Source organism: Cnephaeus nilssonii (genome assembly GCF_951640355.1).
Source record: "Cnephaeus nilssonii genome assembly, chromosome: 7".
Lineage (NCBI taxonomy): Eukaryota > Metazoa > Chordata > Mammalia > Chiroptera > Vespertilionidae > Cnephaeus > Cnephaeus nilssonii.
In genome coordinates, this window is record NC_137078.1 from 90070908 (window position 1) to 90134164 (window position 63257).

The window sequence follows — 63257 nt, forward strand, 5'->3', positions numbered from 1 at the left end:
TCATTGCTGCAGCGACCCATTCCCCAGAGGAGGAAGGCGAGGCCAAAGAAAGAGGCCCCAAGCCATAAAGAGGACATGGAGAGGCCTGGGGGGCTGCGGACATGGTCCGGGGAGAAGGCCAGGCCCTCCTCAGACCTTAGGACCAAGGACAGACTGGAGGAGCTTTATGTGGGGGCCCAGGTGGACACCTGCTTTTTGGTATCACCCCCAAGCCTCCTCTCCGGAGCCCAGGCCAAGCAAAGGGATGAGGGACTGGGGTCCAGAGGGAGGTACTTACCTGGCTCCCCTTGCTCCCCCTTGAGGCCTGGCCGCCCGGGTCGGCCAGGTTTTCCTGGAGCCCCGTCCCTCCCATCCGGCGCTCGGCACACGTTCTGGGTCACCGTTGAGGCCAGGGACATGGCCAGCACACCAACCAAGAGCCAGCCCCATGGGGCTTCCATGATGCCACTGTAGAGACACGGCAGGGCCTGGGCAGGCTGGACATCACACATGCACATACACCCGACTCGCACACTGAATCCCCCCCCCACACACACACAGGGATACATCCACATCCCACCACCTTCCATGCACACCTCCCTGCCCGAGGGACTTCTATGTCCACCCTCCATCCAGCTCCAGGGAACCCAAACCTTTATATAGAACCACAAACACACAGATACACACATGCAACTGAGCATGCCCATGTAGTCACACACTCAGACACACAAACAGCCTCTCACTCACACACGGCTGGACGCACAAACTGACACCCATCCCTTGCTCACCTGGACACACACATTCACATACTCCCACAGATGACCAGTTCCATTGAACAAATATTGATTGAGAGCCTGCTTCTCATTTAACACTCCCTCACCCAGATGGCAGAGCTGTGCACGCACACAGGAATTCACAAACACCTGACACAACACGTCTGCTCACTCCCCTCCATACTCGTCCCCCTTCAGGCGGACGGTCACCCACGGTCCCCCTCTGTGGGACCCCTCTGCTGGGCTCTGAACCTCCCAGACTTTACCTAGCTTCTTGTAATTTGGGGGGATCAGGACCCAGAAACTCTGGTTAGAGCTGATGGGTCTGTGTCCCCATCTCCCACTATCTCCCCAAGTCCAAGGAATTAAGGTCCCCCTACTCGCTGATTCTGGGTCCTGAGTCGGGGCCCCACCCAACCCCGTCCTGGCACCGACCAGCTCTACCTCCCTGACAGCCTCCGTGGGCAGCTCCCAGGCCTGCTCCCCTGGCTCTGACTTCACAGCCCCCGCCCTCTCCGGCGCTGGCCTCACCTGCCGCGGGTGGTCGACTCAACTGGATGCTCCTGCTGTCCACCCAGGGACCTCTGTGGGACGCCCAGCGGGACGGTGCCGGCCAGTGGCCAAGTTTCACATCCCTTCCCACTTCCCCTTCTCCTTCTCTGGACCTGCCCCCGGCATTGCCCTGGGGGCCAGGGGCCGGCCAGGGACATTTTGAGCAGACCTCAGCAAGACGGGGCCATTGCACATCCTGCCCCAAGCCACAGTGGGTACGGGGGCAGGGACAGCAGGCTGCAAGGATGGAGGGCTGTGGAGGGGTTACTGGGCGGGGTGGGTAGAGTCAGAGACGCACAAAACATCAGGGTGGAAGGAACTTGTAAGACTTTTTTTAGGATTTGAAAGCAACAGTATGCATTCATTGTCAAAAGCTTGTAAATACAGCCGAAACCGGTTTGGCTCAGTGGATAGAGCGTCAGCCTGCGGACTGAAGGGTCCCGGGTTCGATTCCGGTCAGGGGCATGTGCCTTGGTTGCGGGCACATCCCCAGTAGGGGGTGTGCAGGAGGCAGCTGGTCGATGTTTCTCTCTCATCGATGTTTCTAACTCTCTATCCCTCTCTATCCCTCTCTCTTCCTCACTGTAATAAATCAATAAAAAAATATATTTAAAAAAAAAAAAGCTTGTAAATACAGAAAGGCCCAAAGGAAGAACAGGGCGGTGTAACGAGCAGCTTAGCCATCAGCCTTCTAGACCTGCCGCTTCCTAGCTGCACACCCTTGGAAAGACACCTCACCTCCGGGGGCCTTGGTTTTCTTATTGATAAAATCGGGAACAACAGATTCTCAGCCTCATCGGGTTACTGTAACGTTTTAATGATATAATACACATACAAAACATTGGGCACATGGTGAATGCTTAATAATTAGCTTTTACCAACATTTAAAAAGCAGTGAGAAAGCCCATGCATTCTACCATCGAGAGAATTGCTGCGAATGCTTGGAGGACTCATCTAGCCTAGCTCTCGCTCACTGATGGGGTGCTTACCACCTGCCAGCACAGCTCACGTCATCACTGCCAGCTTGGACCCTGAAAATGCTTTTCTTTAGATTCGGCGATCTGTCTCTCCCAGACTGGAGACCGGTGTGTTCAGGCCTGGGCTGACCATGTCTTTTTACTTCTTCCCATGACCATGTTTTTTTTGTTGTTTTTTTTCCTGAGACATTCACCAGAGGGAGGCGGAGGAGAAAAAGGAAGGCTGCTATACACAGGCAGAAGAAGTTGGTCTAGGGCCGGGGTTTTCAAGCTTTTGGGACTCCTTTTTTATTTGCAATCTTGTATAGCACCCCATATATATATCCATCAGCTGCAGGTAGGGATGCATTTGTTTAAAGGGAGGGCCACGTGTTCCTCCCGCAAGTCCCTTTCCTGCTCCCCAGGATTCAGGAGGTTAACAGAATCTCTGTGTGACCGTGTGCAAGCCACATCCTTTCTCTGGACCTCAGTTTCGTTATCTGTAAAATGGGGATAATACAGCCTCCTCCCTGGGCTGCTGAGATTATGTAAACTTATGAGGGAGTTTATACTGTCAAGCACCACATTAAAATAAGTCATCATTATGAATGACATCTGTATGACCTTGAGCAAGTTACCTAACCTCTCTAAGCCCCACTTTCTCCATTTATCAAGATGAGGGGGTGGGTTGGAAGCAGGAAGGATTGCCCCAAATGTTCTGCAACATCCCTTCCAACATTCATCTTCTTTGGTTGCAGTGTTTCAGTTTTGCTTCCCTGCGAGAGGAATTAGAAAAATCACGTGTCAGAGTCAGAACCGACAGCCCATTGTTCCCATTTTATAGATGAAGAAACGAAAGGCCAAAGACAGGAAGACCCACAGAGAAAGCGGCAGAGTTGGCAGGAGGAAAAGCCAAATACCGTGAAAGGCCCCTTAAAGTTTAGTGTTCAAGATATTAAATACACAGTTCTTATAGAAACAGATAGTGAGTACATGTCATTTTTTTTTGTTTGTAGCTTATTAATGAAGGAACCAGCAGGGTGACAAAGCTAGTTCAATGAAGAATCTGAGAAAAAATACATACCTATCTATGGAGAGAGCGAGCCAGTACAAACAAAAACCACAATAAAAAATAACACAAGAATTCTAGAATATTCATAAGGTTGCTAAGTGAGATACAAAACTGGCCAATGTCCTCTAGGGCAATGAAGTCATAATGTTGGCGTTATCTTCTGTATGGAAAAGCAATCATTTGCATCTCTACCAGACAAAAATAATTTGCAACTTATCAGTTTTCTACCAGCTACTAGCTATCTTTACAGAGCCTCGGCCCCGATCAATAGTAAACAATAAGTCGAGCCAAGTGACATTCCCCTGGCGTGTCGGACGACCCTTAGGAGGGCTTGTCAGACACGGCTCTCATCTGACTTTGAAAGGACACTAGTTATCTATTTGCTTTATTTCCAAGAGTGGGATGAGTTTACTTATCAGGCTGTTGCAAGAGCCTAAACACTTCCCAAGAAATAAAAGGCATCAATAGTAATGAACATGTCATTAGTGTGAGAAGTAAATGGGTCCGTGACAATGGCACGCGGGCATCTTCCGTCAGAGGGGACGGCAAACAGTTCCCATTTCTCCAGAGCTCAGCCAGGTGCCGGGAGGCAGAAGGAGGGAGGAGAGGGAACCTTGTCATACTCCTGGAGCCCTCATCCAGGGGCCCAGGCTCAGGGTGCAGTCAGGGGCCTAACGAATAACCAGAAAAATCATCTCTAGCTCCAGCCGGTTTGGCTCAATGGATAGAGTGTGGGCCTGTGGACTGAAAGATCCCAGGTTCCTGGGTTCAATTCCGGTCAAGGACACATGCCTGGGTTGCAGGTTCAATCCCCAGTAGGGGGGCATGCAGGAGGCAGCCAATCAATGGTTCTCTCTCATCATTGATGTTTCTATCTCTCTCTCTTACTCTCTGAAATCAATAAAAATATTTTTAAAAAATCACCTCTAAATGACTCCAGTTCTTTCTGGTGGAGTCACATCTCACTCAAGAGTTGGGTTCCAAAATCAGCATATTGGACAAAAATTGTAAATGGTAAGTATTAGTGTTGGGGAAAAAATACTTAGGAAAGTGCCATGTTGGAGACCATATTACCATTTCGCAGGAGTCCTATGCTGTCACCTTTGCCTTTGACATTAGAATAGATTTCTATTTCTTTATCAGTTGGCTAAGGTGCATGCCCTTTTTTGTAGAAAGACATTGAATCCTTAAAGATTGGAGTCATACTCAGTGGGAGGTGTGTAGACCATGAGGAGCTCATAGGAGCTGAAGCAGACTTGGGGACAGACTGGGGGGACAGACTTGGGGACAGACTTGGGGACAGACTTGGGGACTGCAGGGGCAGCCAGATCTCCCCGTCCACGCTCTGTGGGTCTGGAGTGACAGCAGCATCCCCTTCCTCATTTAAATTGGTTTCCTTATCTCATTCTCTCTCTGAATCTTATTAGGCAAAATGCAGAGAATCAAACGTGTATGGAACATAACTCTGAAGTTCTTGCATTTCTTTTTTTAATTAAAAAATGGAGGTTGAATTCACATACAGTAAAATGCAGTCTTCAGCGCACTGCTCACACACCGTTCGCCACCACCCAGATCAAAATATAGACCATCCCCATCACCCCAGCAAGTTGCCTTGTGCCTCCTGTGTTACCCCCAAGCCCCACAGTGACCAGTGAGTTCTGACCTCCGTCACCATTGGGTACCTCTGCCTGTTCTGGAACCTCATGGACAGAGAAGCACGGAGAATGTGTCTTCTGTGTCCGGCTTCTTTTGCTTCCCATGCTTGGGAGATTCATCTGGCTTAGTACTGCTGAGAAGTGGTCCGTTGTGTGCATGCATCGCCCTTTGCGGGTAGCCCTTCCCCCGTTCGTGGGCATTTTGGGTGGTGATGAATAAAGCTGCTGAGAACATTCTTGTACGAGTCCGCCTCCGGTGCCGCCCTGTGAACGTATGTGCTCCGCCCGCTGCCGTAGTGTTTGAACACCAGGGAGTGGCATTGAGTTTACACCGACGCCCCTTCCTCTCCCATCCACTGCCCCACACCTCTCTCCTCAACAGCCTCTTTCTAAAACAAACAAATCAAAACAAAACAAAAAAATTCCTCCTGCACCCTCGGCCTGAACCACGTTTTCTCCCTCTCACTCACTCTTCCCCGTCTCCCTGCTCTGTATGATGAAGATGGTCTTCAATTTGTCTTTCTGGCTAAGTCCCTTCCTTCTGGGCACCTTCTGGGTCTCTCCTTCTATTCTCTGTCCCTTCACCTGATGAGATCAAGGTTTTGTTGGGGGGAGGGATGCTTGGGGGAAGGGGAGGGAGCTGTCAGAGCCTGCCACGCATCTTCAGTGCACATTCTTTGTTCTTTGCATCTCTCTTGGCAGATAAAAGCTCTTTTGGGGACTGTTTTATGAAAAACGGAGGGGATTGTAAACAACGAATAATATGTGCCTCCCATTTGCCCTGTCTGGGGATGACAAAAATCCTTCAAATTATGGCCGGAGTGGCTCAGTGGTTGAGTGTCGACCTATGAACGAGGAGGTTATAGTTCGATTCCCAGTCAGGGCACATGCCCAGGTTGCAGGCTCGATCCCTGCAGGCCCGGTGGGGACGAGGGGGGGGGGGGAGGGTGGGACGTGCAGGAGGCAGCTGATCAATGATTCTCTCTCATCATTGATGTTTCTCTCTCTCTCCCTCTCCCTTCTTATTTGAAATCAATGAAAACATTTAAAAAAAATAAAACAAAACAAAAGAATTATGGCCAGGCTTCAGATCAGTGTGGTTTGTTCCTGAACCGGGGTAGGCACTGAGCAAAAGTCCCATCTCCTCCTTCTTCCTGCTCCTGCCACTCGGGGGGCCAGGGCATGGCACAGCTGAGAAGGCCTCCACCCCTCCACCCAGGCCCCAGCTGGAGCCCAGAGTCCTGGCTGCCCAGAGCGAAGCAGCAAGCCTGCCAGGGCCCAGGTGGAACTCTGGGAGCAGCTGCAGCACCAGATCTCCCGGGAAAGGTGCTAATGGAAGCCGCCAGGGGTGCAGGCAGGTGAGATGTAAAAAGATTAAGAGGATTTGGAGAGAGTTTGGAAAACAAACAGCAGGCTGTGGGAGCAGCGAGGAGGCCTTGCCTCTGCCTTGTGGGGGCTGGGTCCTGGGGGCCTTCAGGGACCATGGCACCCCAGAGGCCAGGAGAAGACTGGCTCACACAGACTCCAGGGTCAGTCACAGGCGAGTGACTGGGGGAAAGCTCCCAGGGAGAAATGGTCTCCGTCATCGGCCCCTCACCTGCCCGACATCCCACCTGTACCCCTGGCTTCCATGGGTCAGCACTGCCTTCTTTAGGAAGTTTCACGAAGGTGTGTCCTGGTGCATTTGCAAGAGGTGACTGGGCCCTACTTAGTGAGCCCTACTGCTAGGCTCAGTACTAGTGCTGAATACACTGTCTCATCTAATCATCCCAACTCCCAGGAGGGAGTACTTGATTGATGAGCCCCTTTTACAGATGAGGCAACCGAGGCTCAGACAGGGCAAGCGAATTACACAGGGCACACAGCCAGTAAATGGTAGACAATAAGGTACCACACAGGTACCTTTCTGACGTGGTTCCACTGTCGTCCCACATATCTGAGGCCTGAAACAGGAACTCTGAAAGAAAGAGGAGAACGGAGGGGGTAAAAGCATGGGGTGTGGGACGCTGAAGAAGGCAAGACTTGCCAGCTTCGCATATTCACCTCCCCTGTGCCAGGCATTTTACACACATCATCTCACTTAATTTACACAGTATCCTCACAGGGAGTATTCTGGTTTGTTTTCAAAGAAGAAGGAGCTGAGGCTCAGAGAAATGAAGTGACTTGCTCATGGGTCCGGCGTTGCTAGATTTAACCAATAAAAATATAGAATGCCCAGTTCAACTTGCACTTCAGGCCAACAACAGTATGCAGGGATATGTCTATGTTTAAAAAAAAAAATGGTCCATTCTACATTTTATAGGGCCCCCTCCAGAGATCATACAGCCTGCAGGTAAGTGACTATTCCCCACCGCCCTGGCTCATTGGAAGGAAGAGGTGGGCTGAAGGGGCGCTCCTCTCTGCCTCCCAGGGAATAGGGTCAAGGCCACTGCTTTTGTGGGGGAGCCACAAACCCCAGCAAGGTTCCCCCACCATGACCCCCCACATCATTGCCGCGGCGGGCTGCCCTCTCGGTATCTCTCCCTGCCCCAGATTCCATCAGGAGAGGCCACCGTGGGCGGGAGGCACGGGGCTTGGGTTCCATTCCCAGCTCAGAGTGTCCTGGGACATCGCTCCTCTGGGTCTCAGCCCCCCCCCCCCCACATCTGTAAAAAAGAGGGGGGGAGTTGAAACAGCAGTGGTCAGAGTCCCCTGGGGGAGCTGGTTGAGAAGAGCATAGCCTGAGCTGCACCCCCACTTACAGCATCAGAATCTCTGGGGCGGAGCGTCTGCGGTTTCACAGGTGCCCGGTGCGCGGAGGCAGGCAGCCTGGTATCTTTTACAGCAACTGAGCGGCTTCCCGACCTGGACATGTTGGGGTCACAAGGAGGGCAGGGCAGGGCAGGGCAGGGCCAGGGTTTGCGCCCCAGCTCGCACTCACTTTCTCCTGCGGAGCCATCCGGATTTGGGCGAAGGACAGCTGCTCGTGCCCTGTTTCCGCCCCCTCCTTCCGGCGCGCTGCTGATTACAAATAAACACCCGGCCGACGCGGGAGAGTAATTAACTCTCCGAAGTGGGGAGAACTAATCAGCCTGGAGTTTGCTGCAGGTGGGAAAAGCAAAGGCTTTCCTAAGTAGTATGCAAATGCACCGTAGTATGCAAATCAACCCCCGGAGGCTCCTGGGAAAGGCCGGCGGAGCTGCCAGCACCCCGCCGAGGAGGGAGGGACAGGCTCTGGGGAGGGAGGCCCTGACGGCAGGGCCCGTCCCTCAAGTTCAGGAGGCTGGAGAGGTCAGAGGAGGAGTGGGGGGCTCACCTTCTGGGTTCCCCAGAACACCTGCCGCTTGTGTCTGGAGCCTTGGGGGAGGCAGAGAAATAGGCTGGGGGCTCAGGGAGGACTGGCTTTGAACCTGAACTCCACGGGTCCTTACGTCTGTGACCTTGGCGAGTGATGTGCCGGGTCTCAGTTTTCTCATTGAACCATGGAGACAATGCATACTTTCCAGGCTGCGCTGAGCGCTGGACGGCACATAAAGCACCTCGCAGGGTCTGGCACGGAGTAGGTGTTCAGTAACGGAACCCTTTTCAGAAAGCACCCAGCTAAGCCCATGGCGCCCCCTGTGGGCCACATGCTGGTAAGTCAAAGCCCATCCCGGGGGCTCGCCTCGGCAGGTCTGCCTTTCAGGCTATGGAAAGGCCCCTGGAGTGTCCCCCTGCTCCCAGGCACATTCTCCTTCTGCCTTGCCTGAAGTTCTGGACCAGGACCAGGAAGGAGAGCGAGGCTGCCAGGGAGCAGTACTTAAGGAGCACACACTCTCAGGACTCCCCGGGAGCGAGCACCTTCTTAACGTTTTGCACACCCTGGGCACCTCACTCACTTCATCCTTGTCCAGGCCTGGCGCACAAAATACCAGAGATGATTCACTCAAGAAATCTATAGGCTTACTCAGGGAATCTTGGCCAACTCACTGGGCAGGATGAGCCTTAAGAGGGAGTGTGAGTTCAGAGCCAGTGGGCATCTCTGGGGGCTTGGAGTGAAGGCACAGGAAAAACAGGGCAAATGGCCCTTGGCTCAGCGATCTCTTCCCCTGGGAAAGGGACTTCTGAGCAGCCCTTTCCGGGGTCCCCCCACTCCATTTCTCCAGCCTCTTGGCTCCAGGCAGATAGGCAGACAGGCTGGAAGACCCGAATGGAAGTTGGCACGTACCAGGGTAGGGGCTGGTGGGATAAGCACCCCTCCTTTCGTTCTCACCATCGCCTGCAGGAGCGAGGCTGGGGGAGGCCTTTCTGGAGGCTGGCTTGACCTGGTGGGGAGCAGAGGAAGCCTCTGGGTCCAGCCTGCGGGGGTGGTTTCAAAGCTGTTGCCAGAGCCAGGCCAGGGCACTAGTTCTGGCCGATGCGTGGGAAGAGCCCTGGCGTGGGAGCCTGGAGACCGGGCGATCGGCCTGGCTCTGGGCTGCCTGTCTCCTCCCGTGCTTCTCAGGTGTCAGTAACTACCTCTCTAACAGGCACTCTCCCTCCTGCCTCCTGGGGCGACCTGCTCAGGGTCCCCCACAGACATCCAGTGAGAGACAGACCAGGTCCTGAACTTGGAGATGTTTGTGGAGTAGAAAGAGGGCTGACTCTGCTCCCCGTGCAGCCCAACTGCGGCCTCCAGTCAGTGACCCCATGTGAGAGCCTCAGTGTCCCTGTCGCCGATGGCAATGGCAGTTATCGTGCTGCAGGGCAGGCAGGGGTTTTTATTCTATGTTTTAAAATATATTTTTATTGATTTCAGAGAGGGAGAGAGAGATAGGTGAGAGAGAATCACTGATCGGCTCCTCCTGCACGCCCCCTACTGGGTATTGAGCGCGCAACCCAGGCATGTGACCTTGACCGGAATTGAACCTGGGACCCTTCAGTCCATAGGCCGATGCTCTACCCACTGAGCCAAACGAGCCAGGGCCAGGCAGGGGTTTTAATTATTACATCCAAATGTGTACCACTTCCTTTCAGGGTAGATATATCACACGTAGTGTACAGATAATAAAGAGGGCTCTGAGAGGCAATGTCCCTCACCCACGGCCACGCACTAAGAGAGCTTCAGCCTGGGCTCTAGCATACAGCTGTGTGGCCTTGGGCGAGCACCTTTGCCTCTCTGAGCTTCAGTTTTCACATCTGTAAAATGGGAATGGTGGTCTCTCCCCTGCAAGTGCTAAACACTGGTAGGAAGTAACACTCGTAGGAGAGCTGGCTGAAGTTTGACCCAGGGGCCGCATGACCCCCTGGCCCTGCTGGACACCTGGCTGCCTCTGTCACCCCAGGCGTGGGACTGGCTGATCTCCAAGAGCAGCTCGGCTTGGACACTTCCCGGCCTTCACCTAAGCCTCCAGACTCCTTGAAGGCCTCTGCCTGATTTCATTGGGTCTGCTGCCTGCTGTACTCAGAACGCAGGCCTCAGGTCCCGGGGCTGGTTTTGAGGATGTGGGTCCCCGCTCTCAGCTCTATTTCACAGAGCCCAAGTGTGTGAGGGTCTTCCATGGCCAGGAGGTGGTCATGATATCCTAGGGCAGTGGTCGGCAAACTGCGGCTCGCGAGCCACATGCAGCTCGCGAGCCGCGGTTTGCCACTCTGCTGACTAATGAGTTTGCCGACCACTGTCATATACTACCCTTTACCTCTTTGCACACAATATGCCACAATTGCCTAATCCTCACAGCTTCCAACTACACGGTAACATTTAGTCTAGGACCTAGGGCTTTCGGCATCTGGGAAGGGCTAACTGGGGGTGCCACTCCAGAGCACCCCCCCTTTGCTTCTCAGCAGGAGGGGGTGGCCAGGTTATTTTTATGATAAAAGTTTAATAAATTGAAAGGCATGGTTTTCATTCCGTGGGTAATTAGCTGCGGCCGCTGGGCTCCCTCCTAATTGTCTCTCTCACACCAGACGGGCACAGATCAATAGGAAGCGGCCGCTGTGCGGTGAAAGTCACAATTAATTAATTGTCAGGCGAGTGTGTGTCTCCATCTCTGTCACATCAAAGGCCTGAGGGTGGCAGCTGCCCGTGTTTCTGGCACTGCCGGTCGGCCCAGCCCAGAGCCCCAGGTGCGTGTGACCATAAGCCATTGCGTGTGCTTCCTGCCTCTCCCTCGGGCAGTGGGGGGCTATGCAGACGGGGTCCCCCGAGACCCCAGGCTCAGGGGCCTTCTCTGACAGCCAGCATTGTCTTGCCTCCTCACTGCAAATGCAACCTCCTCCATCTCTCTGCTGGGTACCTGCACCCTGGTCCCCTGGTCTCGCCTGTGCCTGTCCAATCCACCCTCCTCCCTGTAGTCCAACCCCGCAGCTTTTCTAGGCTGAAGCTTTGCCTGTATCTGGAATAGTGGAGGCGGGTGGTATTGGCAGAGAGAGAGAGAACCTTCTGGGATGCTGGGAAGGCTCCACGTTTTTATTTGGGTGGTGGTTTCATGGATGCATACTATGCACTAAACCATTTTGTGGTACCACTGAAGAGTAGTGCAAACAGCTAAACACACACAGACCAAGACCCCTCCCCCATCCAGCAATAACTTACGTTTATGTGTCGTTGAGACACGAGGATGACGAGGAACACGGCCCTGCTTAAACGTGTCTTTCCTAATCCTCCCCACCGGTCTTGGAGATAGGTAGCATTTCCCCCTTTTTTACAGATGGGGAAACAGAGGCACAGAAAGGGGTTGGGAAGGAACTAAGGAGAGGAGAGGGGAGAAGAGGATGGAGGGTGGAGGGGAAGGAGGGTTGAGGAGGGACCTGTGGCCATGGGGGGCTTGTGGGTGCCAGGCACGAGCTCAGCGCTCCACATACCACCACCTCTCCATGAAAGTAAAGTCACACGTCCCATATTCCAGCTGAGGCTCCGAGAGGGGGGAGGCCCCTTGTCTGAGGTCACATGGCCTGGGAGGGACGAGCTGGGTCTGGATCCTGGGCTGTCTCATTCCAATGTCTTTCTGAGGGGGAGACACGGAAGAAGGGGAGGGAGGACAGAGAGAGGTGAAGGTGAGGGGGCTTGAGGTGGGATGAGTGAATCAGGGAGGTGTGCGCATGAAAGAGGGGGTGCTAAAACACACGTGTGGGTGCACACACACACACAGGCATGCACCCACCTGCACCCCCTACTTTTGCTTTACTCTTTCTCCAGGGGCTTCCTGCTGCCTCTCGGGGGCTAGCTTTCCCTCGCCTGTAAAGAGGGAGAGGAACCGTGTGGCCCCGAGGTTTGCTGTGGCCCGCACACTGCCCAGCACACACAGGGTCAGCGCGGGGCTGGCCTCTCCCCTCCTCCTCCGCTGGAGCTGGCCGGGGCCTTGCGGGCTCCCTGCCACCCGGCCCTCCGCCTGAGGCCGAAGCTCTGCAGCTGAGCGTGGCCTTGGGAAGGGTCAGGCCGGCTGTCCCGCCCGTGGCCAGTGCTCTGCTCTGCCCACCCCGCAAGCATGCTCCTCCGCGTGCCCCTGGAGCTCAGGGGTGGACAAATATTGTAAGAGCTTCCTGGCTGTGGGGAGAGGCGGTACCTGTCCTTCTGTCGCTGTTTCTCCGTGCGAACACAGCAGCGCGTCCAGCCTCCCGCTCTCGGCCGGTCGTCAGGGGAGGCCACCTCCACGCTCCCACCGCCGTCACCGCCTGTCATCGCACCTTTGAAGTGGCGCCTGATTTTCCAGTCTGTCTGAAGTCGCTGGCTGTTTATGCAGCAGCTGGTCCAGCAAGTCCCCCGCCGGGCCTCTCCATGACGGTGCCAGCCGCCAGGGACTCGGGGAGACAGCCACCGGGTCTCCGGGGGGTGGGAGGCGGGGTAGCGAGAGGAAGCTGAGATGCCATTTCTATCTTCAGGGTCTTCTAGACTGAGCTTGCTTATTTTTTGTTTAAAAGGAAGAGAAAAAGAGTTTCCAAAACCCCCAATGTGCTATTTTCTTCAAAGAAAAAGAAATAAAGATTTAAAAACAAAAAACAAAAAAACAAGGGCCAAAGGTAAAGCTTTAAAATTCTTTGAACATTTTCAGTGCTGCGGCAGTGCGCGGGGGAAGGCGCTAGGCTGGGAATCCTTTCATGGATGCTAATGTGCCGTGTGACCTTGGGCAAGTCACTTCCCTCTGGGCGTCAGATCCCTGATGAGGGTCTGACCGGGTCCGCTCCACTCCACCCTTGGGGACCTTCTTATGCTGTTTGTTTCTCCCGAAACTCACTGCCACCGGCTGCCTCCTCCTTCTGAATAGGAAAGTCTTCCTCGGCCCAGGAAACCAGAGAGAGGCGGAGGGGCCTGCCTGCAGCAGGAGAGCAGGGTGATCCCTCTCAGGCACGGATGCTTGAAGCCTCCCTGTTGAGGATGTCACAGCTGGGGACCAGCGGGGTTGAGCGACTTGCCCAAGGTCACACAGCGAGGGAGTCTGTGGTAGAAACAGGGTTAAATCTGTGTCTTTCGCTCCCCAGCCGGGGCTGTTTCTCCTGCCTCACTAAGCCGCAGGAGGACGTTCCCAGCGAGCGAGCGGGGAACCACATTTATGTGACATACGTGTTTCACCTGAGGCTCCTGAGAGTGGAGTTTAAGGGTGAGGGCCCTGGGGTCACACAGAACGCGTCCCCGCATCTGCTGCACTGCTCGTGTGTCCTCAGGCAATCCATTTCAGGGCTCTGCGCCTCAGTTTCCCTAACTGTAAAATGGGGCCGTTCCTTGGGCCTCCTCTCTGCGTAGCTGTGAGGGCAACGGAGAGGGTGCTCGTGAAGCACTCCGCGCGGATCCTGGCACGTGGGAGCCGTTCCGACATGCCGGCTGCTACTCTTGGGAGCCTTCGGCGCGGGGCTGGAGCCTCAGTCTTCTTCATCAAGCTCGCGGGGAAGGAGGGCACAGCGGGCCGGCCTCTCAGGCCTGGCTGTCACATCTGCCTTTCATGCCACACGCCCTCCCTCCAGAGCCCCTGCCTGGGAGAGACAGGCAGCCATGGCAGGCTGTGCTGGAAATGTCAGCCTCGTCTTGCTGAGGGGCCTCTCCTGACACTGACGAGACCCCTGGCTGGTGGAGTTGCCAGGGCGCAGCCCAGGGCCCGGCCTCCCTCCCTCCCTCTGGGCCTGGCCTTTCTTGGCCTCCCTGTCACCGCTCTGGCTCCAGCCCCAGGAGGCGAACCAGAAGGTCTCCTGGGGCTGGGGAGCCGTCAGCCGAGGGGCCGGCCTTAAATGGAGCTGGTGGGTGGGCCGCTGGGTGGGCTCAGCTTTAAACAAAGGGTCCAGGAGGTATGTATGGGCTCAGGGCTTGGGTGCAGAATGAACTGGGCGGGACTCTGACCCTGACTTCACCCTCCTTAGCTGTGCCACCAGGGGCAAGGCAAGTCGCCTCTGTAAACTCAGGTTCTCCAACGGAAAACTTGGTAAAACTAAGCAAGGCTTTGTTGCACAGTCACTAGCATCAGCCAGCCCAGTTCCAGGCACTGGGGAGGTATGGAGAACAGACTCCTGCCCTGGGGGAGTTGACATTCTAGTGGGAGAGGGTGTGGGAGTCCAGAGGCTCCAAGAGAACAAAGGATGGGGCTGGGCAGCAGCAGGTAGTGAAGAGAACTAAAGACCTGAGTTCAAATCCTGCCTCAGCCCCTAACTCGCGGTGTGAACTTGGACAAAGCGCTTCCCCTCTCTGGGCTTCAGTTCCCACATTTGCAGAATGGAACCAGCCACCCAGCCTCGCATCCTGAGAGATGCGTCTCCAGTGAGGGCAGTCTTGGGAGGGCACTAGGAGACCGGGGTTCCTTTCCCCGTGCAGCTTCTCCACCCTGAGACCAGGGTGGGCAACTAGCAGAAGTGCCACCTACAGCACTTCTGCTCAACCTGGGCGCCCCAGCCCAGCATTTCCGAGCTACAAACCTGGAAATGGCTGCTCCACCTTTTGAAGTCTGGCCCTAAGGTGGGGCTGGGAGCTCTGTATGTCTCCTTCCTCCCTAGAACCTCCAGACTAAGACCCCCTCCTTGAAATCCTGTGTCTTCTAGTCATCCTAGGGGTAGGATTCTGGGGATCTAGGCAGCCTTGCTGCTGGAGAAGACTAGCTGTATTCATTCATTCACTCATTCACTCATTCATTCGTTATCAATCATTTGGTCAGTCATCAAACACTCATCCACCAGTTACCATGTGGCACCCATGTTAGGCACAGGAGATCGGGATGTGTCTTTTTTTTTTGCAAATATTAAGCATATCCTCTGTTCCAGGCTCTGTGCTTGACACAGGGGACAAAGTGATTAATTGGTTTGTTCAATGTTTAGAAGTAACTGCCATGTGCCCTGTGCCGAGTGCAGACAAATACTGAAGCCCTACTCTGTGCCAAATACGATGACAGCCACCGGGAGCAAAGCCCCACCGCTTCCTGAGCCGGGCACCACACGCCTGGAGAACAGCGGCCGGCGTTTTGTATGCAGACATGAAACCCAGCGTCTCCCTGTGGCTAATGAATCATCGGGCTTCACATGAGAAGCGCGAACAGACCTCCTTGTCCATGAATTTGCTAATTGAGCTCCTCGAACTCAGACATTAACCTGAATTACCATAAATACTGCAGAGAACAGCCACTCTTGATGCATGCTCAGTGGTAATGGAGAAAATCAGTTGAGGAATAAGACTGAAATGCAATCCTAAAACTTCATTTTCACCATTAATTTGAACTTAGTTTCCCCTAACTACCATTCACTAAATGTTTCTATGACACTCCAGGGCTAGAGAGAGGAGGTGGGAGGGGGGCGGTGGGAGGAAGGGAGAGGCTGTACCGTGGAGGCTCGGGTGTATACACGGGGGCTGGAGGGCTGGGGGCTCCTGGGCAGGCCTGCCTGCTCTGCTCCATTCAGGGCACCGGCTTGGTGGCGGCGGGAGAGGCGGTCTTGGGTGATGAGTGAGCCCAGCTGGTGGTGGTGGAGAGAAATGGGGGCGGGGGGGAATGACATGGTGGATGGACAGGCAGACAGACAGGAAGGCAGGACTGACTGAGGAAAACACCTGGACACACTGAAAACAGGCGGCCAGCCTGAGCAATGACGGGACAGACAGACAGACTGACAGAAGGTTGTAAAGACAGACTGCCAGTGGCCTGGGTGATAGGCAGCCAGTCTGACCATTGGAAGGACAGACAGATAGACTTAATAGGAAAACACAGAGGAAGACCAGCAGACAGACTGACAGACATACGGACTCACAAGAAGCCTGACATCCAACACCGAGCAGTCAGACGGGCACAGTGACCGTTCAGGAAGCGGATCAAGGGAGAGGCAGGCAGCCAGTCTGCCCATTGAGAGGACAGATGGACGGGCGGACGGACGGACTGGGCAGCAGGCAGTGGAGGCTGGAGTTGGGACAGAGGCCGGGCTTGCTGACCCTCCCTAGATGTGAGGGCGGGAGCGGGGAAGAGGGAGGGAGGGAGCAGAAGAGGCCTGGTGGATGCCTTTACATCGCGTGTCAAGCCCCTGGCGTGAGGGAGACCAGCCTGCGTGCGGGGTGCTCCCCTGGGCCGAGGCGTCACAGCCTCTTCCCCTCCTCCTCACAGCTGTGTGCATCCTCTGGCACGCAAGGCAAGAAGGCTCAGAGCCATCCCTGAGGTCTGCTCCGTGGTGGGGAGTGGGGGCAGTGCCTGCTCCTCTCTATGGGGTACCTGGACCCAGTGTCTGTGGGGTGCTCACACCCAGTGAAAGATCCTGGCCCTGAGGACATGGGGGGTTGGGAAACCCTCGAGGGGGCTTGTTGGTCTGGTGCCCCCTCCCCCCCCACCTCATTTGTACCCTCTGACCCTGGCCCCAATTCTGTGTGGTGGGTTCTGTTCTCACCCCCATTTACAGGACTTACAGGGTAGCAAGCTGGGGCTTGGAACAGGGAAGCTCTCGGGCCAAGGGCTCTCAGCACAAAGGCAGTGGGTCTGTTCTTCTGGGAGCCAGACTGCCCACAGGAGGCCCCTGTGTGCTCTGCTCCCTGCAGTTGATGGGCTGCCAGGTCCAGTGTCCTTGTGGCTGGGCAGTGAGTCTGTGGGACCCCGGGGCTCACCATGGGAAACCTACAAGCCCCCAGACATAGGCCTCTGCTCTCTATCTGTCTCTCAGTTAGTTGCAAAGTCAGGTGGGCAAACCCCAAGAACAGGGGCCCCGGTCAGTCTGATTCTCTACTGCTTGTCCCCCCACCTTGTGAACATGGCTGTTTTCCTAAGAAGGGCCCCGCTCCTTTATGAATGGAGCCGTAACTCCCACCACCTTGATGTTTATCACTTTCTCTTTTTGGTCACCAAGCACTAGGGACAAAAAATACTTCCACCCATTAATCCTATATAATAAAAGGCTAATGTGCAAATCGATAGAACGAAGGAACGGCTGGTCGCTATGATGCGCACTGACCACCAGGGGTCAGACCCTCAATGCAGGAGCTCCCCCCTGGTGATCAGTGCGCTCCCACAGGGGGAGCACCGCTCAGCCAGAAGCTGGGCTCACAGCTGGCGAGCACAGCGGTGGTGATGGGAGCCTCTCTCACCTCCACAGCAGCACTAAGAACTCCTTGGGGGATGTCTGACTGCCAGGGACTCCCCTCCCCCGCCCCGCCCAGTGCACGAATGTCATGCACCGGGCCTCTAAGTATAATGATAATAACTGCAGTAGCACTATTACTGCTAGAGTAGCAATAGTGGTAGCAGTAGCATTAGTAGCAGCAACAGTATCAGTATTAGCAGCAGCGGCAGCAGTAGTATTAATAGTACTAGCAGTAGTAGCAGTAATGGCCATTAATTGAGTGATAACCAAGAGAAGATAAACTATATCCCAAGCCCTAGACACATGGACTCACACCTCAGAGTGACTCTGTGAGGCGGGCGTCTTCTCTATGTGAGTGGAGGGGAAGCCAAATCTCACGTGGCTTCTCCAAAATCTCATAGTAAGAGGCAGAGCCAGGATCTAGACTCTGGTCTGAGTCAAAGCCTGGGCTCATTCTGCCGCCCGAGGCCGAGTGGGAGGTGCGGTTGGAGCCTGGTGGGACTTCTGAGAGCCATGGCTGGGCCATGGGGAGCAGGGGCGGAGGGCAAGATGGTGGCAGATGGTGGGGCAGGGCGGGTCAGAGAACCCGCAGAGCGGGAGGCAGGTGGCCTCGGTGACCTACAGGCAGCTTCCTCCACCGCCCTGGGGTGCTGCAGGTGAGAAACGCTGTCCCATTCCTCATGAAAGAAACATCAGTGTTAATCGGATCAGGCCTCACACCCTGGGCTGGGAGCCTCATTCATTTTAAATTTATTTCTTCCTTAAGACTCAACCCATGGGGTGGGAAAGGGGAGGGAGCTGAGAAGGCTGTGAGGGGACTTTGGGGAGAGGGTAGGAATTCTACACCTTCTGGTTGCTTTGGGAGCCTTTGTAGCACAGAGGCGAACAGTGCAGGTTTGGAATCCCGTGCCTGGGTGTGATTTCAGCTCAGTTTTTCACAAGCCATGCGACCTTGGACAAGTCACCGGCCCTCTCTGAGCCTCAGTCTCCTCCTCTGTTACACAGGGCTAATGATATATACACCTGTGAGTTGTGGCAGGCCCATCATAGGTGTTCAATTAATGGCATCCATTGTGCCAAGGACTGGTCTGCTCTCCTGGGGACCCTAGAGAAAATGGTATGCTTTGTCTTTCTCACTGTCGGGAAGCTCAGCTCTTCCTGAAGCACACTGACCCCTTGCTGGGGGAACTCTGACTGTAAGAGGGGTTTCTTAAGCGGAGTTGAGATCTGTCTTCCTGAAGCCCCCACAGTCTGACTCTGGGAAGAAACAGCCTGAGTCCCTCTCCCAGGACAGCCCTCCAGGATCTGCAGACATGATTGGTGATGCCCCATGTCTTCACCAGGGTCTTGCCACAATCTCCCCTTGCCCTGTTTCTCCCCCCCAGCATGGAGCGTGGCAGCAAAACCATCCCCCCTGATTGCGACTCTGCTTCTACCAATCGAGCATCCGCTCCTCCCAGAGCCCGGAGATGCCCCCGCCAGGCCCTGGAGGCAAGCCCTCCGGAGGCGGCTTCAGTACCACGGACAGCTCCCAGCATCACGGGCGACAAGCATGGATTTGAGGCTCAGGGAGTCTGGCCAAGGGAATGGGTTCTACATATAAAGACACATTTATTAACCTCAGCCATCCTCACCTTCGTGGCATATACTCACCCATCACAGTCATACTCACATAGGCACACACACAGTTATACACACACTTGCCTCACATGCCCTTTTGCACAGTCACATGCCACCACATGCACAAACGTTTCCACACAACTCTTCATAGTCCCCCACTTGCAACAAAGCACACACCCATAGTAATGGGCCCGTCCCCTCTGGCCCATCACTCAGCCTCTTGGCCAGTGGGCCGGGGATGCTTTCCCCCAGGAGAAAGATTCAGGTGTGATCTACTGGCTGGGCATGATTCCGGAGCTTAGGGACAGGGCTCACCCCCCACAGCACACCCCACCATCGCCTCTCCCCAGAGCGCCCGGCTGACCTGGATTTAAGTACTGGCTCGCCAGTCACCAGCTGTGTAACTTGGAGCCAGTTACATAACCTCCCGGTGCCTCAGTTTCCTGACTAGTGTGCAGGAGACAGTAATAGTAACACTCACACGGCTTCTGTGGGAACTGGGACGCATAATGCATAGAAGAGACTTGTCACTGTGTCTGGCACATGATAAAAGTGCAGCAAATAGTGACTCATTATTAGCAATAACAACAATCCACCCACATGGGTTCCCCTTAGATGTCATACCGACAACCTTCTATCTCTTTGCAGCCCCTTTCACATGAGTGTGTGTGTGTGTGTGTGTGTGCGCGCGCGCGCGCGCATAAGGGGGGAATAATTACTTTCAGCACCAAAGAGGATGTCAGCATTGGGAGGAGGGGCACCTGGACTCCCCTTCCCTTCCTGCCCTGGCCCCAGCCCTGGGTCACCTTGGCCGTGCCTCCTGAACTTCTCTCCCAATGGGTCCCTGCTCCCTTCACCTGAGTCTGCATCAGCTCTACCCCGGCTCCCTCTCCAGCCAAGGCCCCCAGACCCTTTTCTCCCCTAGGGCTTTTGCCACCTCAAGGCAGGAAGAAGGCTTTCTGGTTTATTTTGGTTTATTTTACAGTTGACGCTGGACCCCTCGTTTTTGGTATTCAGAGAGAAGCTCTTGCACTATTCTCCCCATTCTAAATGCTCATCACATTTCTCTTAAAGCCACAGGATCCCCCCCCCCCGCCCCCCGCATCCCCATCTTTTATTCATCACCTACCACCGGCCCCAACACAGGAGACATGGAAATGCAAACCCTCCAAGGACTGCGAATTTCATGCCAGCAGATGACCCTTCCCCAGTGCCTGCGGCGAGGGAATGGAGGTGTCCTAATGAGGTGCCTGGGCATCGGGATGGAGTGTGAGAGGTGGCGGCCCACATTATGTGATCTGTTCTCCTCTCCTCATACGCCCCCTGTAGGGGTGGAAGGCTTTGACCAGCCTTGGCCACACTGGGGACTCCGAGAGTCATTCTTCCAGGGGCTTCTGTTTTATCCCAGGGAGTCCAAAGGGAGCAAGGCTCATGCCAGAGAGGCGAGGTCCCGTTGGTGGGAATTCAGGTAGGTGTCTGATTAAAGGGTAAGGCGCCCCTCTGCCCAAGGATTTCCTTTGGTCCTCGAGGGAATTTGCTTCCCTTCTGCAGGTGGTACCTACAATGGCACCCAAGAGCCAGGAGGTAGAGGAGAGGCCAAGACTGCTTTGGGGGGCCTTCCTTTGAATACTACCTATGAGAAGTGAGGTGACCTGGGTTCAGACCCAGACTATGCCTCTGTCGCTGTGTAAACCTGGGTAAGTCCTGTTCCCTCTCTGGGCAAGGCTGGCTTTCTTTATTTCAGAAACAAAGAAGGTGTAGAGAGTGAAAAACCTGTTTCCCGCAAAGTCCTCTAATACTCTGAGAAGAGCAAAGGGACTAATTCCAACACTCTATGATCCTGCGACTTGGTTTCTCTGCTGTCTCTAGCCTGTGAGTATCTTAAGGGCAAGAATTGTCTTATTTGTTCCAGAGTTCACAGAGCCAAGAGCAGGGCCTGTCGCAGAAGAGGTGCTCAGTAAATATGCATTCATTCGTTCAACAAATATATGTCACACAGAAATGAGGGCCATCGATGTGCTGTGTGCTAGGGCTAAAGCACTGAGCAAGTTAGGTGAGGTGCCTGAGTTTTTAGAGCATACTGGATGATGGGGGCATAAAATACATAAAGAAACAATAAATGGGATCACGTCAACTGGTGCTAACTGTTACAATCACACTGGGCGGCATGGCAGAAAGCGACGCAGGTGGGAGATGGTCACACTCCAGCTGAGCCCTTTGCAGACATGGAAGAGCATCAGGCAGAGGGAGGAGCTATTGCCCAGGCCTGGCATGTTGGAGAGTGAAAGGAAGGGTGTGAGTGAGGGGGAGGATGGCCAGAGGAGGATCAGAGAGGCCTGCAGGAATGGGTCAGGTAGGGCGTTTTAGGCCAGGTGAGGATTTCAGGTGTCATTATACTGGTAAACTTGACCAGAAGCTTTTGGAGGGTTAAAACTGGAAAAGCAGCAAGATCTGGGTTATCCTAATATATAAAAAGCCAGGAGCCGTCACGACAGAAACAACTGGATGGACGACAGAACAGCAGGCTGCGTGAGGTGACCAGGCCAGCAGGGGGGGCAGTTGGGGGTGACCAGGCTGGTGGGGGGGCAATTAGGGGTGACCAGGCCAGCAAGGGGGCAGTGAGAGGCGACCAGGCCAGCAGGCAGAGGCAGTTAGGGGTGATCAGGCTGGCAGAAGGGGGAAGTTGGGGCGGCCAGGTCGGGGGGGGGCAGTAAGGGGCGACCAGGCCAGTGGGGGGACAGTTAGGGGTGATCAGGCAGGCAGGCAGGTGAGCAGTTAGGAGCCAGCGGTTCTGGATTGTGAGATGGATGTCCGACTGCCGGTTTAGGCCTGATCCCTGGGATCGGGCTTAAACTGGCAGTCGGACATCCCCCGAGGGGTCCCGGATTGGAGAGGGTGCAGGCTGGGCTGAAGGGACCTCCCCCCCCCATGCATGAATTCCGTGCACTGGGCCTCTCGTGTTTTTAAAAGATCCCTCAGGCCACTTATGGAGAATGGATTAGCGGGGAGGAGCAAGAGCAGAAGAAGGGAAACCAGTGAGGAGACTCCTGCAGAGGTCCAGGGGAGAGGTGGTGTCGGCAGCTCAGATGCAGGGCGAGTGGAGATAAATGGTTAGATTAGGATTTTGGAGAGAGCTGCTAGTTCCTTGCAGCACACCCAGCCCTCCCCATTGGGGTCCAGCACCCTGGACAGCGCACCGCCCATGTTTCCGGAGGGCCAGTCCCCTTTCCCAGGGGACTCTGAGATTCTGAGGGCAGCCCTAAGAACCCCTCTCTTGTGTTTTTTAAAATATTTTTTTGAGTTTAAAACATTTCAACATACAGAAAATGATGTAACAGACATATGTATCTATCAAGATGAAATGGGTGTTAACATTTTGCCACATTAGCTTCAGAGCCCTCTCTTTTTTTAAAAAAAGGAAGCCAGGGAAACATTGTAGATACAGCTCAACACCCCTTTTTTCCTTCCCCTCCGTCCCCAGGGGTAACCGAGCAAAAACTGGTGTTTATCTGTCTCAGGCATGTACTGTCCTTATCTAGTTCTGCATTCAAAACCTGTGATTCTATTGTTAAACAGATTTTAAAGGTTTAAATACATGGTATAATGCTGTACATATTCCTCTGTCCTTTATTTTTTTCACTCCATATTGTGTCCTGGAGACTTATCCCTTTCGGTCCATGTGGATGGAGTTCGTTCGCTTTAACCGTGATAGACGATTTCATTGTACTTATACAGCAGCTTAATTTCCTGTGTGCCTGCGGAGAGGCAGGCTGCTCCTCATTTTCCTATTACGGACTAAGGTGCGATGAATATCCTCGGACGTGCATGCTTTGCATATGAGTGTGAAAGAGGATGCGCACAGAGCACTGTAGGCGCCCTCCCCCGGTTCCTTGACCTGCAGGTGTGCTCCCTCCCCAGCTGCGATTGGCTCCTCGCGGCCTCCTTCTTGGGAACCTCCTCGCCCAGGACCTCCCCCTCACCATGGGGCAGCACCTAGGCAATGACTGATGAACATGGGGTACCAAAGACTGGCCCCCTTGCCTCAAGGCGGATCAACGCTGCGGTGTTATTAATGCTCCAGACCTCTCTGTGGCATCAGATGGAGGCTAATCTCCAACAGAGAACACATAATTGCTTGGCTTTTCCTCCCCGCTATCTGCCTTTCCCCCGCCTCTTTCACCTGGGAGCTCCCCCTCAATAAATCACCTGCACAGAATCCCAGGCACTGCTTAGGAACCTAACCTACGACAGGCACACACCACGGTGGAGCTGCTGGGCCTTCGATTTGCTCACCTTAAAATGTATGAAGTATTCCCAAATTGCTCTCCCACGTAGTTGTACCAGTTTGCATTCCCATCAGCTCTCCCCCCCCCCTCTCATCAATACTAGTGTTATAGACTAATTTTGCCAATCAGATTGGTGCAATACCGATTTCATTGCTGTTTTAATTTGCATTTCCATGTTTACCAGTAATGCTGAGGATCTTTTTATGTCTTTATCGGCCATTCACATTTCTTTCTCTTTTACCTGTCTGCTCATATCGTTTGTGTATTTCCCTATGGCTTTGGAAATTGATGCTCTGAAGTTTTAAAGTCTTTTTATTTTGGAAACTAATCCTCTCTTGGTTGGTTATACAGGTTGCAAGTATCTTCTCTCAGTCGTGGCTTTAACAATTTTTTAAAAAAAATTTTTTGTCATGTAGTTTTTTATTTTAATGAAATAAGGTTTATTGTTATTTTTTCTTATCATTTGTGTTTATTTTCTGATAAAGTTATTTTCCTGTAGTTTTTTTAAATACAATTTTATTGTCTGCCTTTTACATTTAGGACTTTTATTACTGGGAACTTATTTTTGTGAGTGGTGTGAGTAGGGATCTAATTTTACCTTTTTCCAGGGCGGGGGGGGGGGGGGCGAATATTTAATTGTCCTAACATCACCCATTACCCCTTGTCATGTTTCAAACTCTCATATATATTTGGGTCCATTCCCAGGCCTAGTCTCCATTCTTTCATCCGTTTCTCTATTCCTGGGACCAAATCAAACTGTTTCAATGATTAGAGTTTTATAGTAATTATGATATCTGGCAGGGTGAGGTTCCCTGCCCCTCCCTCCCCTTTCTTCTTCAAAAGCATCTTGGCTATGCTAGTTTCTTTACCATCCCATATACATGTTGGGATGACCTTGTCAAATTGCAGGGAAAACCCCATTGCAAATTCTCCTGGAAATAAAATCTACAGAGTAGATTGGAGGGGGCTGGCCAACTCTCTGACAGGGGACTGCCCACCTGCCACCAGGGTTCGGCTTTTCTCCGGCTGTATCCTTCCTCTCCTCTGCATCCCGTCCTCCGACAGGGGGCTGCCTCGGGAGTGAGCCTCCAATCCCTTCTCATCCTTCAGTGCCCAGCTGAATGCCTCCTCCTCCAGGAAGTCCTTGGAGATAGCCCTGACCTTGCAGGCTCTCTCTCTCTCCTCTAACCCGTCTCAGTGCCCCATTTCCTGGACACTGAGCACACTGGGTCTGACTGAGGGAGCCACTTCTGTACCCTGTGTCCCCATCGCAGCCTCTGAAGGGAAGGGGCTGCATCACCTTCATCTTTGTACTCCCAGTGGCACCCATGGCACAGTGGATGCCCAGTGGGCTCTGGATGATTGGTCCTTAGGTAAGAGAAGTGGTAAGAGAAGTGTGTAAAACAGGTTCTTCCTCCATGGGGAGGGGCCTGGGATAGAGTTGGGGGCTTCAGGGGAGACACACCTGACTGAAGTCAGACAGATCTGGCTCTGCGTGGTGGTGCGCCTCGTGGGACAGTGGCCGCTCTGAGCATGTGCCCATCTGTAAGGCGGGGACAGCATTACCCATCTCATAGGGCTGTTGCGAACATCGCTGAGATTGTGGGAACACACCACAGGTGTTTCCTCCTTGCTCCGCTTCCCCAGTGTGAGGCAAGCACAGAGTCAAGACCCTGCCCTCAGCCAGGAAGGCTGCTGGGGAGCATTTCCTTGTTCACCAGTCAGACCCAGGGGCACCTTCCCCCAATGTCCGAGCCATTGACTCCACTCTGCCCGTCTCCTGCCCAGCCTCTGATGCTACCCCCCAGCCCCCTGCTGCCGTGCCCTTTCCTGGAGCAGAGGTGGGTCCTATGGAATATGCTTGCACCCCATCTTCCCTTCCCTGCCTCACAGCACCCATCTCTCTCAGTGGACCCCTGGGCCCCGAGTTGTTCCCATGAAATGCTTCTTCCTCTTGCTGCTCCTCCAGGGGCATCTTCCTTCCCCGGGGGGACCGGAGGCCAGGGCAACGTCCGGCTGCAAGGGACCGCGCTCCAGTGCTAAGCGCCGTCTACACATCTTGGAAGAGAGAATATGGGGCTGATGGGAGGGGGGTCGCTCCCTGGTGGAGCATGGGCTCAAGTTGGACAGATCTGGGCTCTGATTCAGAACTTGATTCAGGTAAGTTGGCCTAAGACTCAGCCTCTCCATATACACAATGGGTACATGGATCTGACCTCCTGGGGGAGATGAGACCAGAAAGGAAGACATGCATGGGATGTATAAGGTAGCAGTCCAGCATAAGGTTGCCCCTTACTTACAAGACGGTAGGAATGGGGGAAAAAAAAATGAAGGACACAAGCAAAGATGAGGCAGAATTTATTCTCATTGTGGGCAAGTTCAAGACTCATGATGGAGACCACGGAGAGGCGGATCTCTGGGGCCCTGGAGGGCACCTCACGCCGGGGACAGGGGCACACTTTTGCAAGTGCCGGACCCACAGTGTCCCCCCTGACTATGAGGATCCAGAGTCCAGGCGCTGGGTCAGAGTGGGGTGGGGGTGGGAGGAAGACAGGTATTCCCCAGATCCTGTCCTGACCATGTTTCCGACTTCCATAGGAAGGAAGAACAGCTCGGCTATATGGGAACATATAGAGGTGTAGAGAGCTGGCCGCGGCACCTGGGCGGGGCTGACTCCCCGAATTATTGCAGGAGGGAGAGGGGGCTCAGTGCTGGTGTTTCCGCGGAATAGCTGTGCTGGCTACAGGGCGGGCTGAGCAGGGGTCGGGGCTAGGCCTGGCCCTCCCTTGGGGCCAGCAGGGGGTACCCAGCATCCTGCCCCGTGGGGTTCCTTGGGCCCTACCAGCTCCCCACTGGGGTGCAGCCTTCTCACCCTGGGTGCTTCTTATGTGCTTTGAAGACCATTTTTGCATTGTCAGGAGTGAGGAAAAAATATTCTGACATGGTAGAAAAAGATATTTACATACCCTGGTGGGCCGTAAGGGAGGGGGTCAGTCTCAGAATGGGGGCGCTTCCCAAATCCCCTCCCACCCACAGCTGTCCACGTGGGATGGTGAAGGAGAAGAGGCCTGGGAAGAGGCTCAGCTCCAAACTTGGCCGCTGTGTGCCTTGGACGAGACACGCTGCCTTGGTCTGCCCAGACGGTGCAGGAGCAGTGGGCTTGATGGTCCCCGATTCCAGGCCGGGGGCTGGGGGGCAGGGAGGTTGGCAGAGAGACTTCCAAGTGCAGAGCCCTGGGCTGTGGAGGGGCACCAGAGACTAGAGGGAACTTGGTGGCCCCTGGCCAGGCAGCCAAGTCCAGCTGAGGGCATCTCACCAACCCTGTGGTGCTGCCTGTACAGAGGTGGCCAGAGGGCTGGCCGGGAACCCTGTTTTCCTGCTGAAGCAGCGGAGGGAGCCAGGTGGAGGCTGCAGGTGGCCCCCCACCAGCTAGAGGGAGGGCTCAGACCTGAGATAGAGCCGGGAGTGGGGTCCCCTGGGGGGAGACAAGGGTGGGCCTGGTGCTGGTGTGGTTCAGTAGTGGCCCCTGGCTCCGGCCTCCAGGCCTGGGGGGAGGTGGGTGTGAGCCCCTCTCCAGTCCCTGTGGGTGCTGGGACCTGGACCCACATTCAGTGGGCAGTCACACCGAGGTCCCTGCTCACAGGCTGGTGACACTCATCCGCATCCATGACATGCCACCCACAGTCACATGGACACGTGCTCCCAGTCTTAATGAGTAAGCCTGTCCCTGTCTTAATGGCACACATCCATCCTGGGACCTGGCAGGTGGACACATATGCACGCAGTCCATGACCTTGTGAGAACACACCCCATACAGCACAGGAGCACATGTGTGCATACACACACACACACACACACACACACACACACACACATACACACACACACACAGGCAGGTGATCGACGTCTCTGTTGGGCTCAGTGGCGTTGAGGCTCCAGCGTCCGGGGCAGACAAGGCCCTCTGCCCTGGGGCCAAGTGTCCCAGCCGTGCGGGCACCAACGGTCCCTCTCAGGTGGCCTGACCCCGGATGACTCCAGGTCCCGTGGGGGAGTCCTCAGCCTCACTGGTGCCTGGCAGGAAGGCAGCCAAGAGAGGGGCACACGCCTGGGCCCACCCTGACCGCTGGCCAACCCTGCGAGTCCTCTGACAGCCAGCATGACCCGGGGCCGGGGTGGTTTGGTCAGAGGTGCCGGCGGGGCCCCTGGGTGCTGGTCAGCTGGGCCCTCATGGTCTGGATGCTGCCCAGGATCTTCTTCTGGTGGCCCATGAGGGTGATGCCCAGGGCACGCACGTCCCTGTGAAGGAAGGGGTGGTGCTGGCCAGGTTGGCCTGGGAGGCTGGGAGCCATGGAGACAGGGACAGACCCATTCCCTGGAGCTGCCTCTGGCCCCCTGCCCTCTCCCCTGGCCCCTGCCCCAGGGGACCACCACTTACTGGGCGTTCATTCGCAGCACCATGCCCAGAGAGGAGTAACCACCGGCGGCAAAATGGTCCCGGTAGCGGCCCATTCGGATGGAGTCCAGCCAGTCCCCCACAGTGAGGCCGCCGCTGCCACCCCCGCCCCCGCGGAGGTCAAAGCAGCTCCGGGCAAAGGCGGGGGCCGGGCACCTGAGGCACAGGGGCCCTGGGTCAGTGGCCTGCCAGGGCCTCTGCCTTCCTCGAGGACCCTGACATGAACCACCCTCAGCCTCCGTCCAGGCCCAGCAGTGGGCAAGGGGTGTAAAGGGTGAGACCCCAGGCTTGGGAGGAGAGGGCTGAGGAAAGTCCAGGCCGAACAGGGGCCAGTGCCCAGGTGGGACCTGGTCCAAGGGTCAGGACAGAGTTTCCCAGGGTCGGGACTAAGTCAGGGCCATGTTGAGAGGGCAGCTGGGCGGGGGCAGAGCTGGGGCGGGCGCCAGGCACCTGCCGACCGTGGCTGTGGTCCTGAGACTCTCAGGATTGCGGATCAGCGCATCGAGGATGCTGACGATCTGGGAAAAGCGAGGCCGCTGAGCCCGGTCCTTGTGCCAACAGTCAAGCATGAGCTGGTGCAGGGCCCGGGGGCAGCCCATGGGTGCTGGCAAGCGGTACCCCTCCTCCACGGAGCTGATGACCTGGCGGGGGGGGGGGGAGCACAGGCTGGGCTCGAGGCTGTCCTGCCCTCAAGGCCCCACCGCCCCTGCCCGGCGAGGGTCCCACACTCACGTCCCGGTTGGTCATGTTCCAGTAGGGCCTCTCCCCGTAGGCTAGCACCTCCCACATGACCACACCGAAGCTCCACACGTCACTGGCCGAGGAGAAGGTGCGGAAGGCGATGGCCTCGGGGGCCGTCCAGCGGATGGGGATCTTCCCTCCCTGCGAGGGACGCAGGAAGGTGACGGCTGCTCCTCAGCCCGAGCCAGGGGCAGAGCCCTGGGGCCCTGTTTCCCCCTGGGGTCCTGCGAAGCAGTCCAGGGCGGGAGGCACAGCCAGGGGGCCCTGGGGAGGACTGACCAGGGAGACCTGCACCCAGAGCTGCCGTGAAGACGGAATGAAAGAAAGGTGCGAGTGCCTGGCATGTAGTAGGCACTCAGTCAATATCAGTCAAGGGGTCAAGGCCCGAGCCAGGGATGCAGCTCAGAGACCATGGCCGAGCACTCCTCTCCCCCCTCTCCTTCCCTCTCTCTCTCTCTTTTTGGGGGGCGGGGTGTCACAAATCCTTCCTCTAAGTGAGATCTTATTTGGAGGCTCAGAGGATGAGATGCAAAGGGAGGTTCTGACTGAGGCAGGGGTGGGGGCCCGAGCCCCTGCCACTCAGCCTCCTGCCTTCGAGGCGGCCCCTAAGGTACCTCCAGGGAAGCCCAAAGCTCCGTAAAACGCATTGTGGAAATGCTGATATGTAGCCAAACTTTAGAGAGACAAACGCGGGGTCAGTGTGTTCCAGACAGACGCTAACTCTCCCACAATCTCCCAGCGCGTGGCAGGGGGGCCGGCCCTGGGGGCCACAGCCACCCGGGACCGAGGAAGGAGGCCAGGCTGCTCCCATTTCCGAGGGGGACACATTTCCCAGGGAGAAGGCAACCTTCCCTGAAGGGCAGGGTGTGTGTGTGTGGGGGGGGTCACCCTCCCTGGGCCTGTAGGAGGGAGCGTGGCCACGCACCGTGGTGGTGTAGGCGGCGTCGGGGTCGTCCTCCAGGACCCGCGACAGCCCGAAGTCGGACACCTTGCAGACCAGGTTGCCATCCACCAGGACGTTGCGGGCGGCCAGGTCGCGGTGGACGTAGCCCAGGTCGGAGAGGTAGCGCATGCCGGCGCCCACCCCTCGCAGCATGCCCACCAGCTGCATGATGGTGAACTGCCCGTCGTGAGTCTGCGGAGGACACGGCTGGGCTGCAGGGAGGCTCTTGGCAGTTCGCAAAGTGCTTCACCGCGTAGGAAGCGTGTGACGGGTTCAGGCGTGTTCCCACTCACCCCCCCCCCCCGCCCCCAGCAGCCCCGAGAGGGAGGTGGGGCAGGGAGGACAGTGCATCCATTTTGCAGAAGAAATAAAGGCCCAGAGAGGTCAACTCCTGTGTCTAAGAGCACCCAGCAAATGAACGGCGGGGAGGGCTGGGAGTCTAGGGATTTCCACGGCACCCACCGTGCCTCCCATCTGGGTGGGGCCCTGGACCCCACAGAGGCACCTTCTGAGCCGGTGCCGGGGCAGCGGGACCCCATGTAACACAGGGACTCTCACGTGATGGGGTTAAAAGGCAGCGTGACTGGCTGATCGTAACACTGTAGCTGGCTCTCCCTTCCCCAGGGCTGTTGGGTCCAAGTTTCGGGGGTGTTTGGAGGCCTAACATTATTTCCCAACACCCAGGCTGACCTTCCCTCTCCCAGCGCATGTGACAGGTGGGGGCACGCACCCTCAGGAAGGCGTCCAGAGAGCCGTTCTCCATGTACTCGGTCACGATCATTGCCAGGCGGCCTGGGAAAGGGACGGGAGATAGAAGCTGCTGGTGGAGGGATCAGGGCTGCTGACCAGAGACCCGGGGATGTGCCCCCCCAGGAGCTGGGCCAGCACTGAGGGCCCGGGGAGCCCAGGGCCCCTCCTGGGTCCCAGGCGCTGGGCCCCTTCCTGACCGGGTCGTCCGAGGATGTGAGCTGGGGCCGGACAGAGCGGGTGGTGTGGGGATGGACCCCGAGCCCTGTCCTGGGCCGCAGGGGCCCTGCAGGGTGCGGCCGCCTTCCCCGGGCACCTACCACGCGTGACGACGCCTTCCAAGCGGATGATATTGGGGTGGTCAAACTGACCCATGATGGACGCCTCGCTGAGGAAGTCCCGCCGCTGTCTCTCCGTGTAGCCGGCTTTGAGGGCCTTGATGGCCACGGGCACATCCCGCTGCCCCGGCACCCGCAGCCGCCCGTAGCAGACTTCTCCTGACTCTCCTGTGGGCCGGGAGTGGGGCAGGCGGGGAGGGCAGTACGGGGGAGGGCAGTGGTACCCTCCTTCCTCAGCCCGGACCCCCACACCGCACCCCCCAGCCTCACACATGCAAGTGCCCCCCTGGGGCCTGGCCATCCCAGGCGCCTCAGTTCCCCTCACCCGCTGCCCTGGTGCCCCTCCACGCTGTCCCCCCCCGCCGGGGCTCACCGGAGCCAATGATCTTCTCAATGTGGATCCTGGAGGCCTCGATCTCACGGGTGAAACTGCGGCCCGCCCGGCCCGGCTCCTCGTAGGTGTGGGGTTCTGCATAGAACTGGGGCTCCGGGATCTTCCCCCGGGGGTGGTGCAGGGGCAGGAAGACAGGTGGAGGTGCTGAGGGGCCAGGGCAGAAGGGCCTTCAGTGGGGTCCCAGAGGCCTTTCCCTCCCAGCATCCCGTAGGCCTGGGGCGGGTCTGGGGGGAGGGGGAGGAGTGTGTCTGGGAATCTCGGGATGTGGGGGCAAACACGAAGCGCCCAACATGTGCTTGCCAAGTGGAAGCAGGGTCTCTATGGAGTCGCTCTGGAGTCTGTAGGGACCTGGGGGGTCTCCAGTGAGTCTGGAGAACGCCTGTCATTTTCTGGGGTCACCTCTAGAGTCCCGAGATCCTGCTAAATTGTTCTGGGGTAAAAAGTGGTAAAATCCCTTTCATTACAAGTGCCAAGTTAGACGGATTGAAAATGGTTCTCTAGACACTGTGTTAAGAAGGATTCTGAGGCTGCATTCAGGCTGAATGGGAACCAGTACCATGACTGATACCAACGTCCACCTGGGCACAGAAGTGGGGTGTGGAGGTAGGCACCCCCTGTATTTGCTTTGTTTTCTGGGGTCTCTGCAGGGTCCTGAAAAAACTCTAGCAGGGGATCTTGTCCAGGAACACAGGAACCTCCCTGAGGTTGTATGCGAAGCTGTGTATGAGCGCACACACGTGTACGTTTCCCTGGGGGAGGGTCCCTCGCATCGTCGGCGGGGTCTGTGAACCCGCGGAAGGGGAACTGGGCTGCACCTTTGGGGCCTCGGGTCTCTGTGATGTCCTGCTGTCTGTCTCTGGGGCTCTGGCCTTTGTGGGCACCACCCTCCCAGCCCAGCCCTGGTTCCCACCGTGACCCCCCCTTTGCCCTCAGATCCCGGCCCCCGCGCTCACCCTGCCCGTTCTGGTAGTGCATCTTCTCCTCATCGGAGTCCTGGAAGGCCTTGCTGTAGCCGCAGTGCCTGTGGAGGATGGGCACAGCTCTGCCCGGGGCCACGCCTCCCCAGACCCACCCCAAACCCACTCAGGCACAAGTCAGGACTCCCCTCCCCCTGCAGGGCAGCACCTGACACCCCACCCCCTGCCCCTGCCGCGGGGAGTCCCCACCCTCAGGCTCTCAACTCAGCCGAACTGTGATGTCCTTGACATTTATAAAACCTTCATCATGTATACAGTCGAGTCCACTTAGCCCTCCCAGCAAACTCTGTGGGTTATCAGTCCCTTTTCTCATGAAACTGTCCTTGGGGAAGGGCTGAGAGACGAGGCGTCTGAGGCCAGCTCTGCTGCGTCACCTTGGCAGGCCCCTTCCCTTCCCCGGCCTCAGTTTCTCCACCTGCTGGATGAGCCTCCCGATTCTCGCTGCCGGGGACCCTAAAGCCACGGGAGCACAGAGTCCCATCCCCACCTCCTCTGGAATGGAGGGGAGACGGGAGAGTGACTCGGAGCTTGGTGTTTCGTTAAGAGAGACCTGGGTTCAAGTCCCAGTCCTGGCATCTATTTGGCAAGTGGCCTGACCTCACTGACCTCCAAGTTACTCACCTGCAAAGTAAGGTCAGACTCTCCACCTCACGGGAGTATCATTAGGATTAAAGGAGATGGAGGTGGATGCTGAAGGGAGACCAGCGGGACGTGCTAGTGGATGGGTGTGGCATGAGAGAGAGAAGTCGAGAATGACAACTTGGGTTGGCGCTGGAGTAACCCCATGAATGGCGGTGCATTGTCCTAAGATGGGGAGGCCTGTGGAGGTGCAGGCTGGGGAGGTGCAGAGGTGCAGGTTTGTCTAGAACACACCCGGGAAAATGGAAAGAGGGAAAGGCCCAGGATGAGCCCAGGTCCGCCAGCCTTTAGAGGCTGTTTGGAACGGAGGGGCTGGGGAGATGGAGGACAGGCCAGAGATGTGGACAAAAGTATGTGTGTGTGTGCGTGTGTGTGGGGGGGGGAGGATTGGGGGGAGGCAAGAGAAAAGCGTCCCTTCCAAGAAGGAGGACAGAACAGCTGTGTCTGTAAGTGTGCCCAGCCCCAGGCACAGGAAGCGGCTCAGCGCTCCCAGGGGGTGGGGGGCTTGGAGGGACTGGGGCCCAGGACCGCCCACCTCTTCTTGCAGATCAGCAGGAGCAGAAGCACGACCAGGCCGGTGATGAGGGTCAGGCAGATCCACACGATGGTCCGGGTGTCATAGCGGGGCCCTGCAGGGGAAATGGGGTGGGCAAGGCGCTCAGCCCGGGCCTCGGGCCCAGGGTTCTGGCGGCTCTCCCCGAACCTGGGGGGCAGCCTCCTCAGCTGAGAGTCAGCCCAGAGTCAGGACACAGGCCACCTCCTCTGACCCCACCTCCCCTCTCCGAAGCTTCTCCTTCAAGACCCTGCTGCCCCAGGCTTCCTGGCGTCCCACCCCGGTGCCACCACTTCCTGGGGCTGTGTGACATGGAGAGAGCTGCTAGACTTCTCTGAGCCTCAGTTTTCTCACCTGTAAGAGGAGTCAAAAAGTGCCCACTGAACCTTCCAGTCTCAACGAACCCTCCCTCATCCCTTCCAGGGAGATATTATCTCCCATTTTCAGAAGAGAAAACTGAGGCTCTTGCTCAAAGCCACACAGTGAATGGGATGCGGCAGGGCCGGGTTCCTACCCGCACAGGCTCACTGCGGTATCAGACCCGGGAGCACTGGAGACACAGCGCCCAGGAGTGCAGGGGAGCACAGCCATTAACTCAGCCTTGAACCTCCTATCCTGGCACCACCCCCTGGAGGCTGCCGAGGGTAGGAAAAGACCCCGGCTGGCTGGAGATGGGGGGGTGGGCATCAAGCTTGACCTTGTGGGCTCGATAAAGCCTACATTGATCGGCCCCCACCCCAGGGTTTTTGATTCAGAGAATCGGCATTTCCAATAGCTCCCAGGTGCTGCTGACACTGCTGGTTCCACACTACACGGTGGGACCCACTGCTCCGGAGGCTGGCGCAGGGTCATGGGGGGGCGGGGGGAAAGGGGCACAGGCCGACCATGTTCAAATCCTGCTTTGCTGGGTAACTGTGGGCAATTCGCTGTATTGCTTTGACCCTCGGCTTCCTGGTCTGTAAAATGGGGACGTGGGTAATGCCAATGCACTGGAGGGCCTCTGGGATGATGATCAGGATGTCCTGCTGGCAAAGGGCATCGTGATGCCTGCAAGTCACACTGATCCTCAGGAAAAGCCAGGGTTTGGGCTGTGAGGAGCTCGGTTGCCTTGGGCAAGTCACTTCCCTTCTCTGAGCCTCAGCTACTTTCAGCTGTGAACATGCCGAGCCAGCAGGCACCAGCTGGGCAAGTTCCCTGCCTCTGACCGCCTGGCCCGGCCCAGCTCCCTGGCCCGCCCTGCTCTCTGCACTCACGTGGTTTCCCCGTCTCCACCTCCATGGCCTGGCTGAAGCGGCCGCAGCCTGCCGAGGTGCGGGCTCGGACCTGGAACACGTAGCGGGTGCCCGGCTTGAGGCCCGAGACCGTGGCCCTGGTGGTGACAGCCTTGAGGGTGGAGTAGCTCTGCATCTCCTTGTCCTGTCCACGGAGGCGCAGTCAGCCAAGGGCACCCCTGCCTGGTGCCGCCCCCCCACCGCCCGCTGCCAGAGGCTGGTACCTTCTCGTAGTACTTGATCTCGTACTCCAGGATGACGCCGTTGGGCTGCTCAGGCTCCTGCCACAGCAGCGCGACGCTGGTCTGCCCTGCCCACTCCTGGCGGATCACCACCACCTGGGACGGGGCTAGGGCGGGAGCCGGCCTTGATCAGGTGGGCGGGTGGGTGATCACTGGGGCCAGCCTCTGTCCCACCCCTTCCCAGGCCCTGTGTGAGCCATGCTTGCTGGCTGTCCTCTGCCCCAGGAGAGCCCGCCCCCTCCAGTCCTCCTGGCAAATCATAGGCTGCCGCCTGGTCAGTCACCTGGGCTCTGCACAGCTGCCTCTGGCCTGGGATGTTGGGGCCTGAGGGCCCCGGCTTTCACTCCTCTACCTTCTCCTCTCTGGCCAGGCCCTGCCACTGGGAGTGCAGGACCCCAGCAGCCCCAGCGAGCAGCTGTTCTCGTCCACTCTGGGGCCCCATCACCTGATGTCTCTATCTCCATGTCTCCCACCCCAGCCCTCTGACCATAGCTCTCAGGACTGCCTGAGGGAGGAAGAGGAAGGGAGGAGGAGGTAGGGAGGGCATGAATGGAGGGAGCCCGCACCCTCACCGCAGGGTTTGGAGGTATGCCCAGGACAGATCAGTATACTTCGGGAAGGGACATGAGCCGAGCCTGGCCCATTTGAGCTCAAGTATTCTCACAGTCACACAAAGACACCCACTCACCCTTATTCATTGACTGATTCACCCGTTCCCTCCACCATGCACTGCCACCCTCCCTCCTGTGTCCAGTGCATTATCCTGGAGGGGGGTCTGCTGCAAAGTGTAAGACAGACACCCAGCCACAGCCAAACAGGAAAGCACCTGCAGGGATGCAAACCCCTCTCCCTGTCCCTCCAGCCCGCAGGCCTCCTCTTCCCCCTCTGCGTACCCCCACACCTCCTGGGTCCCCCACCTGCCTCATCTCTGGGCATCTTGTCTCCTGGGAGGCCTGGGAGCCCCCTGAAGGCAGAGACCACACACACACTAGCTGCTCAATAAATGCTAGACTTTGACATGAAGAATTAAGAAGCAACTCCCGAGTTAAGTTGGAGGGTGTGGTACATAGGTGTCCCCACAGTCTGGGACTCACAGCCCAGCCCCTCTCTTGCTGGCTGGGTCTCATGGCTGCAGCTTCCCCATCCAGACAGCAGCTAAGCTAGCAAGCTAGTGGGCACCCCTGCCAGGAAGACTGAGGATCAGATGAGACCATTGCAGGCAACAAACACACGGAGCCAGGAATACTAACACCTCTTAAAGAGGAAGGAATTGCCAAGGCAACAGTGTGAGTGGGGCAGACACAGAGGGAGAGCAGAACGCCTAGGTGGGAGGGAAGTGGGCGGGGCCCCAGAGAAGGCTTTAGGGAAAGAGGGGGCTGTGGAAAAGAGGTGAGGACAGGAAGGGGAGCAAGTGTTCTCTGAGGATAAACCTTGACCATTTGCTCAGGGCTGTTGAGCTGTGGGGTCCACTCTATCGAGCCCCTAGGATTTCCTGAATGCCTACCACAGGCCCGGCCTTGGGCTAGGACCTGGGGAGACTGCGGGGACTAAGACAGCCTTCAAGGCGCTCACCGTCTACGAAGGGAGACAGTGAATAAGAAACCAAGTCAGTGCAGGATGACAGGTTGGTGAAGTGCCGTGTGAGACAGGAAGAGGGAGCTGTGATGGAAAGGACCGCCCACAGGGGCCAGGAGGGACCTGCCATGTCAGCTGGGCTGGCCAGGGTAGGCCTCCCTGGGGTGGGGAGGCCAGCTGAGCGGAGGACTGAAGGAGCCAGCCATGGGGACGTCACAGGGAGGAGCGTGTCCCTGCGGTGGAGAAGCAAGGCCAAGGCCCAGCGGGGGAAGGGCATGGTGTGTTCAAGGATGGGAACCGAGGCCCGTGTGGCTGCAAGGAATGAGCCAGGCAAGAGTGGATGGGGTAAGGCTGGAGAGGCAGGCAGGGGCGGGTCATGCTAACAACATTACACACTAGTAAATTTAGGCAACCAACCTAATGGGAGAGGATATTTGCAAACGATACTTCCGATAAGGGGGCTAATATCCAAAGTATATAAAGAACTCATACAACTCAACAACAGAAAAACAGCCTGAGTAAAAAATGGGCAAAGGACCTGAATAGACAGTTCTCCAAGGGAGACGTAAGATAGATGGCCAACAGATATAGGAAATATGGCCACACCACTATTATGAGGGCAATGTAAATCAAAACCACAATGAGATACGACCTCCCAGCTGTTAGAACGGCTATTATCAATTAGACAAGAAAGAGCAAGTGTTGGAGAGGATGTGGAGAAATCCTTCATTTTTAAAGCCCACTCAGGAGGTGGTGTGAGAACCAATTATGGGCAAGGCGGGAGGGGGCTCCTGTGGTTGTCCAGGCAACACGTGATGGGGACATGGGAGGTGCTATGGGTGTTGACTGTGTCCCCTCTCCCCCCCCCCCCCCAATGAATATATTGAAGCCCAAACCCCTAATGTGATCATTGGAGCTGGACCTTCAGGAGGTAATTAAGTTAAGATGAGGCATGGGGGGGGGGGGGCCCTCATATTGGGATTGGTGTCTTTATGAGAAAAGACACCAGAGAGTTCACTTGGGAGTGAGACAGATGCGAGTTCGATTCCCAGCTCTGCCACTTCCCATGGGCTGATGCTGGGTGGCACTCTGCACCTCCGTTTCCTGCTCCAGGACTTGGTGGGAGTGGTGTCTGCTGGGCCTGTGGTGTGGGGAGGAGAGGGTGGGACGCGGTGGGGGTCCAGGCCACGTGTGGGATGGCTGCTGACAGGGAAGCTGGCTGCCACGGTGGGCTTAGGTCGGGCTGTCACTTGACGGGCAGGACCCTCCAGAATTTGGAAAGAAAGAGGTCCCAGTAGCTAAATTCAGTGGAACAACCGGCTAGAAACAGAGGTAAATGGCTGGCTGTTGTCCAGACCAGGAGACCAAATCCATGGGCCGGGTGCCGGGCCAAACATTTTCCTTTCCTTCATTTAAGCCTCCTAAAGTGCCTCAGGCAGGTACTATGTATGCCAGTGCACCAGAGGCAGAGAGGGAAAGTTCTGGAACCCAGGCCTGTGATGGCCGTGAGCACCTGCCTCTGCGCTTTCTGGATCATAGGATGGGTCCTACTGTTCTAAGGGAGCCCGTAGCCCCAGGTCCCGGTGAGCAGGGCAGGGCCAGAGTGGCAGGCACCAGCCTCAGGCCACAGCAAGCCTGTGGGACGCGCGGGGGCCTGGGAGGGCAGGGCCAGGGGAGCCGGGCACGGAGCGTCTCCGCCTACCTGCCTGGTTCGTGGTGATGTTGACGACCGCGGCCTGGCGGGGCTCGGGGCTCTGGTCGGACACGCCGTTGACGGCCTCTATCCAGAAGGAGTAGTTCATGTGGGCCAGCAGGTTGGCCACTAGCAGGCTGGCCTGCACCAGGCTCGCCTGCTGGGGCACGAAGCGGGTGCCGCTCCCGCACTTCTCACAGCGGCCCAGCGCCCAGGGGCAGCGGCGGCACACGGCGTTGTAGGTGATGTCGCTGCGGCCGCCCGGGTCCAGTGGAGGGGCCCACTCCAGGGTCACAGAGGTCCCATTCACGCTGGAGATGAGGTTCACTGGTGCTGAGGGCGGCCCTGGGAGCAGGGAGTAACGGGGGAGGGGGTGAAGGGCATTTATTGGGGTGGTCCAGTCTCCCCCACAGACCAGGGCAGGTCTCTGGCTCCCCCATGATATCTGGGGTTCCCTAAGGTAAGGTCACACCTACTCTATGCTCTAGGACCGTGGCTGGCAAACTGCGGCTCACGAGCCACATGCGGCTCTTTGGCCCCTTGAGTGTGGCTCTTCCACAAAATACCACGGCCTGGGCGAGTCTATGTTGAAGAAGTGGCGTTAGAAGTTTAAGTTTAAAAAATTGGGCTCTCAAAAGAAATTTCAATCGTCGTACTGTTGATATTTGGCTCTGTTGACTAATGAGTTTGCCCACCACTGCTCTAGGAGCACAGAGTGAGTGGAGGCAAGGGTGGAGGCAGTGTCTGCCATTGGGCTAGGACCACAGGGCCACAGTCTGTCACAGAAACCGAAGGCCCCCCTCCCTCCGCTGGACAATAGGGAGCTTGTGCTTCCCAAGGTTTCTTCGTAAGAGCCGGAAAGAGACGGCATAGCCCTGGGGGTGCCCACAGCAGCCACTCTGGGTGTGAAACGTCCCAGTCATTGGTGCCCACACTCCACTCCTTAGCCCCCTGAGCTGAATGTCATGTAAATGCCACGGAGCACTCGGCTAGAGTAGAGTGAGGCCCCAGGAAGCCCAGCGGGTGTCCCCAAACCCTCCCTCCCCCAAGATGAGAGCCCCCATCTGGCAGTGCAGAGCCTTGGAGAGAGCGGTGGGCTGGGGTGAGCCCCCGAGGAGGGGGATTGGAGCCTTGGAGCTATGAGAGCCTGGGGGGCGGGGCTGTGGAGACCCCTGGGCCTGAGAATTCCAACTCTCAGAATGCCAGGAAGGCAATCTCAGATCTTCAGAGAATAGCCGGGTGGAATCTCAGAATCATGGAGAACCTTCCATCTGAAGGGTCTGGAATACTAAAAGCCCCGCCTTAAGATTTCTGGAGCCTGGATTGTGCATTTGGAGAGAAACCCGAGTCTAGGGCACGTGTCCGTGACCTTGACAGGCTGGGCTCTCCTGGGCCCGAAGCCCAGCGATGTCCCCATGTCACTCAGCCATCCACTCTGCCCCGGCAAGTCCCACATGCACAGGTCTGCACAGGAAACGCACAGGTCTGGGCAGAATGGTGGAGGGAGTGCGTGTGTGTGTGTGTGTGTGTCCGCACGCGTGCCTGTGTGTGGTGTGAATACACTTGGGCCCTCACTTGCCTTGTGCAAGGAGCCTGGGGCTGGGTGGTGATGGAGGTGGGGGCAGGGAAAGATGGGGATCAGGTTGGGGTAGATTCTGGGCAAGATCGGTCAGAACTGTGTGAAGTCCGCCTGGTCCCACCACAAGAGCCCGGGGCTGGCAAGAGGGGTGGCTGTGCTGGCTGCAGCCCCTCCCCACTGGGATGGGAGGCCAGAGGCCCCTGTAGGCTGGGGGACAGGAGGCAATGGAGGAGCCGAGTCAGCAGACAGTCCAGACAAGGAGGCACGACGCCAGACTCCTTCTGAGTCACCTCAGGGACCCAGGGCACGCACGCACACGGCCACACCTGCTCCAGCTCACGCTTCCCCTGCGGGGCCAGGAGCGCACACGTGGCGCTCACAAGGCACTACTGGGGCTCAGGAGTCCCCTACAGGTTCCCAGACATGTGCACATGCCCCCAGAGAGCCCCTCACATACGTGGTTCTGGGGTCTAGGGATGCTACTCACGGGTGCAGGCTGCAGACGGTGGGTCCAGGGCTGCGCGGTAGTAGCTGAGGTCACAGCGGCAGGCCTGGGTGGCAGGGGCCGCCGAGTGGCTGTGGGGAGGGCAGCGGGCACACAGCTGGTCCCCGGGGGCCGACTTGTAGAAGCCCAGCTCACAGGCTGTGGAAGAGAAGGTGGCTGGAGGTGAGCCAGCTGGTCTCAGGAACCACTCTCACTCTGACCCAGGCTTCCGGGGGGCGAGGGGTCCCCTGAGGGACAGGGGTGCAGATCTTCAGCACCCCCCACCCTACCTTCATTTGTGAGGGAGGGACTGGAGCACAGAGAGGACCAGTGACTTACACAGGATTGCACAGCAAGTCGAAGGCAGAGCTGAGGCCGGGACCCTGACACCTGAGTCCCAGCCCCAAAGGCGGCACAGGGAAGGGCCTCTCCTCCCACAGCCCCGCCCACCAGGCCCTGTCTATCACTGGTCTTGAGTGAGACACCAGCTTCAGGGGCAGGGCCAAGAGGCTAAGAATCAAAGGGGGCCAAAGCCCAGGATGTCACTTAGGCCGGACATGAAAACGGGACAGGGAGTGAGAGTGGGCAGACAATGACTGCAAAAGACACGTGTGCTGAAGTTAGAAGAGCAATAGTGTGTGTGTGCGCGGGGGGGGGGGGGGGGGGGGGTGCGGGGGGGGGCTGGAAGTCTGTGTTTTATAAGCTCTCCACGCAAAGCTGACCATCCAGGAATTGCAGGCCCCTGGACCCTCTCAGATCACGTCACTGTCACGGTGGCTGCCACGGACTTGTCTCCTACGTGGCCCTCTCTCCAGCCTCTGCCTCATCTCTCACCTGGATGACTCCGCAGCCTCCACACCCGGCCTCCAGCCCTGCTTCCCCAGCCCCAGCGGCGGCGTGCGCACCTGCTCGGAGCCAGGCACTGACTGGGCGCCGGAGGCACGGCCATGAACCAGATCCACGGAGTCTCTGCCTTCAGGGAGTGGCATTTGGGGGCACACAGTAAACAGGCTGTGATCTTTCCAGAAAGGAAATAAAGGAGCAGCTACCTCCCCCAAGAAGGAGACAGGAGATAACATGTGAGCTGTGGCCTAAAGGACAAGAACGAGTCAGCCGTGCCGGGACCGGGCATCCTCTGGGTTGAGGGACTCCCTTCCCTATAAGGACACCTGACTCTGTCATTGCCAGACCCAATCCTATGGGCTCCCATAAGCCTGGCACCCCACGCCCTCCCTGCAGCCTCCCCTAGCGCCACCCCTCACTCCCGATCCTCAGGCAGAACTAAAGGACTGGCCATTCCTACACCGGCAGGTTGTTTCCTTCCTCAGAGCCTTCTTCCTGGGATGCCTTTTCTCCTTTGTCCACCTGTCCAACTCTTCCAAGATTCCTTTCAACCGTTTCTTCAATGAAGCCTTTCGGACCTCTACACACACACACACACACACACACACACACACACACACACACACACACGGCCACACGCACACACAGAAGCGACCACGGCCCTCCCTCTTCCACAGCGCCTGCTCAGTCTCACCACCTGTAGCACTCACGATGCTGTACTTATTTATCTGTGTGTCTCTCTCCTCCCAGACCGGAAGGTCCTTGTGGGCCGATCCTTGTGAGTAAGGCCCCAGGACTGCCGTATTCGTCCCAAAGCTCCTAGCACCTGGCCAAGAGGTTGCCAGTGCCGGTGGGAGTTTCCCCAAGTGAGCGACTCCCACCATTATCTGCTCCGGGCAGAGACCCCAGGCCTTCAGGAGGCCCAAATGCCTCCCAGCCAGGAGCTCCCAGCCCCGGCCCTGGAACGGAACCCGCTGCACCAGGGACCCCAGGGAGCTCACGAGGCTCTCCTTCCACTAAGCCCCGTTCTAGAAAACTCTGGGCCTGAGAGGCGCTCTGTTTGACAAGACATTACGTCATTTAATAAAAACCGTATCTCTTTATTATCACAGCTAAAATCAGGTTAATTTGTAAAATTCTACTAACTTGAGAGAAAACCTGAAATCCAGAGACATGATGATGTCCTTAAATTGCTTCAGAGACTCAGAAGCCGTGGAGCCAGAGGGGCCTCCAGGTTGGGGGAAAATGTGCCCCGGTTTTGAGACTCGACTCGGGGCTGGGAGCTTGGAATTGGGGGGCTCCTAATTGACAGACTGTGGTCTCACCTCCTCTTCCCAGGAGCCCCCCAGGAGGCCCAGCCTAAGAGCTCCCTTCTGAGCCCAGGAAGCAGGCTCTGCACTTGGTCAGCAAGTATTTGTTGAATGTGCTGTTGAGCTGACGGACAGTAATCCTCACTGTAATTATCGGGTCCACGTCAATCAGCACCTCAGGGACTGTTTGCTTATTCTGTCCCTCGGTTATTCCTTCACCCAAATTCCCTGAGCATCTCTGGACCTGAGCTCAGGAAGAGCTGGTCCTGCGCTCAGGGAGCTTTCAGAGCCGAGAAAGGCAGACAAGGACACATGTGGTGACATCTTGGCGTGATGCGTGGCACCAAGGCAGCACGTGACAGTCTTCATTCATCGAGTCCCTGACCATTCGGAGTTCATCTAAGACCTTGCCAGTTAAGACCGGCCCTGGGGTGCAGGCTGCCCGGGTTCCATTTCTTATCTAACCTCTTCACCTAAGCTAAGTGCCATGGGGCATGTTGCTGGGCCTCAGTTTCCTCATCTGTAAAATGGGGGGCTCCGAGGGCTGATGTGAGGATAACGTGAATGCATACACATGCATTCATGCCAGGATGCTGCCTGGCACTTATTATTACAATTCTATGTCATCGGCATTAATACATCATTTGGCAGAGAGGAAACAGGCTCGGGGAGCTTGACTGCCTCGCCCTAGTCACCCCCCCCCCAACCTTCGCCACGCCCCCAGCCAGAATGCAAACTCAGAGGTGTCCCTGGCCTTGGAGGTGGCCACTCGCCAGTGGGCGGTTCTCACACGCTCCACTAATACCCATATGGCTTGGACGTGTCAAGGCCAGATTAATCCGCGCAATGAAATAAAATAATCTTTAATAAGAATACTAATCACCAGGCCTCGGGGAGCCCAGAGACCTGGAGGCAGAGCCGGGAATTAATGGCCGAGACAGATGGAGCAGCTCTGGGCTGGGGCCTGGCCCTGCCCGTCGGCCCCGGGCGCTTCCGGAGCCTGCGTGTGCCCGGCCCGTGTGGCCGCGGGCCAGGAGGGGCCCCTGCCCCTGCCGAGGGCACCTTGCCCAGGCCGCCTGTCAGGCCAGCAGCTGCCCGCGGCCCTGGCCACCTCTCCCTTCTCCCCCGCTAAGAGCTTGAGATTTGACAAATAAGGTGTCCGCCGGTGGACGACCAAAGGAAATTAATTCTAAATCAGATTTTAAACACAGTCAGGAGGCAAGAGAGCTCGGCGTTCATGCTCCCCCTCCGAAATGAGACTCCGATATTTATAGAAAGATGATTAGGGCGGTGGAGGGTGATTTATAGTCTGTGTCCAGGTGACAGGAAGGACGGAACGGGGACTTCGGGCTGGGCTGCTGCTCCCCAGGGTGATACTCTCGAGATCCTCCCCTGTCTGGGGCAGGGGGGGGAGGGGGGGAGCGCCAGGTGTGGGGGAGGTCACTGGGTCAGGAGCTGTGAGGCCTGGGGAGCTTCCTGGTCAGGGGGCTGATTCAGTCCAGCACCCCGAGCTGTGTGCCCTGGGGCCTGTCATGTCACCTCTCTGGGCCCCCATTTCCTCACTGGTAAGCTGCATGAGCTCCATCTGGCTCTGATATTCTTCTGCGGGTCTCTGAGGCCTGAGGGCAGTCTCAGTCAGGCCGCCAAAGAGCGCTGTGACCAGCTAGGTCCCTTCTCCTGGGCGTTCTCCGTGAAGTCAAGCACAGCCCACTTCTGAGGGGCGCTGTGAGGGCGAAACTTGAGAAACAGGATCCTGGAGGCTAGCAGGTGGCTGTCATGTGGCCTGGCCTCTGCTGCAGGCCTCAGAGGTGCGGGGGGGGGGGGGGGGGGTGCGGGGGGCACTCAGGACTGAGTTACTCAGGACCCCCTCTTAGCCAGTCCCAGCCCTTCCTCTCCTCACTGTTTGCTCAGAGAGACCCATCCACCGGAGAAGGGGCCCGCAATCTGAGGAGGTCCCACAGCTCTGAGAGGACCCCCCTCAAGTAGCCACAGCCCAGGAAATGCACCCCCATCTGTTCCCAGCTTCTTATTGGTCCCCATCTCCGCACTGTCAGGCTACCCACCGAGGAGGGGGTGGGATGGAGGACACAGCCGGCCTCCCTCCCGAGGGCCTCGGTGTTGGGCCTGTGCTGCTTCCTCAAGAGGTTCCACGGACAATCCCAGAAGCCCACCCACAGGGCAGTCAGAAACCCCCTCATCGAGCGACGTACAACCGGCCTTCTGTCCTAAAACCTCGCTGCCCGCAGGGTACTGTGAATTCATATTTTTTATAAAGCCTATAATTATCTTGCAACTGGCATAATTACGTGTATTGTGATTTAAATGAAAATTCAAAATTTGCTGCAATTCCCTGACCCTGCTTTGCCTTCTCTTTATTTTTTTTATTGCCGTGCCAGCAGCGCCAGGAAATGGGTGTGGCCTTGGCCTCTCCTGGCCCTGGGAGGTTCCGCTGCTCAGGTTTCGGGGTTTCCACCAAGAGCCCTGTCCTTGACCTGCTGTGGCACCTCGGGCAAGGCACAGTCCCCCTCTGGGCTCCACTTCCCGCCTCTGTCTCAGGAGGCTGGGCAGTGCCTCTGAGCAAGGCCCCACCCCTGGAGTCAGGAGGACCGGTCTCCCTCCTACGGGCAAGCGCACCTCAGCGCACACAGGACAAGCACGTGACTTGTGTATGCTTGGGGGCTGGGTAGATCCAGAGCTGGGGGCAGCGGCTGACAGATGTCCACCTGCTGACGAGCCAGTTACTGCCTCACTGTCACCCGGGGAGGAGGGAGGCGGGGCTTCGAGGACACAGGAAGCAGTTCAGGGCTCTGGAGCGAGACACCTGGGATCCGATCCCTCCTGTGTGACTGAGGTTGAGGGGCTCGATGTCTCGCATCTATAAGATGGGGGCATAATACTTAGCTTCGGGAACTATCGTAAGGATGAGAAACTGCGTGAACTCCCCGAAGGCAGGGACTCCCTGAGTCTATGTCCCCGTGGCCTGGGACACAGTTAGATGCTCATCAGAGGGAGTAACTAACATGATGTGTAAGAATCACTTACTAAAGTGCCTGGCACATGGCAAATGCTCAAAAAATCGTCTCTAAAGGACTTTATTATCCCTACAGAATGAGGGGGTGTTGGAAGCCAGCTCTGGTGAGAGAAGCAGTTGGGGTGGGCCAGGAATAAGTTAAACACCTACCCCTGGCTCAGAGCAAGACAGACTAGGTCCCAGCTCCACCTCTCACCAGCTGTGAGACCTCAGTCGGTGACACGACCATCTGAGCCTCAGTTTTCCCATCTATAAAATGGAATTATAATACCTGTCTTGCTACCATGAGCAAATGAACTGATATCTGAGGAATCCCCTTGCAAGCTGTCAAGGCAACAGGGATGCAGGGATGTCTGTTGTTATTATTATTACTACCCAGCCGGGAGCTGAGAAATACAGGGATGTCTGTTATTATTATTATTACCCAGCCGGGAGCTGAGAAATACAGGGATGTCTGTTAATATTATTATTACCCAGCCGGGAGCTGAGAAATACAGGGATGTCTGTTGTTATTATTATTACCCAGCCGGGAGCTGAGAAATACAGGGGTGTCTGTGACAGGGACCAGGAGAGGCTGGGGACCTGGGGAGCCCCGTGCACTAGGCCACAGAGGGTGGAACAAACCCCAAAACAGGCAAATGTCACAGAAGGTGCTTTGAGTCTAGGGTCCAGGAGCAGTGAAGACTCGTAGCAGCTGGGAGCGTGAAGAAAGATTTTTAAGGAAACCAGAGAGCCCCAGAGAGGAGCTGGAAAGGGACTGGTGGCTGGATGGACAATCCTGGTCCCAGAGAATGACCTTGGTCCCCACAGCAGGCTTCACTGTGCTGAGTGGCTGAGCTGCCATGTGTCCAGCCCCCGGGGAGGCCAAGGAAGGGCAGAAGGCAACCAGGCCGAGACCAGTACCAGCTGGGGTACCAGCTGCCTGTCCACACCTGCTCTCCCGTGTTCCTGGGCTCGCGGGATGCTCGGCTGCACCGTGCCACGTGGGAGTCTGCTGACCACACACACACACACAGCTTGAGGTCGGCCCTGCTCCTGGTCCCTGACATGGGAACCCCAGCTGTACACCTGTGGGGGCAGGTGTCATGCTAGTTCATGACCCAGGTGCCCGCAGCTGTCCTCCTTCACCAGCACCTCGGTTGTCCTCTCCCAAGGCCCTTAGTGAGACCCTCCTGAACACAGCGGGTGCTGCAGGTGCCCCTGTGACATGCCCCACCTGCACAGTCCTCCCTGGGGTCCCTGCCCGCAGACCTTCACAATGGCCCCACGCGGCACCCATCCACCCGGGCCTGGCGCCACCTCCCTCCACCCCGCAGGCTAGCGGCTTCGTGGTTCTGAGCACAGACGTGAGAGCCAGACTTCTGGGTTCACATCACAGCTCTGTCACTTCCCAGCTGGGCGACCCTGGGTCAAGCCCCTTTGCCTCTCTGTGCCTCGTCTCCTCATCTAAAAACCAGGACGAGAGCAGTTTCTGTTTCACAGGGAGGGGTGGGATGGAATGAGTCAGTGGTGGAAGGTGCTTAGAGCGTGCTGACCTAAGTCAGCTCCCCGCACTGTTCCCTAGCACAGGTGCGCACCCAGTGGTACCCAATCACACAGGGTCCGGTAGGGTGACCCCTCCACAATGCCACAGAGGGTACCGCCTGGCTGCAGTGCGGTTCCCTCCTCGCCCCCCATCACACACAGACGGCCTGTGTATTTGCTGACCCAGAAACACGGGAGGCTCACCCACTGTCCCAGGTGCTGTGTGCACCACCCAGACGCCTGCTGACTCTGGTGCCCCGCCCCCCACACACACCCCGGCAGCCCTGCCCCGACTGAGCCCACCTGCCAGCCAGCCCACACGGGGCGCGCTCACCCACACAGGCATCCTGCCGCTCCTCGTAGCCGGCGCTGCACACGCACTTGCCAATGGGCACCAGCCACTCGCCCTCGGCACTGCAGTACATCTTGGGCGTGTCCCGCTCCTCAGAGTGCCGCACGCACTGGCCCCGCACCTCCACCAGAGATGAGGAGTCTGCCCCGGTCACCGCCTCCGAGAAGGCAGCCAGGTTGCGCACCATGGTGGGGCACTTCTTGTAGTAGATGCGGAGGGACAGGATGGCGAGGCAGGCCCCGATGTCCTGGAAAGCCAGGTAGAAGCCGCGCTTGCTGAGCGGGCCCACGCCGCGCACCTCCGTGTTGAGCTTGAGGCGCCGCACGCCCAGGTCGGCGCCCGTGAAGCTCTCGTCGGCTGCAATGGTGTCGATCTTGAGGAACTGGCTCTCTTGCGTGCTGGCGCCCAGGTCGCGGTCCGACTCCAGGTAGTAGAGGTTGAAGGTCTCCTTGCAGGTGCCCAGCACGCCGGGCATGCTGTTGCAGTCGCGCAGGGTAAACTTGATCTCGGCGTAGACGCGCCGGGCGCCGTCGCGGGGCACCCAGCTGGTGCGCAGCCAGTTGTTCTGGTTGGGGCTCATGACGTTGCACACCTGGTACGTGTGGATGGGCCGGAAGGACTCGTCCACCTCGTTGATGGAGTCCCACTGCAGCAGAAAGAGCACAGCCCGCTGGAATGGGCGTCTGCCAGTCACCCCTGCCACATGCCCCATGCATCCATCGTGCGGGGGGGGGGGGGGCTGGGGAAGAAGAGGGGTCATTCTCCAGTCTGAGGTAGCTGATCTTGTCTGGCGGAATGTCACAGCTGCCAGATACCAGGCACCCTGCAGATCTGGGGAGGGGTCATGTATGGCCTGTTTACAGATGGGCAAACAGAGGCTCAGACATATGAGCCCCGTGCCCGAGGTCCCATAACGAGCGAGTGATGGAGCCAGGACTGGAACCGATACCACGGCTGCACCTCCCCGGCCTCGTCTCTCTGTGGCCACTCCTATCCCGCCTAGAGTGCGGGGACCCGCCGGGGGAAGTCAGCGAGCCCCCGGGCCAGTTTCCACCGCAGCGCCCAGAGGAGTCTTTCTAATGCACGAGCCCCGCCTCAGATCCTGCGGCAGCGCCCCCTGATCTGGCGCTAGTTCAGACTGATGGGTGGACTTGGCCCTGCTGCTCGTGATGGTCCCTCCGCCCCCCACGCAGGGCTGGGGGCTCCCGGGCTGGCCTGGGTCCGCCCACAGGTGCCAGGAGGCGGGACAGTGGAGTGTGACTGCTGCTGTGCCGGGTGCTGGCCAGGCATCGCTGGGCCAGAAACACACCCCACGCTCCCAGCGGAGAAAACATCTGCAAATCGTGTCTCTGACAAGGAATTAGTATCCAGAACGTGCAAAGAACTCCTACGCCTCAATAACAAAAATACAAGCAGCCCAATTCAAAAAGGGGCAACGGCCCTGAGCAGACATTCCTCTGAAGAAGATATACAGACGGCTAAGTAGCACGAGGAAACATACGCAACATCACTAACCCGTCGGGAAGTGTGACTCAAAAGCACAATGCGGTTCCACGTTGCACCCACCAGCTATTATCAAAACAACAGAAAGAAATAAAACCACAACGAGTTTTGGTGAGGATGAGGAGAAACGGGAGCCCTGGCGTGCTGCCGGTGGGAACGTAAAAGGTACAGGCACCGTGCGAAACAGTATGGTGGTTCCTCAGGAAATTAAACACAGAACCACCACGGGGTCCGGCAATTCCACTTCTGGGTGCGCACACGCTGAAGAAACAAAGGCAGGGACTCAGGGATCCGCACACCCGTATTCACGGCGGCCAGAGGGGGAATCATGCGTCCGTCGGCGGATGAATGGACACAGAATGTGACCTCTCCACACACTGGGGCAGTATTCCGCCTGCAAGGGGGTGACACGTGACAGAGGCTGCAACATGGGGACCCCCGGGACATCGCAGACGGGGATAAACCCGGACAAAAGGACAACTGCGGCATGGCTCCACTTACTAGTGCACGAGGCACTCGGACCGGTCAGACTCAGAGAGACGGGAAGCGGAACGGGGGTGCCAGGGGCTGGGGAGGGGAGTCATCGTTGAATGGGCACAGAAGTTTCAATCTGGGAAGATGAAAAAGTTCTGGAGCCGATGGTGGTGGTGGCCACACCACAACGTGAATGGACTCAGTGCCACTGGACTGCCCACCTAAAGGTGGTTAAGATAAAAGGTGGGAAATTTGGTGGTATGTGTATTTTACCACAATTTAAGAAATATACCTGAAATACTCCCTGCCCTCCAGTGCCTCACAGTCCACTTACAGACAAGCTGGTGGAGGGTGACATGCCAAAGGGGGTGGGCATCGAGGGGGCGGGGGGCAAAACTTGCTGTGGGGCTGAAGCAGGAACCTCTTGCAGGGACGGGAGGGGAGAGCCCAGTGAGGCTGGACGTGTAAGCCGTGTTCAGCGAGCACCAAACAGCCCAGTTTGGACACAGAAGAGTCACATCGAAGATGCCGCGTTGACCTGCTGTGTGACCTTGGGCAAGTCGCTGCTCCTCTCTGGGCCCGTTTCCTCAGCTGCAGAAAGCCGGTTAGTGAGGAGCAGTCACGGGTGGGCTGAGTTCAGTGGACTCCTGAGGGCTCTGAGGAGGGGCTGGGGGCCGAGGGCAGATGGAGGGGCCAAGCTCTGGGTCCCTGTCCTAGCTCCACCCGAGATCAGTGTCTTCATCGTCTCTCTTGGGACTGTATGTGCAACTGCCCTTGAACTAGAGCTCCTGTTACTTAAGCAGGGGTCTCGGAGGGGTAAATCAGACAGGGAAGGAGGGGTACCATGCAATTTCACCGATATGCAGAATCCAGAGAACAATATAAACGAACAAATAAAACAGAAACAGACTCATAGATACAGGGAGCGGGCTGTGGGTTGGCAGGTGGAAGGGACGTGGGGGGCTGGTGAAACGGGTGAAGGGAGCAAGACGTCCAACTGGCAGTCACACAATAGTCCTGGGGGTGCAGGGTACAGCACAGGGAACACAGTCAATAATACTGCGATAACTGTGTGGCGCCAGCTGGGTTCTGGACTTGGGGGGCGGGTACGATTGTATAAGTGTCTAACCACTGTGCTGTACACCTGAAACCAATATAAAACAATACTGAACGTCAACTGTAACAGAAAAAAAAAATAAGAAAGAAATAGAGTCAGAAGAAAAGGGGGACAAAAGGTAAAAGCCACCACCACCCCTCCTCGTGGTGCCCTGAGAAGCCGTGGGGTTCTGAGCTGCCCCACAAGAGGCAGAACGAGGACCACGGGCACCCCAAGTCCTTCCTGGCTGACTCAGCCCCCCTGTTCCACCGCATCTTGGCCAGCGTGTGGTCTGGACCCGCAGCACCCACATCTGTAAAACGGGGCTCAGACAAGCCCACCTCACCGAGGCCTCTTCGGACGGAGAGCTCGGGTCTGGCAGAGAGGCACCGAGGAATGGGGCCGACACGCTGCTGAGCATCTTCCCCACCCACCTGCGCCTGCCCCCCAGGGACCACTGGGGGAGAAGCCCAGCATGTGCCAGCCTCGCCTGAAAGAGATCATGCTTCCTGTACCCCCACCCCAAGAGGACCCCTGCCCTGCACCCCACACCTCAGCTGGGGTCTCTAGGCAGTGCTGTGTCAGTCACATCTGGGGTTAAAGTCACTGTCACAATTAACAAAGCACCGAAGAGCCAACCAGCTGCTCCTTGTCTGTTGCCTGCCAGGGACCGGGATAAATTAATCAGCTCCATTCAGGTCCGTTCCAGCTGCCCCACCGGTGCCAGCCGCCTGACCTGGCCCTGCCAGCCCCAGGGCTGCCGCCGGTGCCCAGAGTGGCAGGAAGTCCTGGAGGCTGGCAAAAAGGTGGAATCCGTCCTGCTCTCCACCTGGGGCACCCCATCCCGGGCTGGGTGCCACTCCCACCCCAGCTGCCTCTCTAGCCCTGGCACCCTCCTCCCCCCACCCCCACCATTGCTCTGGAACTCGGTCTCATTCCCCGAGCGGAAGGCAGTGAGCCAGCTGTGCAGCCCTGGGTACATCACATCCCTCTCTGAGCCTCGGGCTCTCCATATGTAGAATGGGGTAGCCACAGCCTGCCCATTCCACCCACTCTGGGGGACGGGGAGGGTCCAGTGGGACAATGGAAAGGAATGTGCGCCCTCCTCGGAGGCAGCTGTTCTTACCAGAGGTGAAGCTCGCCCAGTGCGCAGCCTGGCGGAAAGCATGGGTTCTGGGGCCAGACTGCCCCCCCCCGGCCCCCCACCCCCGCCCTGAGCTTAGCGGAGATGCTTAACCTCTCAGAGCTCCTGGTTTCTTACCGGTAAACTGTCCTTTCCATGCATCCTCTCATAGATGACCACTCCACCAGCCTGTGTTATCGTGCCCCCGTTATAAGCGTGGAGGTTGGGGGAGGTAAAGGATTTGCCCGAGTCACGCTGATTGGAGGCGGCAGAGCACCGGCTCATCGGGACCCAGCACCTCGGCCTTCAGGCTGAGCCGTCTGCCTGACAATCTGATAACTCTGCTGCTGCTGGAGACAGTCCTGGGTGACCCTGCACCAGGGTGTCTAACAGGCTGCAGGGCCAGGGGGTGGAAGGAGCCTCAAGGACCATCTCCAAAGGGTCCCCACCCAGCTGGGCACTCACTCACCTGGAAGGCATGTTAAACCCAAGACCCAGCTCCTCCCTAGACCCCCTGGATGTCAGCGGCTGCGAGGTTCACCTGGGAGTCCAGCACGGGTTCAAGGCCTCGAGGCTGGGGACCAGGGGTCTCACCTGGCCTGTTCTCTCCCTGGGCAAGCCCCATAGAGACAGGAGGTGGTCTGTAACTCGGGGGACAATGCAGGGCTGCCTCCCAACCTCACAAAGAGGGCAGAAGGGACTCAACTCGGGCTCCAGGCTGAGATATGAGTTCCAGCCCATCACTTGGAACCTGTCCGATGATGAGCAATGATCTCCCAGTGCTCTGAGCCTCAGCGTCCGCATCTGTAAAAGGGGGTGGCTGTCCCTGCTTGCAGGATTGGTGGTGGGGATTAAGAGAGAGAACGTCTATAGATTGTTGAGAGCTACTGAATATAAGTTATTATTTGTCCCAAATGAAATGAGATGACTCTGAGCCATACTTTACAGCACCCTGCAAACAAAAGAATTACAGCGCGAGTGGGAAACACACGCCAGGTCCTGTTCCTCGCCTGCTTAAAGTCCTTCCCACTCCTCGTTACCCTCAAAACCAAGTCCTAAGATCTGAGGGGGACAGAGACACCCAGAGCCAAGCTGCTGCCAGGCCCACTCCCCCTTAGCTGCGGGGCGTCAGGGGAAATGCTGACCCAGACAACAGCCAGGCAGTCCCCTCCTCATGGGCCAAGCCCCTGGCCCCCGGCAGAGCCAAGATCCTTGTTCACCCTCCTCCCCCCTGGGAGACAGCCAACTGGGCACACAGAGGGCACTGCCCAGGGAGAGACGGAGGCCCAGGGAGGTAAAGGGTCACCCCAAGAACCCGGCCTTGGTCTCAGGCAGGCCTGGCCTGCTCAGCCACAGAAGGGGTTCCTACTGCCTCTTGGGCTCCTGAAGCCTGGTGCCCAAGGGCTGATGACAGGAAGCGGACTCAGCTCACTGCTCCCTGGGACCCAGGAGAGAAGGGGAGTTCCGACCTCAGCCACAGGCCACAGGCCACAAACGGCCAGGATGAAAACCCTACCTCAAAGTAAAGAAATGCCCCCTTCATAAATGTGAACTCCTGGTGTCATTATCATCGTTACTGTTATGAACACGATTATCCCTCTGTCCCTAGAGCCATGGAAGCCAGTGTTCACGAAAGAGTTGTGGTACATGACGTGCTCACATCTAAAGCAGGGATGTGCGTGCGTGCGTGCATGTGTGCGTGCATGTGTGTGTGTGTGTGTGTGTGTGTGTGTTTCTGAGCACATTTGTAGGAGGAAATTTATGTGAGATACAACCATAATATCCTATATAATAAAAGCATAATATGCAAATTGTCCCCTCGACTGGGTGTTCGTCCGGGAATTTGACCAGGCGGGGGGAAGGGAGGGAGACCCCAGCCGGCAGCCAGCAGCTGCTGGGGGCCCCTACCAGTGTACGAATGTCATGCACTGGACCTCTCGTATACTAATAACAGTGATGGTGACAATACATTCAGGGAAGGCTCGTCGGTAACAGGCACAGTCTACGATCATGTGTCGTCACGTGCACCCAGGGGGGTGAGGCGGTGACCCAGGGCCCCAGCTTGTCGATGGCAGAGCCAGGACCCCACCAGGCTCATGGCTTGCTTTGGCTTTCCTGCCCCGCCTCCTGGGACTTGGATAAAAGAAGTGGAGGGACCGGGCAGTGCAGCCTTGTCCCTGGAGTTACCATGACCACGCCCCAGGAGAGTGGGAGGGGTGTCTCCCATGAGCAGTGACCCCAAGGGAGCTGATGGGCTGAGCCACATAGGCCTGGGGCTGGCAATGCCAGCCAGGTGGTGCTGATGGAAAAGAGAAGCAAGCAGAGCATCCAGGTTTCCTGGCAGCCCCTGGGGAGGGCAGGGCGGCTGTGAGGGAGGGGACCAATCCTGAAGCCGTGAAAGCCCTGGATAGGGCCCTTCCTGGCCCTGTGCCTCGACAATGACATGTCTTAGGCTACCCTGGGCCCAGCTGTGGCACATCGTGAGTCTGTAGACCCAGGACGCAGGCATGAGGATCCCACATCTGGGGCCTCAGACCTGAAGCACCCGGTGCCCAGCACCAGGGGTGGTCTCTATCCCCAAGGCTGTGTGTGCACGAAACTGTTACGAAATCAGCAGCTCTGTCTCTCGTTGCTGTGTGTCCTTGTGTAAGTGCCCTCCCCTCTCTGGGCCTCTGCTTCGTATTGATCTATCTGATTAGATTCTGTGAGTCACAGCCTCCCTCTGCTCACAGAGGGATGAGGCTGGCCCCACCGTCCATCACTTACCCCGTGAGCCGGATACGTGAGCCAGCCCCAGTCCCCGTGGATGGTTGATGTGTCCAGCAAGTTCACTGCAAAACAACAGGAGACGGAGCACATCAGACCCCTGGGGCCGCCTTCCCTAGCGCCACAGGGGCCACCCGACCCGGCCACGCGCCAGGCCCTGCGCCTACCGATGTCTGTGTGCGTCCACACAGGGCCTTGCTGGTCAGTCTCGCGCCAGCTCCATAGCTCTGTGTCCTCTCTGGCTTGCCCAGTCCACCGAGGCACAGTTCAAGTTCTCTCTCTTCCCTGAAGCCTTCCTCTACCACTTCGGCCAGAACACGATCTCCTGAACTCCCAGAATACACGCTGCCCCGAGAGCCAGCTGCCCCGCATGGTGGGCCGGTGGGATGGCTGAGACGGGCTCAGGAGGCTGGAGGCCTGGGTCATGACCCCGGCTCCGGCACTTAGAAGCTGTGTCCTGAGCAAGTCCCCTCCCCTCCCTGAGCCTCCGCTTCCTCCTCTGTAAAATGGGGCGACAGTGGTTCCTGTCGCACAGGGGTTTGTGAAGATGACGTGACCCTCACCTACGCATGGGGCATAATGGCATTCACAGTTACCACCAAGGTTCATGCTGCGAGGCCATACCTCCCCCAGAGGACTGGCCCAGCTTTATAATCACCAGTGTCTCCCGGGAGATGCCCCGCGCCCAGTAGGTCCTCTGCACACCTGACGCAGAGGGACTTAGGGCAGTAGAGCTGCCTCTCGGTGAGCACCTACTGTGTGCTGAGCTCTGCAAGGAGAGCTTGAGATGCCTCATCTGTGACGCACACAACCACCCTGAGAGGTGGCCTTTCTTATGTCCATTTTATAGATGAAAACACCGAGCCTCAGGGAAGTTCAGGAACGTGCCCAGGGCACCACAGGTGTAGCCAGCAGGGTCGGCATTCAGAGCACCTGCTGTGGCAGCCACAGACAAGGCCCCCAGCCCTGGCAGCCTGGCTCCAGGTGGTGGGGCAGGAGCTCCGGCCAGAAAGCAAGTCTACTTTAAGCCAGACCCTCACAGTAGGGAAACGAGCCCACGATCGGAGCCAAACCCCTCTGGGCTCATATCTCAATACATCTACTTATAGCAGGAGGTCCTCTGAACCTCAGTTTCCCCATCTGTAAAATGGGGATAATAATATCAAAGGGTGGGTGAGGGTCACCTGGAAAGCCTGGAGTCAGTGCCAGCTCCCTGTCCCTAAGTCCTGCCTCTCTCTTCGTACCTCAAACCCACCCACTCCCTTTTCCGCGATAAAGACATCAGGGCTTGAATCCCAGTTCTGTCTCTAACTGCTGTGTGTCCTTGGGTAAGTCCCTTCACCTCTCTGGGCCCCTGCATCCTTTGCTGTATCTGGTGATAGGTGTCCGAGAGAGTTTTTGGCTCCCCGGGGCTTTCCATTTCACTCTCTGTTCATGTACCCCCTCACCCAGCCAGCAATCATGGGTTTCCAACTAACCCGATGGGCAGGCTTGAGCAGCTCTCAGAGGGTTAAAGCAGGCCCTCCTGCAACTCTGCCGGCTGGAAGGCAGAAGCCTGAGCTTTGGATAGCTCGATGCCTGCCCCTCAAAGATGGAGACAAGTGTCCTCAGGAGATGTTGGAGCGAGGATGCTCTTATTTGCTGATTTTCTTTCTCCTTTCACCCTCCCCACGCAATTGGGGAGTTGATAGGAGCAGGCTGGCTAGAGCGAGGGCTTACAGAACCAGGGAGGGGTCCCCAGAGGCCAGGTAGGATCAGGGGATGGATCTCCCCTCCCCGGCCCCGGCCCCACGCGCCAGGGGCTCAGGCAGAGCAGCCTTCCCGCCTCCCTCCCTCCCTCTCAGGCAATGGGAAGAAAACTGGGTCAGGCAGCTCTCTCCTGCTGCCTGGAGGGAGGGAGAGGGGGCCGCACTGCAGTTTCCCCCAGACCAGCAGGGCCTGGTTTGGGGAGAGGGGAGGAAAGAGACCTGTGGACACCCCCACCCCTTCTCCATGCAGCTCCGCCTGCCCCTGCGCAGCGGATACCTGACTGAATGTCCCCTTCCTGGACTCTTCCCCCCGGAATACCCTGACTCGAGGGCAGCTGCCTGCAGACCCCCGCTTTCCAGCCCTCCGTTCCCCTGGGGAGCCCCCCACATTTGCAGCAGATTCTGGACCAGCCAGCCAGGGGGGCTCAGATAATCCAAAGATAAGTCAAATGTCGATTCTATCGGATTCAGGAAGAGCTATAGGATTCCAGGGCTGCTTGTTCTAATTCTTTCCAGATCCTTCTCGGCCCCTCCCCTCTCCTCTTCTCCCTCTGTCCCCCTCTGCCCTACCTCATGTCCCCTCTGGTGGGGGCAGCGGGCACTGAGTGTCTTTCACGGGCAGCTCTGGCCCACGGCCGTTTTCATCGGGGCTGGAGAGGATCCCAGCATCAGGCCCGCCTGGCCTGGCCGGGGTCCCCACGGAGATGCACTCCCTTCTGGTCACCAGGGCTGCCTCCTGCACTGCTGAACCCTGTGACATCTGTGATGTCAATTCCCCCCTCTCTGGGCCTGTCTCCCCACTTGCAAATGTAAGGGTTGGGCTAGATGGTCTCAGGGCCTTTAATGAAGCAAGTCGCCCAACTCCTCCGTGCCTCAATTTCCTCGTCTGCCAGAGTTCCATAGACATCCCTTCTGGGCCTACCTGCCCGGCGGTTCTGGGGGATCAGATGGGTCCCCCTCCTGTGCTGAGAAGAACAGACAATCCCGTAGCCTCTCCTGTTCGACTGTGGAGGCATTATGCGATTCCCTTTTTCTCCAGCACCGTCACCTTCCCCCATTCCATTTCGCTGAGACTAATACTTAAATTGATTTACATTCCCCGAGGACACAGCGCATGATGGTGAGGCTGGAGGATTCGGGGTGGCCAGGGGATGTCAGCCAGGACGCGAATGCCTCCGAGATCACCCAGAGTGGTGGGTAATCCCCAAAAGGGTAATGAAGGCCTGCGAGCCTGGCCGGGCTGACTGTGGGGGGCAGAGGGAGGGGGGATTTCAGGGCCTCCCCCAGCCGGAGGAGGGACCGGATATAGGGGCACTTGACCAGCCTGGGGCACTGCCACCTTTGGGACCCCAGCGGGGAACAGAGCCCCCTCCTCAAGTTCCACCCGTCTCCCTGGCTGCCCGGCTCTGCGCCGGCTGAGCTGGAAGGGACTCCTGGCTGTCCCACGCGGAACATCCCCTAGGTCTCCACCCATGGCTTCTGACCTGCAAGGGGAGCCCAGGCCCGGCTGTGGGTGCCTGCTGCATTGACCAGACAGGTGTGGACAGCGCGTCCCTCCGCCCTGCCGAGCTCCCCACCTGCCTCTCTTTATAGATCTTGCCTCTGCCCCAACTGTTGTCTCTCCGCGGACACAGACCCGTCCTCTCTCTCAGGCCAATGTCTATGCTCCCCCAAAGTCCCCTCCCTAGGGGACTCTGGTGTTTGCTGCTGCAATTCCAGAGGGTGGTGGCTCCACCCCAGGAGAGAGCTGAATTAAGGGATTGAGGGTGCACCACCCAATGCCCAGAGCCTTGATGTCGGTCCCCTCAGAATCCCACTGGGTAAAGCAACCGCCCCCGTCCCTGTACTCAACCCTGGGGAGATTGCTTCTCAGGCCACAGAGCGGAGTCACTGCCCGCCCCTCCTGACCCCTGGTGTCTCAGGGACCTGTGCCCACCCCAGCCAGGCCGTCCCTCTTGCCATTTCACCTTAGCCCCCCTGCTATGGTCCCTGCTCGCATGACCCGTTCCATTGGAAACCATGAGTTTACCGGTGTCTGTGCATTTATTCTGTGCACACGCATTTCCATGGCACGAATGCAAGTTTGAAGGCCTCCTTAGATGTGGTGTCTGCCCACCAATGTGCATATTTTCAAGTGCATGCATCTGTACATACATGTGTGTGCACGCATGTACTGCCTGCATTTCTGTGCATGACAGTGGGCGGAGGGGGGCTGTCACGCACGGGGGTCTCTAGGGGCCTGGGTCTATGCGTGTGAATCCTGCTGTCTCCATGTGTGCGTGTGTGCTTGAGGGGACGGCTGCATCTCTGTGAGCTGTTCGTGTGTGTGTGTGTGTGTGTGTGTGGATGAGAAACACTGACTGGCGCTCCCTTGAGTCTGAAGTTCATGCTCCGGGGTGAGACCCAGGGCGTCAGTCCTGGGATCCTGCACGGAGCACTAGGCCGCTTCCTCTGGGCGGCAGGAGCGGTCTAGGGCGGGGGCCGGGGCTGGGAGCAGAACTCAGGCAGCACCCTGCGTGTGCCAGGTGTGAGGCCCTGCCTTGGTGCCTTGGTTCGGGGACCCTGACGGATGCCCCCTCCCAGCGTTCCTTGTCCCCTCCCATCACCGGCAGGTCACCTACCGAACCCTTTTGGTCCTGACTGTTGAGTTCACAACCCCTGCTCCAGCCTCTCTCCCATGTCCCCTGAGTGACCCGGCTGCCCCAGCCCTGTCCCTGGACAAGACCCTGACCTCCGGGCCTCGCTTGCCTCAGTTCCTCCGCCAGCCCCTCAGCTCTCCCCTCACTGGCTCTTCCTCCCAAGGCCACCCCTTCCTGCCCACCAAGGCTGCCTCCCACCCCCCCCCCATTCCTCCCGGCTGCAGCCCCTGCTCCCCCCCCCCCGCCCTCCAGCCCACCACCTCCCAGACTCTCATCCCTGCCCCTCGGTTCTGGCTTCCCCCAAACCTGTCCTGCTCTCTCTGGTCCTCAGTTCCTGTTCCCCCCTCTCAGTGCCATCCCTGCCCCTTTCCCTCCAGCCTCTGAACCTCATCCTGCGTCTGTGCCCCTCTGTCCCCGCCCGTCCCTGCCCTCTCTGTCCCCTCTCTCCTCTATACCTCTCCTCCCATCTCCTGTCCCCCATCCTGTCCCCCGTCCCCAGTGTCTGGTCCTCAGTTCTCTGTCCCCAGCTCCGAATCCCACAGCGCTGTCCCCCAGCCCCCGCTGCCTCTGCCCCTCAGCCTCAAGCCTCCGGGTCCCGTCCCCTTCTCCATCCCACTAGTCCTGGACCCTGGGGTCTCTCCCGCAGGCAATCCCTGTCCCCCAAGCCCAGGGTTCCCGTCCCCAAGCCCAGGGTCCCAGCCCCGGTGGCGCTCAGGGTCGAGGAAAAGGAAGTTGAGCCTCGATCAGCGGGCGCCGCGCCCCCGTCCCCCGGCCGCCCCCGCCCCGCCGCCGCCGCCGCTCACCTTCGCCGCGCGCCGCGGACACGCAGGTGGCTGCCGCCGCCGCGGCCGTGACGACCCAGAGCGCGGGGGGCAGGCGTCCCCGGGCGGAGGCCATGGCCGGGAGGGCGGGGGCGCCGCTCACCCTCGGCTCGGCCGCGGCGGCCCGCGCGGCGGCGCGCTCCCCGGCTCTCCCGCACGCCCGGCAGCCGGGCGCACACCCCGGCGCACACGCGGCTCACAGCGCACACGCGGGCACCCGCGCCCGCCGCCGCCGCCCCGGACGGGGGCCGGCCCGTCACGGCGCCAAGCCAATCAGCACCGAGGCGAGGGGGCGGGCCGGAGCCGGGCGGCGGACAGCGGCCCGCGACACCCCCGCTGCACGTGCGCACGCCCGCACTCGCCCGCCTGCACCCCCGGGGGTAGCGCGCTCCCCGCGCCCCGTGTCCGCACGTGGCCTCAGGGCCGCCGCGCCCGGTGCCGCGGTCAGGACGCCCCCGCGACACCAGGAGGCACAGACCCACCGGGAGGAGTCCCCGGTGCACACAGGGCGACGCATCCCCCTGCACACTCACCCCTCACTCTCTCACACACGGCTCAGCCTCACTCGCCTACACGGGGGACCTCGCACAGTGACCCACTCGGATGCACACGGTCACTAATAGAGGCTCAGACACCCGCTTAGAGGCCACCTCAGAAAGCACCGTTAGGTGAAAACTCCCACGACTGGGCATGAAGGGGGCACCCTCGGTTGAGAGGGCAGCGGTCTGGAGCTCCAGCTCTGGACCAGACAGAGAAGTGATTACATCCTGACTGTGCAGCCTTGGGCAAGTGTCTTAACCTCTCTGAGCCTCAACCTCTGTGTCTGTAAAACAAGGACAGTAGTATCCGAGTCCCAGGGCTGTTGTGAGATTTACATGCAAGGACGCAAGTAAAGTGCGCCGCCCACGCCAGGCACGCAGCCAGGAGGCTGGCGATGGCAGCTGCTCTCGGACGGTGGGGATTACCACTCCCGGCTTTTCCTCCCTTGCCTTCCCCCACCTCCACTTCCATTCCCAGGAGTGGCCTCTTATCCTGGAAAAGCTGGGGAGGGGGGGGGGGGAAGAAGGGGAGGGCAGGGCCTTGGGGATTCCTCCAGGTGTCAACCCCCCCCCCCCAAATCCCATGAGCATCTGGTGGGCCAAGTTGTCTGGAAGCGGATAAGAGGTCCGCAGCTCCCAGGGGCTGGCCCTCAAGTGGGGGTGCCCCCTGGGGACACGTTCTGACGCTGCCTCTGACTTCTAAGGGGCACAGACTGTTACCTGTGACCGCACTCCCAGCTCCTGCGCTCGCCGGGGAAGAGTTGGACGCGTGGCTGGAGGTTAAAGGATGATAAAGGCTCTCCGGGGAGTGTGTGCCACGCGCCAGGCCCTGCGTTAGGAGCTTTGTAAACTTGCTCTACTTTCAGCATCGCACGGCCCTGCGGGCAGGTGCAGCTAAGGAAACGGAAGTGCAAAAAGGCCATCCTTGGCCTTAGATCCCACGGCTGGTTACATGCTAGAGAGGTGCTCAGACCCAGATCCCCGGGCTCCAACGCCACTCTCTCCCGTGCGTCTTTGTCACAGAGGGAAAAGACACCTCCAAGTAGGAGCCCTTTCCCCACAGCTCAGATCCACGGTCTCAACGAGGTAGGAAGCCGCCTGTTACCGGGGGGGGGCATTGAAGCCGGCTGTGGGCGGAGGCTGTTCCAGGAGGCTGTGAAGGGTGGGGGACACAGGGAGCAGGCTGGACCAGACCCAGAGAGGCCAGCACACCTGCCTACAGGAGACAGGCTGGCCCCTGATGGAACCTGCTAGGGGCGTGCTCCCAGCTCCGGACAACGCGGCCATGGGGACGGGAGCCCAGTTTTCTGCATTTTCGGGAGAAGTTTTACATCTAATTTTTGATGTGGTGTCTCCTAATATTTACAGTTGGCAGCTAAGGCAAACATCCTAAGAACACTGTAGTGTGGGCAAACCCGTGGGGGGCGTGGTGAGGCGCCCCCAGCTTCCCCATCCGTGCTGGACTCTCCATCCCTCCTCTCACCGAATCCCCGCCATGTAGGGCTTTCACCCCGTTTTAAAGGCACAGAGACACGGAGACTCCTGAGGACTGACGGACAGTCTGTGGGAAGCGGGTGCGGGATCCGGGCTGGCTGTACCTCATGTGTCTCCTCTCCCTGACTGGATTCCCAGCCTCCTGAGGGCAACGTCCATCGCAGGGTCCCGGCTGGGTCATGCGTGGTCCTCCTGGTGCCCAGAGGCGTCCTGGGAACCTTTGCTAAATGGCAGGGCGATGCATGAGCAGACTTCCAAGAGGCCCACAGTTTGATGTCTGGATGGCCGCACGGGTGTGCTGGCCAGACCTGCTAAGTGGCCTTGACTTCCACTCTCCGAGGGCTGAATCTGCACAGCGCTCACCTCGCCCCCCAGCACCTTGACCCATGGGTCCTCGCTGTGGGAACAGGCAAGGCGGGGGGCGGGGGGCGGGGGGGGACGGGGGGGGGCGGGCGGAGCTGGACTTGGCCAAGCAGCGCAGCCTCTGAGCCAGTCCTGCCCCCACCTCCCATCCCCTCCCCTGACCGTCATCTTTTGATTCTGGGAGTGGGAAGGGGAGTTGTAGGGAACATCAGTGAGCCCCAATTACATAGGACCCTCCCAGGAGTGTTTCTTCCCTTCCCAGCTAATAAGATAGACCCTTCCTTCGACGTGCCTCCAGGATGGAGCGGGGGCAGCCTCCGTTTCCCCAACTATAAAAGTGGGGATACGCCACCAACTCAAAGAGGTGCTGGGAGGCTCAGGTGAGTTCACAGGCGCAAACAAGCTTGGGGGCCTGGGCAGAGATGGGGGCTGGAAGGCACAGCTGTAGTTCACAGGGGCGGGGGGGGGGGCGCTGGGCAGTTCTGTACCACAAGGGGTGGGCTGTGCAGGGCACCAGTTTGGTAGAAGAAACGGTGCTGGCAGGAAGGATGGGTGCGTGTGAGTGTGAGTGTGCGGGTGGGAGCAGTGGGTAGTGGTGAAGTCCCCTCATCCTTCAGCCCCCCTCACCCTGCCCTGGCAGCCTCATTGCCCCCTCAGCAGCCCAGACGCCTCCAGAGAAACCCTGCCCCCCGCCCCTCTCACTCTCTGCCTGGTTCACTCTGTGAGGGGGTTGGAGGGGGCAGGCAGCCCTCACATTTGTACAGGAACCTCTCCTTCTTCCCTGGTTTGGGGACAGAGCCATTGGCAATCTTAGCCAGAACCGGGTTCTCAACATGAGGCCCAGGTGGCTCCCTCGATTAGGGACCGTTTTCCCATCTGTAACGGGCCAACTCCCCTGTTTTCCGAGTTATAAGGGGCATGAAGGGAGCAGGTGCTACCACTCCACTGGGGGCGGGGGGAGGTCTGGGGTTCCCAGGTAGTAAGATAGGACCCTTCCCTCAAAGTGTTCCCGGGACGGAGGGGAGGCAGCCCCAGAATCCAGTGAGAAAGCAGCTTCCTAGCATGTTGCACAGGAGAGACTCACTCAGACCACAAGGACTGTGTTAAAACCGCATGGCGCGCCGGAGCCAGCGGCGAGTGTCTCAGGCAGCCCTGGCCGATGGAAAGACAGCGTGGCCACATATGAAATTCAATTTCTTTTCTAGTAGCCACAGTAAAAAAGCAAAAAGAAATAGGTAAAATTAAGTGGAATAATATAGTTGTTGAGCGCATGCTGCCCGGTATGTAAGACTAATTTACGAATCAATTCAGTCATTCAACAGCTCCGCGTCGAGCCCCCCAGGCACAGGGACGAGATGGGGGACCGCGGGGGCGGTCCAGGCGGCACAGAGCTCCGGTCCAGCGGGAGGCAGATCTTTCAACGGGCGATGGCAAACGCCCCTTCCACAGAAGGGGATGTTTCAGAAACTGTGAGCACCACAACGTAAAATAAAATTTACAATTTAAATCACTTTTTGATACAAAGTCCTCTTGAAGCAGAAAATATCGAATGCGATTCAGCTCCTTCTCGGTGGCTTGGAGTGAACATAGGACCGTGGGATCTTGATGTGGGAGAGGACCCAGCGATGCGTCCGAACCTCTGGTGTC

General features: G+C 57.9%; 2 protein-coding genes across 2 annotated transcripts in view; both read right to left on the reverse strand.

Annotated features, from left to right (window-relative positions):
- The window catches only part of C1QA (complement C1q A chain), a 2952-nt gene extending 1516 nt beyond the window's left edge, over positions 1-1436 (reverse strand). Inside the window, exons 1-2 of the mRNA XM_079776715.1 lie at positions 1284-1436; positions 278-447 (exon numbers count right to left, since the gene is read on the reverse strand). Coding sequence (XP_079632841.1) covers positions 278-440 — 163 coding nt within the window. The 5' untranslated portion in view covers positions 441-447; positions 1284-1436. The remainder of the gene's footprint in view (positions 1-277; positions 448-1283) is intronic.
- A 24276-nt stretch (positions 1437-25712) lies between these two features.
- On the reverse strand, positions 25713-59380 carry EPHA8 (EPH receptor A8). Its single transcript, XM_079776711.1, has 17 exons — positions 59197-59380; positions 54007-54071; positions 47027-47690; positions 39988-40143; positions 37931-38266; positions 34636-34760; positions 34394-34556; positions 33123-33216; positions 31925-31992; positions 30951-31115; positions 30560-30745; positions 30223-30284; positions 29475-29684; positions 28541-28690; positions 28259-28449; positions 27791-27964; positions 25713-27651 (listed from the first exon to the last, which is right to left on the reverse strand). The coding sequence occupies exons 1-17, from the start codon at positions 59288-59290 to the stop codon at positions 27537-27539; spliced, it is 3018 nt and encodes a 1005-aa protein (XP_079632837.1). The 5' UTR covers positions 59291-59380; the 3' UTR covers positions 25713-27536.
- Between the last annotated feature and the right edge of the window lie 3877 nt (positions 59381-63257).

Excerpts from the sequence above, each read along its gene's own strand:
- EPHA8 (XM_079776711.1), bottom strand. The coding sequence starts at position 59,290 with ATGGCCTCCGCCCGGGGACGCCTGCCCCCCGCGCTCTGGGTCGTCACG. Across the intron at positions 33,217-34,393 it reads GGTGGAGACGGGGAAACCAC|GGCCCCGCTATGACACCCGG; the intron begins GTGAGTGCAGAG and ends TTTCCCCTGCAG. Across the intron at positions 27,652-27,790 it reads GTGCTGCGAATGAACGCCCA|GGACGTGCGTGCCCTGGGCA; the intron begins GTAAGTGGTGGT and ends CTTCCTTCACAG.